This window comes from Ambystoma mexicanum, chromosome 4p (genome assembly GCF_040938575.1).
Source record: "Ambystoma mexicanum isolate Mex_15411 chromosome 4p, UKY_AmexF1_1, whole genome shotgun sequence".
Classification (NCBI taxonomy): domain Eukaryota; kingdom Metazoa; phylum Chordata; class Amphibia; order Caudata; family Ambystomatidae; genus Ambystoma; species Ambystoma mexicanum.
In genome coordinates, this window is record NC_090927.1 from 1,032,278,522 (window position 1) to 1,032,350,610 (window position 72,089).

Below are 72,089 nucleotides of genomic sequence, written 5' to 3' on the forward strand. Positions count from 1 at the left end.
ACAAATCAAATTTAGTGAAAGATTCACCAGTGTGGTGATAATATAAAGCCAAATGTTATGATACACCCAATATAACTTTCTGACATTTTACACATACGTTTAAATGGATGTGGAAGCAAAGTCACTTTTTGGACATACTTATAGATGGCACAACTGTTAGGCACACCCCCTGCAACAATACCCCAAACACCTGTTGGCTAAGTTTTAGGATAGGTGGAAAGGAGTGGCAAGGAGTCACAAATAAGAGGGAAGATTGGAAATTCGACCTACCACTGGGTAATTAGAGGTCAGTTTACATGTGCCGTAGATTGGCTAGGACAACAATTTGTGTGACTGTACTAAAAGACAAGAAGGTTTACAAGCTACAAGGCAGGGAACTACACCAACATGAATACAGGTAAGAAAATTGACTTTGGGAAGGAAAGCAATGCAGCAAAATCACACATGGCAGAATAGCAATGTCTTCTTTTTTAACTGATTTAAACAAGCAAACAGCTAAGGAAATGAGCTAAACAGTCAAATGTAAAATCGTTTTTTCTGATCGTGTACCAAAGCACATAACAGGTAAAATACTAAAGTGAAAGGATGACTTCTTATGGGTTGCAGTATGGGTTTCTTTATAGGAAACAAAAATCAGATTTCATAATGAAACCAATTTCACGAGCAACTCGGTTTAGTTAACAGAAATCCATTCTACTGAGGCTGTATTTTAGTGACTAGATCATTAAAGAAAGACACTGAACACAAGGAGGTTCATTTGCAATTTTAACCAATTCGCACTGTGTTCCTATTTATATGGGAATTCATTATTTTTTTTCAAGAATGATACTAAGGAATTACACAAATAGCTGAAATGATTTGAACATAATTAAACTAACACATGGAGGCTAACACATATTCTTCTAAGGACAGGATAAACAGTGGATGCTGACAATCTGGGAAATTACTAGGGTTGCTTATAGGATTTTTATAGGATTGGGACAGAATGCAGGTTAACAGAGCAGTATATGCAGTGTTTTGGCACTGGGGAGGGTGATACTTACAAAATTCACTGGAGTTGGGTTATTGGGACAGCTTACACGGGACTCTAGACAGCGAGGCCAGGGCCGGGTCACGGGCCAGTGGCTGGGCTCTCCTTTATAGGAACAGCTGGGCAAAAGGGGTCTGGTCTCTGGATTCTCCCAAAGGGGATCAGCAGACTCTCCTCTTTTCTTTATGGATTAGTGGTTCTGCCTGGACCTAGATGGGTGGTTCTGCCTGGATCTAGATCATGATAGGTGGTTCTGGATCAGTGGTCCTGCCTGGATCTAGATCAACTCCCGGAGGATCTGGTTCTTTAGACTTGGAGTCTTGCAGGATGAGTTTTGAATGTCTGCACTTTTGAATATCCAGATTCTTGAATGTCTGTCCTGAATCTCCCTATGCCTCCTTAATATATATATATATATATATATATATATATATATATATATATATATATATATATAAGCAGGATGACATCATAGGATTTTTACAATGTGGGCGCAAGTAATCTGAACATACCCCTTGGAGGGGATAGGTCGGGCTATGGGTGTCCCCTCCTCCCTGCGTGTGGATTGGTTCCAAGGAAGTGACATCAGTTTAAGTGTGGGTGTTTTATGACTGGCTTTGTTTCACCACAGTTACTTTAACAAAATAAGTTATGGAACAAAACCCCTATATTTACAAATGTCACCATTATAAAAATCAGATAGGCAAATCCCATATTTCACAAGGAATATGCTGGTTCAAACGCCCAGTCGGTGCAATGCTGCTTTGCCCTTTTGGCACTCTTTTGCAATTTCTCATGGAAAACATTTTAATATACATTTGAACCACCCCAGCACCGCACATATAATACTGTTTCTGTGCAAATTTTGGGATGAGTTCACAATTAGCTTTCAAAAGAGCAGTTTTCTTGCTTTTGCAAAAGCAGATTTCACACTTGTGTTTATTTCAGTTCATTTTGATGTTCCCAGTGTGTTTTCTGTAGCTCACATGTTCTTTGGCATTAACTTTCTGCAAACTTTTCATAGCTCTGATCAGTTTCTGTACACAGGGATATGCTTGGCAAATGGGTTCTTTGAAACTGACACATAGCAAGTGAGAGAGAGAGTTTCTTTTGAAGTACTTTGTGTGAGTTAATTTGTTTCCAAAAGTAAATTCAAGCCGTGTTTCAGTATAAATCCAAAATCTTGGACTTTCAAGTGGTTTCCCAGCACATGAGCTGCTCTGGGAATGCCTTTGCCTCACCTCTTGCTACTCAGAAGAAATGAAAAATGCCAGCAGTTTTTTCTTTGAAGGGCACAATCTTTGTGGAAAATGAATCAAGAGCAAATTTCAAAGCTGTCTTGGGCATCATGTGCACAGTTTTAATATTCAACATGACAGAACAGAAAAAGGTGATGCCGTTCTGAGCAGAGGTAATTTTCTGCTGGATTTAGATGAAAGAAGAAAATGCAGCAATTCTTTGTAGTGGCAGTGCTGAAAGCAAATGTACCCCACACGCAGAACTGGACCAAGGGGGCAGTTCATAGTCTATAGTACCTTTTTGCAGTTCTTGGCAGTTCAACAGTATTGAACTCGGCTTCAAGCAGTGGTGTGAGTGGATCGGGCTGCATTTGGGTATGTTGGATCATGTGAGCCCAACCAGCAAACAGACGTCGAGCAGGTTGAAATGCCGTAGTTTTGTGAGGTTCACACAGAGCATTTGTCGACATGTTGGGGTGCACACCACGATCTGTTTGAGTTTGAACTGGGTCGAGACATGTTGTACCCACTGGAATTAGTCAACGAGCGACACTCAAGCTGTTTGAGTTGTAAGTGACTTCAATCCAGCACTCCAACTAAGTCAATTCTTAGGATGGGATGCCCAATGGAAGCCCTTATTTATATATTTTTATGTCAAAGTTCTTTAAATCTGGATGATGTAGCGTTATAGAACGTCCCTCTCTTTGAATCCCCATGACCTCACTGAACCAAGAAGTAGGTTTGTTTTGCAAATTAAAAGGTTTATTTAAAGAATTAAACAATATATATATCACACTTTTATGAATAAAATAATATCGGTATAGCACACTTGAATATGAACGGTAATCAGCAATGGATAATATTACAGTCTCAACAATCTCTTTAATCAGTAAGGAGTAGGAATAGGAAGGATACTGTATCAGAGAATACTTTATATGGATTCAAGGAAATGCAATAAGGGGAAAAATGCAACACAGAAATAAACTTGATATGGTTTCAATCAAAAGACAAGATAATCACTTTTTCCCCTGTGACTACTCACTCCCCCCAGTATGCAATGTGAAGAGATGGAAATGAGGGCACACAGGTTTCAGAAATACAATCAATAATGCAGTTCAATCCCAGTTCCCCCAGCAAGCTTAGAGAGACACAGGAATGATTTTAAAACAGCAAAAATACTTTTGAATGTGATTGCAATGAAGGTGAAAAATATGCTAAAATGATTTTAATTCACTAAAGGAGATTCAGGATAAGTGATAGTTACCTTGGATTGGTTCAGGTCAACACTAGCAATGATTCATGAATGATTATCAGATTGGAAACGAGTTTCAGCAGTTGAAAACAAGAAACAGCTATTTTTACAAGTGTTGAAATGGAGTTAAATGTCAATTCGCGGCAATTTTTCCGCGTGCGTGAATCACGATTACGGAAAAACTATAAGGAACTGGAATGTCATTTTGAATTCATTGGAAAGCTTATGATCTTAGCTTTAAAATGACAGATCTGGTCAAGGGTTTGACTTCACTCGCCACCGGACATGTCTCAGTCACTGGGTTCTGCTCACAGCACGACCTCTGGTCTGCTCAGTCCCTCGGACTGGATCTGATGGGTTCCGTATACAGCTCTGCTTTCTGGGTATGGATTTGGGTTCTAGCAGAGGGTTCTTAGCGAGAAGTAAAACAGCTCAGCAGGGCTGTTGGATTTTGAGATGCCCCTGGGAAGTTTAGGGGTTAGAATCAGGTTGCAAAAGATTCTGAGGCTTGCTGAAAAGAGTTCAGCTTTTGGGATTGGGCCTTTGCTTCAGGGTTCTAGAGCTTGGTTCTAGAGTCTGGTCTCTGGATCTATCTGAATTCTGGAGTCTTCCGGCAGGGTGCCAAGAATAGTTGAGTAGTGGAAAAGAATGTCTTTCTCATCTGTCCTAACAGTCCTTATTTATGTGTTTCCAAAGTGGGTGGGTAGGCTGATTCTCTATGCCCAACCCTCTAAGGATTTGATAGGTTAGAGAATTCCCTTTTCCCCGACTGGAGAAAGGATCAGCATGTCAGAATGAGTCAGAGTGATGCTGTGTTTATGGCTTAACTGAAATCCCTCCCCTTTGCTTTTTCATAAAAACTCTATTTTTCCCAAAAAACATATTTCCCAGATACGCAAGTTATTCATAATACATATACACCTCACAGATGAATTAAGGCATGTCTCTATTCAAGTCCCATGTTCCTACGAGCTTGGGTTCAGAGATTACCACTTATTCGTGCTTTTGGTGGGTTTCCCAATATTGGTTCTGCACCAAATTTTACACAGGCATACACACCCTCTCTGAGCATATTACTGTAAGTTTTTATGTTTCAAGCATAAACACCATATCTACTATATGAATAAATTCCAGGGTTTAGTCTCAGAACATCACACAGGGTCCAGCTTAGTCTTAAATTGTGAGTGAATTTTTCATTTTAACCGTCTCAAAGTCTTACATTTTTGTCAGCTTCGTACACTTTGTTACAAGCAATTTTATTAAACATATATTTGCTCGGCTATCTGAATCCACAATGGTTTGTCTCCGCCTCCTGGATCTGGCTGCCTCAGAGGTCACATGTCCTGTCTCTCCCAGAGCAGTTGTGGACCAGTTATACCCAAATCAGCATATTCCTATTCATCCCAAAGCCCCCATTGTTCCTTCGTTCCTCACATATCTGACGTCTCTAAGAAGTCACACTACCATCTACACCTCCTCAGAGGTATCCTTCCTTTCCTCTCCTTCCCCCAGAAGCTCACTGTCTCCAGAGCCCTGGTTCTCTCGGAGCTGGACTACTGTAACAGCCTCTTTCTAAATCTTCCTGCCTCTACGCTCCGCCCTTTGCAACTCATCCAGGACAGGACTGCAAGACTTGTCCTTGGCCTCAAGCCCAGGGACCGTATCTCTCTAGGACTGAAATCGCTACACTGGCTCCCAGTGGCATTGAGTATTAAGTTCAAAACCCTCTGCATTGTCCCCAAGGCCTTCTGGGGCCTTGGGCCAAAATACCTTCAACTCTCTCTTCCTAAATATCTTCCTTCTCGAGCTCTTCGCTCATCCACCTCCAACTACCTCAGGGTGTGCCGCTTCTCCAAGCAACAAGCTGCGGGTAGATCTCTCTCCGCAGCAGGGGGCTCCCTCTGGAACAGCCTTCCTGCGTCCCTGAAACTTGAGGAGAACCATCTCTGGTTCCGGAAGCACCTCAAAACCTTCCTCTTTGACTCCGCTTTCTCACCCTCTCTCCCCTGCTAAAATCACTGAACCTGCACTGAATCTGCAACTGGCCACTCACCGATCTCGGTCCTTGGCCCAGCCACTCTTCCCTGCACTGCCTACCTGCACTACGGGACTGTCTCTGTATCCTACAGTCCCTTCTCCCGGCACTTACCTTGCACTTGCCACCAGCTGGCCCTATTATTTATCTTGTATTCTACTAACCATGTACTGCACTCTCCTTGCAATTGCCACCAGCTGGCCCTATTACTTATCTTGTATTCTACTAACCATGTACTGCACTTCCCCTCTCCCCTTCCCCTTGCACTTTTCCCAGTCCCCTTACCCTTGCACTTGCACAATCTGAATGACACCTGGCCTAGTAGGATCGTTGTCTGTTCTCCCTTGTTCCCCCCGCCCCCTGCCTCGTTGCGCATCGAAACACTTGTGTATAGGCGCGTTACAAATACCATATCACATCATATCTTCCTCCTGGCTGCAGAGAAAATCTCCTCCTCTCCTGATTTACATGTCAATGCGACATCCTCTCCTGTTGGTGGGAAGGCCCAAGGTGTGAAGGGTTCTCATGAAAAGAAGGCCTCTTGAAGTTTTAACTAAATCAGATTACCTTCTGGTCAATTGCAACATAGTTCCTTGTAAAAAAAAATACATTTATAAACTTACAATAAGCAACATAGCTTTAAATCAAGTCTTTTTCAACAATGAAATCACCGTGTGGCACTCTATATGGCATTTTGATTGAATTCTCTTCTTTAGCATAGTTTGGGGTTCCATGATGAACTTTACCCAAAATAGTTTTAAAACGCCGGCTTTCTGGTAGAGGTGAGCAACGGTACTACACCCATTTTTGACAGCTGTCTTTCTATCAATATCCTTAAAAAAGGATTTTGTTCTGAGAACATATGATTTTTTCTGACATTGTATTTGTGTGGATTCTTGCAGTAAAGTAATGTGGAACACCCAACAACGATTTGTGAGCCAGGATTTTAGCAATTTTTGACAATCAAGAAAAGGGATTTTTGAAACTAGCTCTGTTTCTTTTGCAATCAGCATTGCTATTTCCAAGTGATTCAGGCTACTTTGTGGGTAGCCCAATGGTGGTTTTCGGCAGTGGTCTCCTGTGCTCACTAAGATAGGCAAAAGTGGATGGTGGCCTGTTTTTCAGGTTTTCACTGCGCATTTTCTGATGATTTTGAGCGAGCAGCATGCTTTCCAGTGGCCATTCTGATGTTTCTGCTGCCAGCAATGCACAGTGATGTTGCAGGGCTTGGATGAGTGGGTTGATACAACCCACAGAGTCAGCAGGCAGCAATTGTTGAATCAGTAATCCCGTTGCTCCAATGTGCAATTCGGCATAGGGGTAGTTTGAGGGTTGAGTCTGGTCAAGTTATGGCATAATCCCTGGTTCAATTCAGCAAATCATTCTTCAGCACTTTTCATTGGGTCCCGGTGTCGAGCTGTTGATTTGAGCCTAGCATGTGTGGCCTCAGCGAGGGCACAATGTAGCGTTGAGTCGGCTTAAAATGCAGGTTGTGTAGTTCAAAGGTTCAGGGGAGTGCACTGGCAGGGTCCCTCAAAGTCAAATGTGGCTCAACATCAGTACGGGAGCCTTAGCTGAACTGGTCCTCCAGATGTGTTGAGACCCACTTCAAGTGCTTGAAGTCAGGATGAGTCCCTTCAGCGTCGTCTCTCGCAGTTTTAGGAGATTTAGGACATTTTGGTGCAGAGTGGCAGGTACTGGTCCACACCAAAAGTCACCCCCAATGTGCCTTGGGAGTGGTTAGGAGGCACTTCAGTGTTGAGGGATTTGGAATGTACAACTCTCTCAAAAGAGTTCAATGAATCTTTCTCAGGTGTTTCTTCCAGAGTGAATCAAAGAAGTGGTATGAGACCCCTTTTTATAAAGGTAAAGGTCCACCGGTGATTGGACTAAAATGACCCTGAGTTAGTGGTCCAATCCCTGTTCTTGACAGAAGTGGACTCTGCTCTTTTAACATGCACCCAAAGTGCTTTGTGCTAGAGAGGCATAGGGTATAGGAAGGAGAGGCACTTCCAAACCACCTTTATTTGCCTTGAAGAGGGGGCGCAGTACCGGGGACCGGTTGCTTGACTCTTGATTGACATAAGATCCAATGCAAACCAATACCCTGAATGATTCTTGCAATTTACCACGTCAACCGATCATGGGTCACTTTCCATGCGGGTCTTGTACCGCATGTTTGACGAGCCAAGTATTTTTCTTCAATCATGTGACTTGTACATTAAAATCACACACAAACTGTAATACCACCAATGTGATTTATATCATCAAATTTCCTGGCCCCAAAGTTTATGTAGATATGACAACCAGGCGAGTGTCTACAAAAGTACCTCAGCTGTCAAGAGGGTATCTGTGACCTGAACCTGCTCTTTGCCACTGTAGGGTAGGCACTGCGATCAGGCTACTGATGCAGCAGTGCACTGGTGTACACTAGGCTTTTGGCATAGCTCTTATGAAAGGGGAATATGATCAGCTGATTAACCTTTCAGAGATGTAATTACCTGCGTCATTTTATTAAATTAGGAATAATCAAAAAAGCCAAGGCTTCTACATCCTTGCCAAATGACAATACATCACAATTTCAAACAGAAGCCCCACCTACACCTCATATAGCACATCTGGAACCAGGACCAGCTGACTAATCACATTCACTTGCCATTGTCCACCGGAGCTGGCGATGTTGAAACAGTCCATCTCTAAATGTTTCAAAACAGCAAGGCTCCAGCCAACATCACACCCACAACCACCCACCTGTCAATCAAGATTCCATAAACCAATTGCCATCATGTTCACCAAAAAGTGAACACCTTGGTGTGTAAGCTCACCATGTACCAAGACGGCAAGACAAACAAATGCGCCGCATGGACCCTGACAGAGCAAAGCCACAGTGAATACATAACCACACACCACACTGCAGCACACCGGTCACCAGCTCCCAGGCAGATCCACACAAAACACCCTGCAGAATTACCAAAGACAGATATGGCAAAAGATCAGCATAGACAGAGGTTGTCTCCTAGTCCCATACAAATTAAAAGATGTGTTTATGAAGTTTGGCTAGATCAAGAAAGAACTCATTTCTATAAGTGTGCACTATATACAAATTGTAAATATACATTAGATTATAAAATAACATATGTGGGTAAATACACCAGCAGAAGAAATCTCAAGCAATTTATTACTCGCAAAAACACTTTTGCAATCTATGGTGAACTGATGTTGGCCCAAGACCTACCTTTCTGCTAGCTACAACGGTACCCAGGACCTCACTTTGTTAAAGGCCTCCTGCAGTTGTTTGCTAGACTCCCTGAATTTGGGAGCCTAACAACAAGGAGCAATCCTACCCTGAACCCCTGGATTGGGATTCACAGCATCCTGAGGGCCAAGACAGTCATGACTCCTGTAAACTGGTTACACTATTTTCAAACCGAGTTTGCCATATTTTGAACAACTGGACCCACCAGTACTGCTTTTAGCACTTGATCAAACTCTCTGAACCAGCATGCTTGCATCAGAAACCAGTTCAAGGCTACATTGTGCCTTGCACACCGGAGCATCAAGATCACTGCTTTGAACTGTCTCTGACTCTTGACTCAAACCACATCACTGCCCGATCCTATGCAGAGATTACAACCCAAAACCGACTTAACCTTGAAATTATCCTTTTGATCTGCATCCCTCAAATGCCACCTTTTAACCATTCTGAGCACTGTATTTGTCTAAGCGGTTTTCCAGCTCACCATTTGGATCGACACGACTCACTGCACCCGGACTTGACTCTAACAGCTTGCTCAATAGCTCGAAACATGGTTCGATGTTGTCGAACTGGCAAGAATTGCAAAAAGGTAATTACTGTCTGCCAACTGCCCCTTGGGTCCAAATTTGGGCCCTAGAGACTAGTTAGGTCACTTTTATCCATTTTGCACACATGAACCAGGTCCTAATAAATAAAGTGGGGGGACTCTTCAATAACCGTGATGGGATGTGACATCACCAGAAATTAGCATATCAAGTTGAAATATGCACATTAAATTAAATTGGCAGTGCATAACCACCCAAATTGCACAGGACGAATGGCATTTGCCTTTCATAAAATCAACACTCACACAAAACCAAGAGAGGATATTTTCTTCTAATAGTGTTTTTGAAAATGTTAAAAGGTGTGCATGTTTTAAACTCCAAGAACCAATACAAATGTTTTCCCTGGAACTTGCAATACCGAAATGGAACATTACACCTTTAGTTATTTTTCACCAAGTTATATATTGTAGTTGTGAAGTGTCCAGCCTGCAAGCCCGAGACTGCGGTTCAATCCTTGAAGTTGGCTTTAATTCAAAAATTCAAAGAGGACATTTAATGTTTCTTGTTTTAGCTCGGGGGACTGAGTCCACCCTCTTAAAATATTTTGTGGACTCCATCCACCTATGTGTACCCTCAACTTGAGCCCTGACAAGAACATATCCTTTTAAAGACCATTGTGATTTTTACACACCTTTCACCACTAACACATCACCTAGAGTGCTCCATCATTCTATCCTTGCTGATTCTGTGTCATTTCCTCTGAGCTGGGTTTTGTGTAGTGTTAGATTTTTAGTTATTATTGCAAATGTAGTTTTGTTAAAAGTTCATATTATTAAAAACCCTTGATTGGACATTCCATATTTTGGCTTGTGATACTTTGCTATTGGGCCACTACTGAATCACATTTACACCCCTCTTAAGACAATATAGCCTTCCCTCGACCCACATTATCACAAAAGGCCAAGCAGGTATATCTCATAACTTTGCCTGTTTTACCTTTATGATTGTGTTGGCTTTTGGTTTGTAGAAGTGTGTGGGCCTTGTAGGCACTTTAGCCTGTGCTCTTCCTTGTCCTCCTGCCGGGCAGAAGTCAATTCTTCACAAGGACATTGTGGGATGTATTGACCCACTCCGCTATATTATGTGGCATCACTCTGATAGTTATGGTGCAAGAAACAGCAACAATGGTGGCAACACTCTTGTGTGTGTCAAAAACCTCAAAACCACGTGTTAAACGCACAAAAAGATTGATGCACAACCTGCCACCCATGGTGGATGTGTGGTGGGATAGAGCACACACTGCAGAAAATGTGCCAGTGGGCTGCATGACCAGCAGAGTACAGAGAGAGAAGGATGGCTTTGCAAATGAAACTCCAAAATGTGCCTATAAATGAGGTTGCTTTGTTGCTAAAAACTCCAAAATGCCTATACACAACACTTTTCAACATTCAAAATCTAGCTTGGCGCTAACATTCATGTAATCTAATGAAGCATGGCAAATATACAAAGTCCTAAAGTGTTAAGAGCAAAACATTTCCTCAGACAAACTGGATTGTCTGTAAACTGACCGCTCCTGTCAAAATCGGTGTGCAGTACACTGGGCTTCCTGTGAATGACAGCTGTCAGATGAGCTCCTGATGAAACTTCAAAGTATCTAAACTAAAAGTCTGCCGGATTAGCAAAGATAAAAGGATTGTTGCTAAAAGGAATACATATCTCAGTTGTGTTTTTGATCCCACAGATTTAAAGCTAAGAAAAGCTAATGTATATATGTTTGATGGAACAAGTTTGGTTTCTGCTGGGTTTAAGAAATTAAGAATAGATTAGCCTGGCTGAGCTGCAAGAAGTGGAAAAACAGGTTTCTCCCAAGGGGAGGGAAATCCCCTCAGCAGAAACACACTGGTAGATAATTGTGTGTTAGGCCAGACGTTTGTCTACAAAAAGAGAATGAACAATGGTATATCCTCCAGCCAACGAAACGGATGTGTGAAAGGGTTGTAAACTGCTCCTGGAAGGAATTCCCCAAAGGAGGGGGCTACTCCTGTACTACAGGGAGAGACAAAGGGACAGACAATTTGCTGTTAAGAATGAGCAATTACATTTTTTTAGAGACACATAACTTGCGATTCAAAGTGGTGAAAAATATAAAAAGGACAGAGTTGTTAGTCTAATTTTTGGCTACAGATTTTAAAAGGCCTTAGAACTGTGTAACATATTCTGGACCGGAATGGAAATATATGTGGTTTTATGTAAACTGTATTAATACTACAATTGTGAAAATGTACACACACATCCCTATGTTAAACACACACAATTTTGAAAATGTGCAGAAAGTTTGAAAATTGTGTTCATGGCGGAAAGGACAACATTCTGTAGAAAGGTGAAACAAGATCTCACAGCTGTGGGATTTTGATGAACAGATGCTACATGAAATATGGAATCTTTGTGTGTGATTTGTGTAGAGTTGACCAATGTAGAAATATGTATTTAGGATAAATTCCTATTTTGACACTAGTGGCTGAGGGGAGGTTTCTAAGGACTGTATAGCTAAACCATGAATGTGGCATCATCCGTCCTTGATCCAATCACTCAGATGCAAGGCGGAGATGAGGTCCTGATCCAATCCCAGTTCACAGGGACAAGTTTAGCTAAGCCGGCCCATACACCCATTTTGTGATGTCATTTGAAAGGATAAATAGAGACAGCTGACAACACATAGGGACTCACTGATTCACTCACATTCCTGATTCCAGTGAAGCACTTTGTTTTAGCATTCTACATCCAGCTTTAACATCCTTCCAAGATCCAGATGCCAAGACTCTTGCCAAGCAGTAGAGAACTATAGATTTTCAGCAAGGCCTAATCCCCAACTTATTCTCACAACCCAGTGTAGCACTGTGGTGTGGGAAATCCTTCTCAACTAGTATCCTGAAACTATCTGACTTGCTACCACAAGACCTGCCTGAGGAGCTCGCCATCCAGCTGATTTGAAATACCCAGAAACAAGAAGGGCATATCCTGTGCAAATCTGATGACCGGCCTAGCTGATCCAGTCCCGCACCTGACATGCTGCCCTTCCTTGACATACCCAATCCATGACCAGAACTGGCAGTCCAATTTAATAACTTATCATGTAAGTTTTAATAGGAAGAACAGCGACCCATAATATATCTGCATTGTATGATCCCAATCTGAAACCCATCCCCTCTTTAATTCAGAACCAGAGTATTGCTAGAACTATCCTTGCGCTGACCTTTCTCTCATCTGTGTTACTAAACCCTAACTTCTTAATGATTTGATTAAGAAAAGTAATTCCCAAACCAAACGGAAACTAGAGTATCACACATGAATGGTTATGAGCGGCCGTGAATGAATAATTCCTGTGTGGCATTCTCCTTTTTGTAGTCCTTATCATAGTATAAGAAAACCTATCTGTCAGTTTTAAACCCAAATTTCTGTTTTCCATTCTCATGCCTATTTTGCAAAAAACAGATTTTACTAAAACCTCAATAACTCTCTCAGTTTTTATGATAGAAGTGAAATTTCAACTCCTACTCTTACCTAACACCCTTAGCTATCCATACAACCTTAAACTGATTGGCCCGTTATAGCGAAAATCGCACAAGGAAAGGTTTGCCGCAATTTGACAATCTGAAAAATTTTACACGTGTGAATTAGCTTTAAATTATTTCCTACTTTGACTTTGAGATTTCAAATGTTTTCTGTTGACTAAATCATTGCTTGTGATTGTTTGTATCTGTTCAAAGTGGCTCCCATAGGAATTTATAATAATTTAAGCCTTTTTTACCACATTTGGTGTTTTTGCTCAGCCAATTCCAAAGACAAATTCAAAGCCATACTGACAGTTGAAAAGTCAGCTCCGTTGTTCTCTTGTGTTTACTGGGGGAAGGTGGGAGTGATATTCTGTTTGATTTGTGTTATTCCTGAGTACCTGCTCTCTCCTCACATCTAGTTAATTGCCTATTGGTGGGTTGAGGGATGTTGCAGGGGGAACCTCTAACCATAGTGCTATATGTTCCGAACCAACCCAAAAGTATTCTTTTCTATGCTGCAGTTGCTGTTGTGCTCATTACTTGATTTCTAGTGTATTAAATATATTATTCAGTGTTCTATCACCCCATTGGTGATTGTTGTTACCTATTAAAATATATTGTCATTAAATTCTATGTACATAAATAAACATTTACCTTTGCAAACTAGCCTGATTCCTGGTTCAGTGTGACTGGGGCGGGGGGGGTCTCAGGAGAAGGGTGTGATATGAGTGGTATATCGTTCAGAATATTGAATTTCTAGATAAAAATAAATAAGGGTTCCATTTGCGCACTACATGCTGGGAGTGACTTGGGTGTGTGCCAGATTGAAATCACTTACAACATATGACATGAAAAACATTATTTCCTTTCACGTTTTATTCAGAGTTAAGTTGTTTTATAATAATGTATAATTAGTGAAATCTATTAATTTTTGATTTTTCCACAATATCAGGACCTGAAAAAGCATGTGAGGTGGTGAAAAAGAGTTCCACTTTATTGTGAAACTCATGCAGGTCAACTTTAAGTAATAATCATAATATCATATATGTGTTTGAAATTTGCATTGAAATATAAGTAGACATTTTGTCATTAAAGACATGTCTTGCTAGCAAGGTGATACAATTATTGTAACTAAAATATTAGCAAGTCCAAGGAACTTTAGCAGACTAGCAAGATATTGTTTGGAATAGGAATACAATTCTACTGATTTCTTTTGTAATAAATTGCAACAATATTTAATGTAATCCTATTGTGGTCCCCATGTTTCCTAAAGAAGTGTGTTGGGGTATGCTTCAGACAGGTACATGTTCTTTTGCACGGCTCAATCTTTTCAGGGTGCCTTGGCTTCTAACACTTTTTGGTCTGGTGCAAGGATGGAAGACATGCTTAGCTTGACTGATTGGTGTAATTAACATGTTTTTCATACAATCCTATTGTAAACCTGTGCTGCATGGATCAACAATGGTCCCAGACCAGCTTTGAATGTGCACTGAAACCTCTGAGCCGTGTCAAAGCATGTCAATTCCTCCAAGGTTGCAATGATGGAGAGTTGGGATTTTATGAATGTCATGAGGAGTTTGAGGTGTTATATCACCGAATATTTTCCCTCCCTTATCTGCTGTTTGTCTTCCAGATGTGGGGGCTTTGACAACAACCAGGTATTATTATTATTATTATTATTATTATTATTATTATTATTATTATTATTGCATTTATAATGGTATTTCCCATTTTCTTAGAGAAATCATTGAACAAACATCCTCAGAAGCATAGTGCTCAAACAAAACGGCCTTTAAAGCCTAGGCATTCTGTAAGCAATATGCATGATGTGAAGATCAAAATATCCTGAGTCTGTGCGCTTTGTGCCCCAGAGAGGGGACATGTGGAGGTCACCCCTATGATGGACTTGTTCCTAAATGCATTGGCAGGCTGGGCATCATGTGTATTGTTCTCTTCCATTTTGTACAATAACATTCTGTCCACTATAAAGTATGTATTGAGCCATATTTGACTATTTTGATCTTCACATCTATGAATGATGCCTACAGTATGCATAGGTGTTAAAAGCCATTTTGGGTGAGCACTAGGCTTCTGAGGATGTTTGTCCAAGGATTTCTCTATGTACTGACTGCTCTAGTGTGCAGTGTTTTCCTGCAGTGCTTCCCATAAAAGCATTCATAATTTTTTTTTAAATTCATCTTTGTTATGTTATGGGATTTTATAGAGCACACGGTCGCCCGAAGGCATGATGGCGCTAGAGAGGAGAGGAGGCCATAAAGCCAGACAAAGAGAAAGACTGCAACGAGAAAAAAACTGAATCAGAACAAGAAGGTCTTTAAGGCTTTCTGGAAGGTCAGATGATTAGATAGAAATCTCACCGATAGTGGTAGGTATTCCACAGCAATGCTGCGGCAATTGAGAATGCCCAGCCACCCACCCAGGAAAGCCAGAAGGAAGGTATACAGAGCAAACCAGAAGCAGCTTCCAATCTTAGTGCGCAGGTACTCAGCACCTTGGTCATGGAGAGCACGATGTACGGTGCACAACATTTTAAATTGAATGTGCTGAGCCACTGCAAGCCAATGTAGGGAGCGCAGTACAGGGCTCATATGGGCCCCATACGGGGACCCTCTTGCCTCCCGGGCACCATATTCTGAAGATGTTGCAAATGGCCTACCAGCCCCATAGGCTGGGCAAGGTAAAGGGAGTTGCAGTAGTCAATTTTACTTAGAATTATGGTGGCTATGACTGGGAGACAAAGGGTGACAGGGGTCATATGGAGTTCCTTTCTAAGGATTTAGTGCCTAGACTGGCAGCCGTCCATTACCTGGGTGGTCATGGAGAGATTGTCTGACAAAGTGACTCCAAGATTTTTTACTTTAGTGGGGAGCACCGGGAGTGGGCCCAGTGAGGGGGGCCAGAAGGGAGAGATCCAGAGTGAGGGGCCAGGAGGAGAGCCCACAACCAACACCTCAGATTTATCCCCATTCAGTTTCAACCAGTTATGGCCTAGCCACTCCCCCACGGCCGCCGTCACCACAGCCGGATCTAGGTCGAGACGGAGCAGAAGCTGTGTGACGTCCACATACGAATAGCACATGATGCCAAAGGAGCGGATGTTGAAAATAATGGGGGACAGAGCAGACCTTTGAGGAACCCCACAGCTAAGGTGACAGGATTTAGACGTGAACGCAGGACGAGAAAGAGTTTGAGACCTATCTGCCAAGAAGGAAACAAACCAAGCCAGTGCTAATCTAATTAGTTTGAATTAGTGGTGGTGCCCACTGATCGCCATTATTTTTTCTCATGTTCTTCCCTGCATCGCATTTTGATGTTTGGTCCTAGTGGCCCACTTTTGGAAAATAGCATTGGAATTTGGCTACAGATACTGATAAAGGACTGAATGGAGAATGATTGCACTAATCCCTGGATGTATTTATGGCAGCTGCACATTTTGTTGATTCCACTGTTTGTTTTTTTGACGTTGCTGTCAAAAATAGAGAGAAAGAGGAACACATAATACGTGCCTCTGTGTCATTAATATGATCCAAACTCTCTGTTGTAACATACTAGGAGTAAGTGACACTATTTTTAAATATAATTGTTGCTTGAAGTGTGAGACTTTCTATTGCATATTTGCAGGCTTTCACATTTTCTCAGACTAATGTGATTTATTAGCTCTTGTCTGTGTTGTAGACCAGCAATATGATTTAGAGGAGTTTAAATGTACCTTTTTATTTATTTTATTTATTTGGTTTTGTATAGCGCCAGGCGGCCCTGGGGCATTGTAGCGCTTGTTACAGAAGGCTTGTGCTTACTTTCTTCAGTTGCATACAGGTACATACATGCATGTAAGCTTACAGGTTCCTTACAATGTTACAGTGGAACAGTGGCTTGGTTTGGCAAGAGTTCAGGCAGTTGTGTAGAAAACTTAATTAAACAGTTTAGTTTTGAGCATTTTTCTGAATACAGTGTATGATGTTTCATTTCTCAGGGCTGTGGGGAGGGCGTTCTAATTTTTTGGTGCTAAGTGATGGAAACTGGTGCCACCCGCTTTGACTCTTTGCCAGATCAAACATAGTTTACCTATCTATATTACATGGCCTGCGGTAACGGCTGTGTAGTTATGGTTATGTGGCTCAACCCATAGGAAGACCACTTATTGGGAGGCTTATAACTTCTCTCCCCCTGGAAGAATTTGCATCAAACTTTGCAAAAAAAGTATATGGCCCGTTTGGTGAGTATTCGTCGAGGGAGGCCAAAGTTATAGCGGGGTCCCACATTTTCTTTTTCTTCCAAAGACTGAATGGACTGGAAGTTTGTGCATGCATACAGCCCAAACCGTTGGCCAGATTTTCATCAAATTTGCGGCATGAGCAGCGTCTTGGTCCTGAAAGCGTGCTTTTGTAAATTTGATGATAATCCATCCTGTCCTTTTTTTAAAAGCAGGTAAAATGTACATGTCAAAAAAAATACTGATATCTGGCTCTGCTCAGTGGCCCCATTTCCCTGTTAGTTCCGTGGTCAAAAGTCTGATTGGCCTGGAGTGTGGGGTGATGTTGGCAGAGATTGGACACGCCTGGTGGTTGGCTGGAGGGAAGCGTGATGTGCATCATAATTTTCGGTAACGCTGCCATGTTGTATCCGAGGATAGTGTGGCACCGAAAGGGCCTGGAAAACATGCTTTCCGGCATCTGGTGGTGGGAAGAGAGGATGGAAAGGGTGGGAGAGTGTATCCGTGCATACTGTGCCAATTCGAAGGTACCTCTTCGGGTGACTCACTTGTGTGGTGACTGCAGGCAGCCTTCTTTACAGCACGATGGGTCCTTAGGCGACCTCTTTCTGTGCTGAGTGCTGGCAGGATCAGTTAGAGATGGGGAGTGGATTGAACATGACATGAGCATTTTCACATAGGGTGTACTATGCTGTGTTGTGTGTGGTAAGCCCCTAGCACCTCAGATGCATGGGTGGAGGCCTTGCACCAAAAAGTATGCCCACTGGTTGCAAGTAGGTTTCACATTGTTGCCTTGTGTGTGTGGTGGGTATTGTACACATTGTTGGTTGCATTGGTGTGGTGATTCTTAGCACATCTTACAGTTTTGGGTGCATGGCTGGACATGATGGAGTCAACAGTCCTGCAGTGTGTCCACTGGGTGAAGTGTTGGAGTACTGTGAGTATAGAAGCGCATAGGGTTCCAGTGGATGTTTTATGTGGATGGGTTGTGGCCATTGCGCATATTACTGAGGACTGTACTGTACTATGATGTATTGGTTCTGTGTACTTAATAGACTGCTGGGAGCAGGGGCAATGTTCTGAAGATTTTGTGGTTTGGTTGGCAGTAGTAAAATATTATGTGAGTGAAAGTGGGTAGAGGTGCCAGCGGCTGTGTTATGTTTGTGGATTCTGCTAACTGCCTACATGTTTGCATGCATGGCTGTATTATGGAGTGGGGGTTGGGTAGGAGTGCCAGTAGCTGTATTACATTTGTAGGTTCTGGTACCTGGCCACATGTTCGCATGCATGGCTGCATACCGTTGCGGTGGCTTTGGTTTTGCTTTCCAATACTTGTAGTAAGTACATTACAACTTCATGTGCATCTCCTTGTCTGTTTAACGTGCATTAACCATACAAGGACAGTGGTCCAATTCAGCCTTATCCGTGAGCCACAGCAACTGTTTCCAGGATTGTGTGCAGCATTTCCGTGCAGGCCTATTATTTCTAAACACAACTGGTCTGAGGCTTTTCAATAAATGTTTTCAACAATTGCTGCCATTTGCACTACACCATTGCTTGCAACATTTGCACAGTTATTTACACCACTTGTCTTGGAAAATTTGAATGGACCAGGCAGTTTAGTGTCTGAATACTTTTTGCTTAATACACTTTGTAAACAAGATTTCTTACACTAATAAGGCTTGTTGCTAACATTTTGACATGGTGGAAGGTGCTTTTGCAAGCAGGTCCAGAAATGGAGGCTAACAAATGTCCTCGTACTCCTGTGCATTTGCGCACGGAACAGGAGTACATAGTTTGTGGTATTTTACTTTTTCCTTTGTCGTAGCCTTTCACATGGTGCTTGAGAAACTGCTGCAATGACTTGATAGAGTTTTGGCAACCATTACAAATTGATGTGCAAGGCCATTTGAGGATGCACTACAGTGGTTTGGAAACATGGACAGTGGCAACTAAGTTTGCTGAGAATATTTCTGAAAGCAGTGTTTCTTCTTCCATTATGCTTTTGTCTACCTTCTCATACCCTTGTACAGTGCTATGTATGGCAATTTGGTTTATTTGCTCTTGTTTGTATGATTTCTCATTGAAGTATGCCTCTGTGCTGATGGTGTGCCTCCACTCAGCTGCACTGATGTTGCCAAATGTATCTATGCTGATATTGCGTTTGTTTCTAAGTAGTAGTGGTAGTTTACAGATTAATTTTGGTAGTGTTTTAATTCTCATTAAATTTAATAGAAAGAATTTTCATTTGAAGAGCATTGCACTGTCTACAACAGCTTCCAGGATTACTTTTGTGCGGTTAGGTTTAAGGGTTGAGTGTGATTTCTCCCCTCTACTTATAGGGTTCCGAAGGACTCTGTGGTGGAACATTTATTGTAAAATTACTTTTTTTGGAATCCTTCCTTGTGGTGACATTAGCATTTGTACATACTTACCCGTAGTGGCAGTTGCACTCTTTTCAGTACCTTTCACTACCTTTGTTTTCATTTCTACATTTTGACAGAGGCATTATATTTTTCGTACTGGTAGGTGCTTTTGTTTTCCTCAGTGACTGTGTTAGCTGTTCTCTTTCAACTTTCTGTACAAATTCTGCTAGAGGTGGATGGCTTCTTTCTATGCTTTTAGGTAGAGCTGGTCTATTTCTGAGTTGTTTTCTATGGAGTTCCTTTTTGCTAGGCATTCTGTAGCAGCTGTTGGAGAAAAAAGGAAAGTCTAGGTCAGCCCATTTTTTGACGTATATGTGTTCATCTGTGCATGGATGGGTGAATATGAGGGTAGGAATACAGATAGAGGTGTGTGATTTTGTAATGGTGTGTTACTGTACAGTGGGAACGCTATATTGCTAGTTAATATAATGCCGGCAACATGATAACATAAAGTGCGCAACTGCTGAGTTGCAATGAGTAAGCATGAAGCAAATACCAGTGGGTTGATGCAATTGTGTACCTTAATATACAAGAAAACTGTACTGTCTTAGTAAGAGGCGCACCTCCATGATCACATTGCACTTACTTTGTTGGCTGTCGAGAATAGGCTTCCTCTGGGTCGCATTTTCAAGTTGACATGCCACTGGCTTTCAGGACAGAGTTCATTACTGCAACTGTCAAAGAAGACAGTAAGAAAATGTTTTTGTTAATGGCACACTGACTGCATTTGGAGAATACATTACATAAAAGGGTAGGGGAATGTGTTGGCAGGAAGACTTAATTTGTGTCTGTAATTGGATGGCTTTGTATATGAATGGGGATTTGGGAGCATCAGCATTGTTGGTAAGGGGGTACGTGATTTATTTGTAAGTGTGCCGTGTGACGTGCCATTTAGAAAGTGTGTGCATTGGTGTAGAAGTATTTACTTTGCAATTGGATTAGTCCTAGTTGTAAAAGGGTGAGAAAAGGGTTGGGAAAGGTGTACAGCTTGGAACGGAAAATGTGTTTGCGTGTGAAATTTCATAAACTTTTCAGCAAATATATGCTTTTTACATGAGTACAACAATCATTTCACTTGTTGGATTTATGTATCCACCTTTATGATTGGTACTGTTGTCAATGCGCACATACATTTTTTGCCTTTCTAAGTAATGTTACATTCTGTGAAGTGTTCAAGGTAAGTGGAAGGCATCCTGTTCTCATGCATGCAATGTATATACATGGGTTAGGTTTGTAGGATACATTCAGTGCTTCTTTTCTGCAATAATTTTACAAATTTTATAGGAGATGTGTTAGTGTGGAAAAAAAACATACAATTGACGGAAGGAAAGAAGAGAGTAACTGTTTGGATAGTACAATGGCTGATATGGGTAAATAAAAACTTTCAAAGAACATACCATTGAAGTGGCATTTGATGGTAGGTGATGCGAGAAATGACAGTATGCTTTTTAAGTATGTTATGGAGGTTCAGTGGCAGATACCCTGCTCAGTGTGACTTACAACAGAGTTGTATACATACTGTGTAAAAAATATTCATACCTGTACTTTGTGGTGATGGGTGCCGATGTGGATGCATCTGGATGCAGAAATCTTGGCTAGTTTCACAGAACTTTCTACTGGAGGTGCTTTCGAATCACACAAGACTTGCACTCTGAATGATTAACGGTACATATGGAGTGTTGTACAGAGATGATAGTGTTGGGTGCAGAGGTCTTGGATGTGATTGATGGATGCATGTGTGACTATTTAACAGTGCCCAATGAGGGAGTGCTGGAAAACAAGTAGTGGAAAGGGGAGACGGAATGTCCCTGCTTTACTGGGGTACGGCCATGGAGGTATTTGAGGAAGTGCACGTGCCACATCCTGCCCTTCTCAGCATGCTGGGCATGGAAATGGAACTGTGGGGATTATCCAATCAGGTGCTGAAGGGGTGCTTCACAGAAAGATGCAGTAATACTTTTTTTCATTACTCTGTGTAGTGAGGCTGGCAGAGATGGAGAGACACACAGTGTTGATTTTGGGTGATGCCTTTGTGCAAGATCTGCACAGGTATGCCCAGAAAAGAGAATTTGATGGCAATTTCAAATTGGAAGGAGTGGAGGCTTTGTGCTGCAGTGTCAATGTGTGCAGTTTTGGTGTTGTGCTTGCACTTTGCAGAGATGTGGCCACTGTCACTACTGTTTTCGTGGTGCATTGTCGTGGTGCATTGTGGAGCCCTGCATTGGGGTTACATGGCTTGTGCACATTTGTTCCATCAACTAATAAAGTTGATGAAAGCAGTGAAGCACATTTTTCCCATTGACAAGGTGGTTTTCTCAACCATACCACCAAGAAAAATATGGGACTATACCAAAGTACTTTGTCCCCAGCCAGAGGTCGGAAGGTGTATTATAAACAGAAGCATGTGGGATTTTTTGTGTGCTGCTGGGATGTTCTCCTGTGACAATGACATCTTTAATTCTAGAAATGTGTAATTTTTACATGCACATGGCATTTCTTTGTTTTCCAATCTACGGGATGTGTTGAAGAGGATACTGTAAGAATGTAAGGAGGAGAAGAAAACAAAAACTCCTATAAATACTGGAAAAAAGGTGTTGTTTACAAGCACCTACAAAAAAAAAGAAAAAGGCTCTTTTCAGAGCCACCACTAAAGACAAACTCTGCTACCCCGTTTGAAATGTATCCCCCCACTCCAGCACACAGCACAAGAAGTCCACTGACATTGCACTACCTCCAAGATTATACATGCCACATCCGGGGCTTTTGAGGATGGCAGGCATGGAAATGGGATGGTGGAGGCTAAGGGATTGCTCAATAAGGTTTCTGGGTGTGGTGTATATGCAGAGACTGTGGCAGAAGGTGTATTTGTAGAGAGGAATGCAGAAGCTATGGTTATGGCTGTGTGTTTCAAGAGGCATAGTGTATGGATTTTGGGGGACTCCTAGGTACATAGGTTGAATGTGAATGCAAAACACTGTGGCGTGGCTGCACATTTTGGATTCTATCAAGTGGATGTGCACTGGGATGGAGTATGTGCAATGAATTGGCTGATTCTGGTTCCTCTTTGTTCTACTTTGGTGACGCTCAATCATCCAGACATTATTATTCTTCACTGTGGAGTGAACAGTTTAGGACATGTTACCGGAATTTGTCTGCAGTTTGCGATGAAGGAGGCACTTGGCCAGGTCATGCGTATGTTTCCGAACTCCTGCATAGTTTTTTGTTGTATTGCGTAGACACAGATGTGGCTGCGTTCTTCATTTGGTCTGCAAATGGAGAAAGCGAGGCACAATGTCAAGAAGGCTGTTTGTGCCTTTTTCTGAGATGTGGCCATGTCTTACTTCCACAATGGAAATATTAAGTTTAGTAGCACAAAGATTTTCCTTCCAAATGGCATTCATCTTACTGATCCTGGCAATCAGCTCTTTCAGCGAAGTATCCAAAATGCATTGCTGCCCTTTCCGCAAGTAAAGGAAGCCTTTTTCTAATAGGGGTTGTGCAATTCAACCCTTCGAAAGACAAACAAACACCACAAAAAGCCTCTTTTAACAGCCAGCCCTTTCTACCAGAAAGGACTGCAATGTTTTTGACGGAGGAACACCTCCCATTATTTATTACGCAATCTGCGGAGCTTATAGGCTGCGTGGCGGCCGGCATCCTTTGATTGGCAATTCCATTTTTGACCTCTGAAAGGTGACTCTGAAAGGAGCCTTTTTTAACTTTTTTACTTTTTACATTATTTTGTATCTTTCTTGGTCTTGTAACACACGACACAGATGGAAAGGAAGTGAAGGGAGGCTATGGAAGGGGCACCAACCACAGGGATAAGATAGGGCAAGCTAAGAGAGAGGAAGATGTTGGGTGGCCCTCACTTAGGTAGGGGACAGTCATTTTCATGCTGCCGGACCTAACCCTCGAAAGCACTTTGAAGTTGCTCCCCCCTACAGAGTACTGCGTTGCAGTACATGTAAAATACAATGACCTTTGACAGGTAAGGTCTGCTGTGGTGCATATGGCCTGCAACAATGCTTTAGGGATCTGCTGCCCCACAGGAGTGTCCCTGGTGTAGTCAGGAGCAGATGCAGAGAATGCTGTAGAGGAAAGTAACCTACTGCCTTGTTCGAAGGGCTCTACCCTCCAAACTGCTACCTTGTGTTTTCATTTGAGGTTTCGTCGCACGGAGGTGGTGCCGTAGCTGTACAAGCCAGGTTTTATGCACCTGAGTAAGTGCATCTCACTTGGTTAGCATGACATTTTGGCACATCTCCTACGCTGGTAAACAGTTTCCACACCCAGCAGTCTCGCTGGCTGCGGACATTGGGGATTTGCTCTACTTCATCCTCGTTCTCCTCTTGATCCCTATCTACATCATCATGCCTGTTCCCTTGTCCAGGCCGCTCAAAGGAATGTGGTGGTGGTGAGGGTGTGGGTGTTGCAGGCTTAGAGGCAGCAGCCATGGTTGCCATTAGTTGCAAAGGTAATATAGCACAGCATAATCGATCAGAAAGCAATTCCAGCACAAACCAATGCGGCCCGCTACTCTTCTCTGCAAAGCCAAAAACAGAATGCGGAGCAGCTAAGTGTGTGGCCTTTTGTAGGGCTGCTGTGGAGCCCTTAGAACTGTAAAGCGGGTCTAAATCATTCAAACAAATAGTTACATGTACAATGGCACAGTGGGGGATGTGTTAAGCGTGTACTTTCACAATAACACTCCTTACATTGCTGAACACAGTACTTTTCCGATGTCTGAGGGCCCGGATCGTGTCTGGCAAATGGTCACATAGTGATGTTGCGAATGTTCTCAAATGGGTCGGCTGTCTGCAGGATGCGTATTGGGTGGAATACTTTGTGCCCATGTGCATAGGTGTCCTACGAACAGGGTTGACCTCCCTGGACTCATTAAAAGTGTTACACATGTCTGGCGACCATTTTCACACAAGCTGGGTGTTTGTAGGCTACAGCAATTGCAATGCTCGTGTGCACAGCTCTCTGTAGGACGTGGGTGGAGGCCTCAAACAACTGAAAGTATGTTACAACATTTTCCTACCATGCTGGAAAGGGGCGGTGTTACCAAGACACAGAGGATGGCATATGAATGCGCATAGCTGTGGACCAGACAGATGTGCACTCCCAAAACTAATTAAAGGTGCATTAGAAGATGCGGAAATCCAGCCAGTACTGGCGTCCTATGGATACCTGCACTGTGATTACGCATACGCCGGGCAGGTTCAGTGCCCCTAGGAAACCTCAATTTTGCTTAACTGCAGCCATCCTGGACAGTACTGTGCACCACAGACTCATAATGCAATTTTAAAATAAAAGGAAAAGCCACTCATACAGTGAGCAACACTTTACATCTACAACTTTAATATCTAAGCTACATAAACACTATTAGGAAAGTGAAGGGGTAGCAGAAATGGATACATACACAGGGAAAATGGGGATTTGTACAAGTTTGAGATGAGGGGAGCCAAGGATTGAGGTCTCATTGTAACGTCTCTGCTCACAGGGATTTTGTTGGGGATGGTGGGCTGGGAAATGGGGAAGGGGTACATGTGAAGGTGGGGCAGTGGTATTTCATTTTTCCCATAATATCTCCTTGTGCAACATCTTTTAAGGCGGCTAAATTGTTTAGCAATTGTTCCATTTTGGCGTCCAGGCTGTCCAGGTTGGTTTTTACAAAGTTTCCTTCATTTCCTGTGGCCATATGCTGTTGTGGAAGAGGTGCATTCCTTTCATTTCCTGTATGTCCTGTTAAAGATAGAAATATCTGTTAGGTGTATATTAAGAGATCGAAAAACCTCTTAAATTCACCAGTTATGATAGGCTAAGCAACCACAACTCGTGACACCACCGTGCACTGCTAGGACTAACACCCGGGACATCAAAGATGACATCACAAATGTCATTGAGGATTCGTCCAAGGGGAGCAAAGTTATAAGCCACCCAAAAAGTGCTCTTCCTATGGGTTTATATATATTACACGGCCCGCGGTGGAGGGCGCGTAGTTATGGTTAAAATGCTTATCTCATAGGAAGACCATTTTTTGTCCAGTTTATAACTTCGCTCCCACTGCTCGAATTCACATCAAACTGGCCTCTGTGAATTTTTTGGGCAAGTTGGGTGAGGTTTCGTGGAGGGTGTCCCGAAAGAATGTGTTTTCCCATAGTCTGAATGTAGAAAAACATTGTGCAGGCCTACAGGGCAAAGGGCTAACTGATTTTCATGAAAATTTGCGGCAGGAGCGGCGGTTTGGTCCCGAAAGTGTGCTTTTGTAAATTTGGTGAAAACCACCCAGTACTTTCTTTAACAACAGCTAAAATGTACACCTCTAAAAAAGAGTGATATATGGCTCTGTTCCTCGGTCCCATTTGCCTGTTCGCTCTGCAGTCAAAAGTCTGATTGGCTTGGAGTATGCCGTGATGTCGGCGAACATTGGAGGTGCTCGCTGGTTGGCTGGAGGGAAGTGTGCTGTGCATCACAATTTTGGGTTAAGCTGCCATGTTCTATCCGTGGACAGTGCAGTGCCGAAAGTTCCTGGCAAACATACTTTACGCCATGTGGTGGAGGGAAGAAGGAATGGAAAGGGTGGGGGAGTGAGAAGTGGTTCATCTGATATATTGAATTAGGTGGAAGATGATGGTGGTGTGCCTGCAGTATCCGTGCGTAGTGCGCCAATTCACGGGTACCGCCACAGGTGAGTACCTTGTGCCGAGAATGCAGGCAGCTTTCGTTACGGCACGATAGCTCATGTGGCAACCTCTTTCTGTGGTGACTGGTGGCAGGTCAATTGCAGAAGGAGAGTGAATTGCACATGACATTAATATTTTAACATAGCGTGTACTGTGGTGTGCTGTGTGTGGTAAGTCTGTTGCCCCTTACATGCATGGCTGGAGCCCTTGCACTGACAATTTTGTGCCCTGGTTGCAAGTACGTTTGACATTGTTGTCTTGTGTGTGTCGTTTGTCAACATTGCATACATTGTTGATTCCATGGGTGTGCTGATTGTTAGCACATCCTACAGTGTTTACTCCATGAGTGGAACTCATAGAGTGAACACTCCTGCAGTGTCTCAACTGGGTGCAATGTTCAAATGCTATGTGCATAGAATTGGATAGGATTCAACTGCATATTTCTGTACTGCGCTATGAAGTATTGGTTTTGTGCAGTTAATAGAGTGCTGGGAGAAGGGCCACTGTTGTGAAGATGTTGTGGTTCGTTTGGCAGTAACACCATAGTATCGGAATGAAAGTGAGTAGGGGTGCCCGAGGCTGTGTTATCTGTGTAGATTCTGCTAACTGTTGCATGTTTCCATGCATAGCTGTATTATGGTGCAGAGGTGCAGAGGTTGGATAAGAGAGCCAGTGTCTGTGGTACGTGTGTGGATTGTGGTACTTGGGCACACGTTCACATGCATGGCTGCATTACGTTGCGGTGGGTGTGGCCAAGGCATATAATCTTGGGTGCATGGCCAAAGGCCGTAGGCCATAGGCCATGCACCCAAGAGCCTGGGCCTGGACCACACCCATCCAAGCGTTGCAGTTTTCACTCTGCATCTCTTAGAGGGTGGTGACCTTTAAATAATGGTTGTGTAGCACTTTTTAGACTTGGTAGTGCACCAAAAGTGAGCTGACATGCGTACATTGTTGGTTCCATGGGTGAGGTGATTGTTAGAACATCTTACAGTTTTCGGTGTATGGCTGGAGAAGCTGCAGTGACAAGACCTGCAGTGTGCCCACTGGGTGCAGTGTTGGAATACTGTTAATATAGAAGAGGGTAGAGTTGAACTGGATCTTGTATGTGCTTGAGTACTCTCCCTTGTGCAGACTGCTTGGAGAAAACCCAATGTTGTGAAGATTTTGTGGTTTGGTTGGCAGTGACGCAATACTTTGTGAATGGAAGTGGGTAGGGGTGCCAGAGGCTGTGGTATGTTTGTGGCTTCTGCTAACTGTTACATGTTTCCATACATTGCTGTGTTATGGTGCGGGGCTTGGGTGGAAGTGCTGCTGGCTATGTTACATTTGTGGATTGTGGTACCTGGCCATATGTTCACATGCATGGCTCCATTATGTTGTGCTGGGTGTGGGCATGGCCTAGACTCTTGGGCGCACGGCCAAAGTCGTGAAGGGTGCCGCGCTGGATGATTTTGGATGCTGAAATCGTGGATTCCTTTGCAGAACTTTCTACATGAGGTGCTTTGGAAGCACACAAGACTTGTACTCGGAGTGTTTAATGGTACATACAGAGTGCTGTACAGAAATGATAGTGTTAGATGCAGACGTCTTGGATGTGATTGGTGCAGCGTGTGTGAATATTTCACAGTACACAATGAGGGAGTGCTGCAAAAAGAACAGTGGACAGGGAAGAAGGACTGTCCCTGCTTTACTGGGGCTCAGCATTCGCTGTAGCTGGGAAAGCGCACTTGCCACATCCTGCCCTTCTGACAATGGTGGACATGGAAATGGAACTGTGGGGATTATCCAATCAGGTGTTCAGGGTGTGGTTCACAGGAAGGGGTAGGTACTTTTTTTCCCATCTACTCTGTGTAGTAAGGTTGGCAGAGATGGAGAGATACACAGTGCTGATCGTCGGTGATATCTTTGTGCAAGATCTGCACAGGTATGCTGTGCAAAGAGGCATTGCTGCTAATTTTGGGTTGGAAGGAGTGGACGTTTTGTGGGGCAGTCTCTATGAGTGCAGTTTTGGCAGTATGGTTTACCTTTGTGGATATCTGGCCTCTGTTGCTACTGTTGATGTTGTCGTGGTGAATTACGGAGTTCTACATTTGGGTTACATGTCATGTGGATGTTTACTCCGTCAACTGAAGAAGTTGATTAATACAGTGATGCAGATTTTTCCCACTGCAAAGGTGATTTTCTCATGCATACCACCATGAGGAGCATGGGATCATGCTGGTATCATTTGTCCCCATCCAGAGCTCTGAAGGTGTCTTATAAACAGAAGCATGTGTGAATTTATGTGCACTGATGGGTTGTTCTCGACCCACTATGAGATCCTGAATTCAGAAAATATGCACTGTTTCCATGCAAATGGCATTTATTTGACCACCATTGGAAATGCTATTTTCTTTTACACTGTACAAGAAGCATTGACCATAATTCAGCAAAAATTTAAGGCGGAGAAGAAAACAGCAACTTATATAAAGAGAAAAAACAAAAAAGGTTCTTTGCAAGCACGTAAAAATAATAATAACTCTTTTCAGAGCCACCACTAAAGACCAAATCCCCTACCCTTTTCCAACTTTCTTCCCCCCTCCTGTTCCTAGCACGATAACTCTGCAGACTCCTCGTTGGTTTCAGTATTACACATGTCATATCCGTGCCTTCTCAGGATGGCAGCCATGGCAATGGGACTGCGGAGGCTAAGACATTGCTCAATAAGGTTTGTATGCAAAAACTGTGGCAGAAGGTCTATTTGTACAGAGAAATGCAGAAGCCTACGGTTGAAGTGTGCAAGGTAAGGGGCAGGCATCCTGTTTGTATGCATGCACTGTGTATAGTTGTTTCACAATGCTAAGATATATTCAGTGCTGCTTTTGTGCCATATTTTTACACATTTTGTAGGAAATGGGTTAGTGCTGAAACATATTCTGTGAAATGTGCACAGTAAGTGGCAGGCATCCTGTTTTTATGCTTGCAATGTGTGTACTTTGTTTAGGTTCCTAAGATACATTCAGTGCTGCTTTTTAGCAATATTTTACGATTTATGTAGGAAATGGGTTAGTGCAGAAAAACATTTGTAGCATTGTCGGAAGGAAAGAAGAGAGTTCCTGTTTGCATACTAGAATGGCTGATATGGGTAAATGAAAATGTTGAAAGCATATACCATTGAAGTGGCACTTGATGGTAGGTGATGGGAAAAATACAGCATGGGCCTTATTACGACTTTGGAGGTAGCCATGGCGCTATTGGCGCAATGGCTGCCTCCAAAATCGGGTCCGGGTTCCCTGAATGGGGAATTACCAGGCCATTCTGAGTTTAGAGGGCCCGGTAATTCCTCCTACAGGGAACCCGGGTCCAGACCTTTCCCATTACCATTTGAGCCCCCATGGGGCTCAAATGGGAATGGGTGCGGGAGCTAACAATGGGCCGATTTCGACTGGCCCGTTGTTAGCTTCCTGGTACCCTCGCGGGACCCGCTATGGGCATCTGGGTAAAGCAGACGTCCAGATCAGGTCCCGCGAGGGGGACTAGTAATATTGCAGAATGGGTTTAACGGCTACGCCGCCATTAGCGGCGCCCGTTAACCCATTCTGCAATAGTTATAATGAGGCCCCATGTGTTTAAGTACGTTATGGACATTCAGAGGCACTTATAACAGAGTTGTAAACATACTTTACAAAATGTATTCATACCTCTACTTTGCGGTGATGGATGCCATTGTGGATGAATGTGGATGCAGAAATCTTGGATAGTTTTACTGAACTTTCTACTGCAGGTGCTTTCGATTCACATGACACTTGCAGTCTGAATGTGTAACGGTACATATGAAGTGTTGTACAGAAGTAACAGTGTTAGATGCTGACGTCTTGGCTGTGATTGGTAGATGCACGTGTGACTATTTAACAGTACCCAATGAGGTAGTGCTGGACAAAACATAGTGGAAAGAGAAGAAGGACGGCTCCTGCTTTACTGGGGCACGTCCCTCATGGTACTTGGGGAAGCGCACGTGCCACATAATACTGTTTTCAGCATGCTGCCCATGGGAATGGGACAGTGGGGATTATCAGTACTGAGCGTGTGGTTCACAGGAAGGTGCTTTAATACTTTTCTCTATTACTGTGCATAGTGAGCCGGTCAGACATGGTTGCCATTACTTGCTAAGGTAATGTATCATAGCAGAATTGTTCTGAAATCAATTACAGGTCAAAGCTTTGTGGCCCGCTACTGTGTTCTTAAAAGCTACAAACAGAATGCAGCACAGATCTGGGGTGTGGCCTTTTGTAGGGCTGCTGTGGAGACCTTGCAACTGGAAAAGAGGCCTACATCGTTCAACCAAATCGATACATGTGCAATTGCACATTGTTGGGTGTTTGTAAGTGTGTATTTTCCCATTAACACTCCGTAGATTGCAGAACATTGCACCTTCCCGCTGTCCGAGGGTTTGGACCGTGTCTGCAAAATAAGGGCCCACGTGCAGCATAGGTGTGGTCGAATGGTGACATTGGGAATGTTCTCAATTGGGACGGCAGTCCGCAGGATGCATTTTGGGCAAAATACTTTGTGTCATGTGCATACGGGTCCTATGCACACCGTTGGGATCTCTGGACTGCTTAATAGTGAGACACACATGTGCCATACATATTGGGACAAGCTGGGTGTTTGTAGGGTATAGCAGGTGGGATGTTTATGTGTACAGCTACCTGTAGGATGTGGGTGGGTGACTCAAACTTCTTATGGTTTGTCACAAGGCTTCTTTGCATATGCTGGATAGGGGCCGTGTTACCAGGAGAAAGAGGAAGAGATACGCATGCGCGTACTTGTGCAACAGACAAACGTGCGCTCCCACAACTAATCTTAGGTGGTTCACAAGATGCGGACATATGGTTCGTACTGGCGTTGTAGGGATGCCTCCATTGTGATTGCAGATAGGCCGGGCAGGTGCGGTGTCCGTAGGACACCTCTGTTTTGCTTAATTGCGGTCATTCCCACCAGTACTTTGGACTGCTGAGTTATAACAGTATTTTGAAAGCAAAGGAAAAGCCACATATACAGTCAGCAACAATTTACATCTCAACCTTTATTTCCACACATTCATAGATACTATTAGGAAAGGGAAGGGGTAGCAGAAGTGGATAAGTAGTGTGGGGAATTGGTGATTTGTACAAGTTGGTCGTGAGGGCAGGAAGGGATCGAAGTATCATTGTAACATATCTGATCACACAGATTTTGAGGGGATGGCTGGCTGTGAAATGGGGAAGGGGTACATATGCAGGTCGGGCACTGGTATTTTATTTTGTCCAAATGTTCTTGTGAGTAATCTTTTAAAGAGGCAAAATTGTTCACCAATTGCTCCATTTTGGCTTCCAGGCTGTCCACTTTTCAATTTACAGAGTTTCTTTCCTTTCCTGTGCCCGTATGCTGTTGTGGAAGGGGTGCCACTTGTGCTGCATTGCTTTCATTTCCAATATGTTCTCTTAAAAATCTGTTAGGGGTACATGAAGCAATAGATATTAAATATTTTACGTTTCAGACACCGTGGTGCATACCGTTGGGGTTACTATCGGAAGTAATTTCATCATGAGGGAAATTCTCTTCCAGGCAGTCTAAGGTGCTTGCCATTGCTGCGTAAAAAATGAAACGTTATGGTTATCTACCATTGTACACTGCACCACCTGTCCAATTATCAGACAAACTTTAGTGTGCTTACTACGTTGTGGTGACGTTCTGGTGTTAGTACTTTCCAGTCCTTACTCTAGCCGTTCATTCTTTGTTCCTATGTAAAGCAGCAGTGCGGTAAGATTGTTGAAGGCAGACTGCGCTTCTCTTGTTGGTGCATTCCTTTATGGTGTACTCCCTATGCCTTTGTTCTCTTTCTTTCCTAAGTACACCGTTTTTAAACCTACTCTATTTTCCCTTGCTATTCACATACATGGTGCTGTGTGTATATGTTCCTTGTGTTTGCTGAATGGTACTACTATGTAAGAGAATATCTGCCTTTCTGAGCAGGTTGGATGCCACCTGATGTCCGCGACCAGACGCATACTCCGTGACTGCTGTGTGCATTAACATGGTGCCAGTGGGTTCAGTATGTTGTATGGGACACCTTTACAAACTAAGGGTTTCCTGGTAAAAACCTATGAAATTCTGTGAAAAAAACTTTGTTAAAGGGATGTTATGGTTAAGTTGCACTAGTAAAAACCTATGAGATTCAATGGAAGCACATTGTTACAGGGGCGTTATGGTTACAGGTAAAACCGAAAAACCCCAGAAATTCGCCAGTTATGGTAAGCTAAGCAACCATAACTTGTGCCCCCACCATGCACTGCTACGACTAATACCCAGGACATCAAAGATGACATCACAAATGTCATTGATTTCAGCAAATGTGCAAATTTGGATGTGGGTATATGGCTTTGCGTGTGTTCCCCATACAATTCCACACCATTTCACCAATCTACACCATATTTTGCACAGACACCTGTTAGGACCCTCTGGACATTGCTGGCTCCATGACATCTGGACACCTCATCCCTGTCCCCAGATTTCAGAAAAAGTGAAAATGTGGGTAAGTTTTGTGGGTTTGTGGCTTCACATATGTTCCCTATAAAATTCCACACTGTTTCATCAATCTGCACCAAGGTTTTCACAGTCACCTGTTAGGACCCTCCAGACATTACTAGCTTCATATCATTTGGGCACCCCACCCCTTTCCCCGGATTTCAGCAAAAGTGCAAGTTTGGGTGTGAGTTTGTGGCTTTGTGGCTTTGCTCATGTCCCCTATACAACTCCACACTGTTACACCAATCTACACCAAATATTGTAGAGTCACCTGTAAGGACCCTCTGACATTACTGGCTACATGACATTTGGACACCCCACCCCTTTCCCTAGATTTCAGCAAATGTCACTGGGTTTGTGAGTTTGTGGCTCTGCGTATGTTCCCAATACAATTCCACACCATTTCACCAATCTGCATCAGATTTTGCAAAGTCACCTGTTAGGACCCTCCAGCCTTTATTGGTGACAAGACACTTGGACACCGCACATCTTACACCAATTTTTGGCAAAAGTGAATATTTGGGTATGGGTTTGTGGTTTCTCTTATATTCCCTATACAATTCCACACCGTTTCACCAATCTGCACCACATTTTGCACAGTCACATTTTAGGATCCTCTGGACCTTACTGGCTACATGACATTTGGACACCCCACTAGTTTCCCCAGATTTCACCAAAAGTCACTGGGTTTTTAGGTTTGTTGCTTTGCGTATGTTCCCACTACAATTCTCTGGATTTCAGCAAACGTGAACATGTGTTGGTGGGTTTGTGGGTTAGTGAAGCGTTGTTCCGTATACAATTCTGCACTGTTTCACCAATCTGCGCCATATTTTCAACAGTTACCTGTACATATGAGGGAATGAAATACCGGGAAACGCTGGCTATATCAGCTAGAAATGAATAAATACTAAAAAGGTACAGTGTTAAAAGTCGAAATATATGTACATACATATTTCATTTTCAACTTTGCATACCATATAACCAATGGTGGCATGACTGAACACTTATCAGTGTTTTCAGGATTGGCACTATAAAAGTCCTCATATACCTTCTTAATCACACTAAAGTGCACTTTCCATTAATTTATAACAATTCATAAAATTGAGCAATGTAGCAGAGATCAGACCCACTATTTGAAATTGCCCAAAGCTATTCTAGCACAATTAACAAGGCAGTGAAACACACCCATAACCCTTGTATACCACTCCAGAACTCACCAATCTCCAGTTAGGGGACTGTGCAGTTTTATTTTTAAACATTATCTACACAACAATGCATGTGGGAAACATATGTGTGAGACCCACATACAATTAGTGAAGAAATATAAATAATGGACATTATTAACATGGTTGTCCGAATGAGTCTCGAGTCCACAGAGTTTCAGTTAAAACCGGACATTTCTGGCACATTGCTAGAAGGTACAGCAGTGTTCCTTGCGCAGACCGCCTTGTGTGAAGTGTGGATGCAGAGTTCAGTTGTCGGAACGAATCTTGTGTCTATGGAGTTTCAGTTGGGACCGTAATTGCTGGCACACTTCTAGAAGTCAAAGCAGTGTTCCGGGTATGGAGCAGCATATGCAGAGTGCACTTGTAGCAGTTGCAGCAGGAGCAGTGGCTTGTCTTTGGGGCCTTTTTGCTATTGACCTATTGTTACAAGATCAAGAAGAGTCCTCTGCGCCTACTTTGAAAGCTGATATAGTTTGGAAAGCAGTGAGGCAGGAAGTGTATGACTGCATATCTAAGCAACATTCTATTGGCGGGTTATTTTTTTAATGTAATTGCATTATGTATCACCTGCGTAGCAAATCAGTTGAGGGTGGGGTGGCAGGATCCCCCATATTGCCTTGTATCTCTGCTTCTACTGCAGATCATATGACCGAACAGTGCTCTCCGGAAGTCCGCCCTGCCCCTTGTTTGAGTCATGATCTAGCAGCTCATTTAAATAGGCCTTGGTCTGAGCACCAGATTGCTCCGTTGCACTGACAATTGTTTTAAATGCTCCAATGGACATTCAATCAGACAATCAGGCCAGCACTCTAAGAAAATGTGGTTACACAGTGCCGAAAAACTGTTACGCATTATTTTCTTAATGCTAAGTGGCAAACTAAACCCCTCCTCAAGGGAACACCAACCCAGAACTCCCATGCCAGCAGTCAACAGTGTGATATGTACCAAGAAGGAAGAGGGGTTCACATGTATGCAACCGGAGAGCAAATCGCCGGGATAAACTGCAATAAGCACAGGAATCAAGTCGGGGGATAGATCAGGTCAAGGAAAGTAAAATTTCATCAATCTTTAATGGACACATATTCAATTATATCGTACATAGTGCTGAAATGACAATAAAAGCAGCATAAAAACATACCATCAATACTCCACATTTCCTATTAAAGTGCATATAAGCTTGATAGTGTCCCTGATGGACGTGCTGGAGACAGCACTCAGACACGCATTGAAGCGGCTAATGAGAAGCAGCTACAGAACTGAAAACCGAATTGCAGCACGGAAGCGACAGTGCCTTATTCTTTACAATATGCATTTAACCTGATTCTGTTGTTTACTTTGAAAAAAGAAAAAGACACCAAGTTAACTAAGACATTTGATGAAGGGACCACTAACAGTTTTGAGTATCACTAAGATGGAGAAGTATCTCATCGTTGTGAATCACGGAAGATCTACATGAAGATAAATGTCTGCATGGAAGAATTTCAAAATTATTTCCATATTGCCTGTAACCAAGTGCTTTGTGCCTTGAGATATGTGAAGAAATGAAATGTTCAAATTGTATTACTAAATTATCTAATCTGTCCTGTCCTGAGGAAGACGACTGTCAGGCCTTCTCTCTCCTGCTAGGGCAGGAGATAGACTGCCTAGACTGTGCTAATTAGTCGTCGAAACCACCCGTGTATGATACCAGTACAGCCCATGAAATGGTCGGTCGCTGTACGAGGTACTGGTTGTTGACTATCATGGTCAGATTGGAGACAAGTAATTGCTTCTGTTCTATTAAGCTACGACGCGACTACACTTGTCTGTTTCCCATAACAATTTATTGGATTGAATAGGGGACAACTTGTTCACCTCGCAGGAGATACTGAATGTTCAGTCTTGCCTGGATGAGTGCCCTTGTTTTTCTGTTTTTTCTGTTTTTTCTTTTTCTTTTTGGTTTTTTCTTTTTGAATATATAATTTTTCCTTTTTGTTTTCTCTAGTTAATTCAAACTACCATTATAATTTTCCCAGTGTATTTATTCCAATATGTTAGGAATACTATCAAGCTTATATGCACTTTAATAGGAAATGTGGAGTATTGATGGTATGTTTTTATGCTGCTTTTATTGTCATTTCAGCACTATGTACGATATAATTGAATATGTGTCCATTAAAGATTGATGAAATTTTACTTTCCTTGACCTGATCTATCCCCCGACTTGATTCCTGTGCTTATTGCAGTTTATCCCGGCGATTTGCTCTCCGGTTGCATACATGTGAACCCCTCTTCCTTCTTGGTACATATTATTTTGGTTCTCCCCTGGGTTCATGTGGTCGGGGACGCCTATTCTTTGTTTTAATAGCAGTCAACAGTGTGAGCATTTGTGATATGGATCTGTTAGAAGGAGAAGAGGATGTTATGTTGGAGAGGGGACACCCTGAGGCAAGGCTAATGTCACCCAGAACGACTCGCCCCACTCTGTTTCCCTCTCTGTGTGTATGTTTGCTGATAGTTCCTCAGTTTTCCTCTTGGATTTGTCATATATGTCTCTCTTATCGGTGGCCAGAACTTCTACAAGTGACACGAGAGCCCCCGTGTGAGACAACATTAGTTTGGGCCCAGCATCAATATCAGCATTGAACATGGTTCTCACTTCTAAGATGAATATGTATGACAAAATAAGAGATGAAGTTATGCATCGCATGTTCATTTTGAATACAATTGCTAAGCGCATGGATGGAAGGAACAGTATCGGTACCACCCGTAACTCCTTGCATCTAGCAGAGGTGATACCATCTACTATAAATACCCAGATTCCCGTGATTCAGGGATCACTTTCTCTGCTGATTGATGACATCACTCTGGTTTGACATCTAAGCCCAAAGTATGTCATCAATAATCCACATCATGTGAAGGACATTGCTAATCCATCTTCCTATCTGGAAAAACATACACTGAAAAAAATAGCAAAAGAATAGAAAAAGACACGTATAAATAGAAGATTGTCCAGAACATTTCTGAGATCTCTGCACTTGCCTGACCCCACTTAGGAGGCAGCAGGAGATAAAAATATGAAACAAATGAAAATAACTGATTGAACTGTTTTGATTTTCACCAAGAAAGGTCAATAATCAACAGCATCCATGCAAGTTGGTCATGAGGGGTATTGCCTTATCATACCCATGTAAGTATGTTGGTTGATACATTTATGATTTGCTCTGCAAAAGATGCAAATACTCAGATGGACTGTCCCAGGGAAAGCAGTGTTGAAGTCAACTCAAATTAATCAGTTTCCGATGAACACTGATAGAGGAATTCAGAGTGACCTTGACAAATGTCATTGAGGGGCCATGGAAAGAAATCTGATGATGTCAGTATTAATCACAATAGAAGTAGTGTCACTCCTCAAGTTTCATCTAAAATGGTTGTTGAGTTTCTATAATGAGAGACCTGTGTTAAATAGGTTCAATACCTTGGCCTTGATTCACAATATCCATAAGCTTGGTTTGATATCTTCATGTGACATAGATCAGGTTGATTTTAATTGATGACCACAGCATGGACTTAGTCATCCTAGCCATCCCATCTCATGTTATTCAGGAATTAGTTTTGTCAGAAACTGAGCATTTTAGAATGATGTGTTATGACATAACGCTGGAGTCAGAGTGGGAACGCTATTCACCTAATAGGACGTTATTTTGGTCGGATAAAATCAATAAAGAGTATCCTCCCTAAAACTTGAAGATAACTTGCAATGTTACTAATGGTGATTCACAATTGCGTAGCATGGTAAGTTGAGACACACAGGACAAGGTTGGGGAGCCAGACTCGTCCTGGGTTGCTACACTGAATACAACTTGTGCCACCTACTGGGTACATCTAGGGACCTTTAATAAAGGTCCCCTTCTGGGTACCATTACATGGAACATACGTGTTCATTTGGATGGTTGCCATATAAGCCAGCTAATGTGACCCAATGGCAACTAGGATGCCCTTTAGGGGCCCTTTTGACCGTTGTTCAAAACTTGCTGGTTTGGTCCCTAAAATATATTGGGGGTCATTCCGACCGTGGCGGTAGGGGGTTAACGGCGTCGGTAGAGCTGCTGGCGCCATTACCCTCCGAGCGCCTCATTACGAGGTCCGCTTGCGGACCGGCTAAGGACGCCTGGTAAAACCAGGCATCCTTAGCGGGTCCCACGAGTGGTCCAGCATGCTAACAACGGGCCTGTTTTGTTAGCATGCTCCCCATTCCCATTGAGCCCTATGTGGGCTCGAACGGGAATGGGGATGCACAGGGTCTGGGTTCCCTAAATGGGGAAATACCGGCCCTCCAAGGTCGGAATGGCCCGCTATTTCCCCATTCAAGGAACCCAGACCTGGTAGCCGGTATGTGGGTAGCCATGCTGCTAAATGACCTCCATTGACTCCAGCATGTATGGTGTCCTTGCCAAGTGGTTTGAGATTGATGTTGGGCCATCTGCAATTAATCTTTTTTGTGTGAATATTTATTGGAAGTCGACCAGAGATTCCTTGTGCAATTTCTCAAAAAAGTGTTTTATTTTGGGATGATTGGTATTCTGCTGGTCAGGAAGGTTTTGTTCTCTTATCAGGTTATTTCAACTCAACATTAATATGTTTAAGAGAAATGGACAAGAAAAAGGAGGAAGGAGGAAATTACAGAGTGCAGGAATACAAATTACAGCAATCTTATGACTGCAATTTTTACATAAATATACAATATACATAAGCTAGGATAAACAGCACTTATGCATGAGATCATACATTTCCAAAAACATAGCAGATATGCCAGTAATTACAAGGTTCCAGGCCAGAGGCAGAGTGAGCTAGGGTTCCTGCGAAAAAAGCCAGGTTTTGGCGTTTCTTCTAAATGGGTGGAAGGCTGGCTCGTATCTTAGTGAGAGGGGAAATGAGTTCCATAACTTGGCTGCATGTACTGGGAAACTGTTCCCTCCTGCCTTTTGCAGTTTGAAACCTGGGACTTTGAGGCAGTGTGCCTGGGCCAATCTCATAGGGCGGTCAGAAGTATTGCGTACAATGTTCTTAATCAGGCATGTGGGAGCTAGGTTGGCAAGACATTTGTGGGTCAGAGAGAGGGTTTTGTGGGCAATCCTTTGCTTGATCGAAAGCCAGTTCAGGTTGAGTCTAGCCTCCAATATTTGATGGGATCTGGCAATATTTAAAGCTGCCCTGATGGTGTTATTTTGTAGAACTTGCATTTTTTTCAAGTTCTGTTGACTAGTTCCAAGATAGAGTGTGTTACAGTAATCTAGCTTAGAGAGTACTAACGCTCTAGCTATGGTAACGCAATTAGTTGTAGAAAGGGTCTGCAAGCGGTAATTAGCTTGCAGGTGTAGGCTCTAGATGAAGCTGATGCATTGACCTGTCTTGATAGGTTTAATGAGGAGTCGATGTATATGCCAAGAGTTTTCACCTCTTTGGAGACCTTGATGGAATTGCCATCAATGTTGAAAATGTCAAACTGCTTACTAAGTTTGTTTAGTTTGAGTTTTGATCCTAGAAGGGGGAGCTCTGTCTTCTTGTCATTGTGACAGAGTCCATGATTTGCCATCCAGGTGTGGATGATACTGTAGATCTCATTAAGTAATTTAGTGTTGGTGTCATAGTCACCAGTGACAGGTATGAGTATCTGGGTGTCATCTGCATAGTTAGTGTAGGTGACACTGAGATGGTCAAGGTCGTTGAACAAAGGCTTAGTGAATACATTATAGAGGGTGGGAGACACACAGGAGCTTTGTGGGACACCACAGATGACTGGCGTGGGGTTAGCTGATGCTGTTTGAGAGAAAACTCTCATCGTTCTATTGTCTAAGAAGGATTGGATCCATGTTGTGGCTTTGTGAGAGAAGTGTGCTGATGTTCTAAGATGCAATCAGAGGACTTTATGAACTACTAATTCGAACACTGCCAACGGATCTAAGAGTAGGAGGGGGGCTAGTTTACCTTTGTCTTTGAGCTCCTCTGTTTGCGTCTTTATGTCAATAAGGGCTGTTTCAGTGCCGTGCCTTGGTCTGAAACCAGATTGCCTGAGGCCAAGAAGGTTGCTCCTGAATTTGCAGATAAGCTGCTCTGTCAATGATTTTTTAGAAGAAAAGGGACCGCCGTAGTGATTGGTGTATAGTTTGTGGGAATGGCAGGGTCTAGGGCAGGCTTTTTAAGAAGCGGGAGGACCCAGGTGTCTTTGAGGTTATTGGGCACTATGCCTGATTCGAAGGACGTATTAATGAGGGACATGATGAATGGCGTAAGATCTTTGGCAGCCTCCTTGATGATGGGTGCCGGGCAAATGTCACCCTGGCATCTTGAAGGATTTAGTTTGGCTAGGGAGAAGTTGAAAGGTTTGCAATGTTGTTTGGCCAACAACGAGGTTGTATGTTTGGAGGCGCTGTCTAGGATAAGAAGTTGTTTAGTTTCAATTTTATTTTGCAGCAGGGTTATTTTATTTGGTAGGGCTGCCTGTATGTTAGAGCACCATGAGGCATCCTTGATGCATGTGACTGGTGGAGGTGCTGGTGATTCCAGCTCTCTAAGTACATAGAAGTGCTCCTTTGTGCTTTATTTAGCTTGCACGATGCAGGTGTTATAAGTTTCTTGTTTGCATTGTAAGATTGCTTCTTTGTAGGTTAAGGAGGCTGATAAAACATTCTCTTTATTAGTAGTAGTTGAGTGACTCTTCAGCATGCTTCTGCATTTCTTTTAGCTTTCCACATTGATCTGAGGTGTGGGGTGAACCAAAAGTTTAAGTGAGCGAGTGGTTCCGTTTTGCGTAGTTTGAGTGGGGCAATTGTGTTTAGGGCGTTGAGTAGAGTTTGGTTTTATAAGTCTACTAAGTCCGTAGGGTCTGAGTGTTTAGCGTTAGTGGCATTTAATATCGGCTGAAGTAGTGGCAGCAATTTATCCACTGTTTCATTGAGGAGTTCCAGGTTTGAATAGGAGGGGTGAGGTTAGGAGTATTGTTCTGGATACTATAGTCCTTTATATTGAAAGAGATCAGGTAGTGGTCTGTCCAGCCACAAGGTGTATTGGAGAAGATATCTATGTTACAATTAAGGTCCATGAGCCAATCTAGAGTCCCACTTTTAATTTGGGTGGGTTCTCAAATTCGGTGTGTGAAATCTAGTTCAGAGATGGAACTAGCAAGAGTAAAGGCTTTAGGGTCTACAGCATCTTGGTATCCCAAGTTGAGGTCACCAAGTAAAATAATTTGGGATCCTGGATTGGTGTTGTTGGTTAGGAGAAGAGTGATATCTTCTTAAAATGTGGATACCGGCCCCGGCGGTCTGTAAACAAGGTGAATGGTGATGGGGCGAGAGGCCGAAGTGGGTAATTTGACAGATAGAAGTTTGGCTGAGAGGAGAGTTTGGTTGGAGATCGGTTAAGACCTAATGCAGTTTTAGAGATAAAGGCGACACCTCTACCTTTGGTTCGGTTAGAGTCTCTATTGAGCCGGGTAATGAAGTATTTGTCTGGAATGGCGAGTGAAAGCGCAGGCTCAGCAGCAGCATGAAGCCACGTTTCGGTAACTGCTAAGAAATCAAGGTCTAGAGACGTTATGGTGTCGGAGATATCGAAGGCGTGGGCTGGCAAGGATCTGGCATTGATCAATGCACCCTTTGGTTGGAGGAGTGTTGGTGGCGCTAGTAGCTATGGAGGTACAGTGAGGTCCGGACGGTGCAATACTGTTTTTAGGTAAAGGCAGAGATGGCGAACATCTTGAGCCTAATCTTTTATTTCTTGATTTCAGTGGGCAGAGCTTGTTGGGTGTAGGTTTTTTGGCTAAATGTTGAATCAAGAAGTCTGGTGCATTAAGGTAAGAATTATTAGGGCACTCTGGTGTGATTGAGGGGGACTTCTAGGCTTTTAGTAGGCATTGTGGTAAGAATGGGGTGGGTGGTATGCCTGCTTGAGGTTGTGATCCATTCTCTGTAGCTAACAGCCTGCTAGTCGTCCTGGGCATGAATCTCTTGTTGATGGACTGCAGCAAGTTTAGACACCTGGATTTACTCTGGGTTGTGGATGGGTGGACTAATATAGGTGGCGAGTGGCGGGCGGGTGGTGAGCTAAGAGCATTGAAGAGGTAGGTGGTAGTAATCAAGAGTATGGTCATGGTTTAAAGTTGGATGGTATGGCTATTGCTCTGGATGAGCGTGGCAATCCTCAATGGTGCAATAGTCCCTTTGATGCAAAATTGGCAGGATGGATGTAGACAGAGATGCTGTAGGCACGTAGCACCGTTGGGCAAAGGCAATCAATAATAGTGCTAAGAGCACACCATTTAGGCAAAGGCAACCAATAATGGTGCAATAAGCACATGGTTTAGGCTAAGGCAATCAATAGTGGTGCTATAGGCACACAGTTGGGCAGGGCAGTCAGTAAGTGCTATGGACACCCAGTTAGACACACAGTTAGGCAGAGGCAGTCAATAATAGTGCTATAGGCGCACACTTTAGAATAAGGCAATCAATACTAGTGCAACGGACACACAATTTAGGCATGGATAAAGTACAGATTAAGTCAGTAGGAGTACATAGAGTTAGGGCTAGTCATGTACACATTGGCTAACTACGGCAATATGAGCGCATAGCAGTAAGGGTACATTAGTTTCTGGCTAATTAGGTGCACATTGGCTGAACAGGTAGTATGGGCGCACATCAATAGGAATACATAGAAATTGGGCTGGTCATGTACACATTGGCTGAGTGAGGCTATAATGGGCAAAAGTCGGGAGGAGAACATTAAGATCAGGCTCATTAAGTATACCTAGCTTTGCAAAGGCATGCAAGCGCACAACAACAGGGTTGCCGATCAGGCTGGGCTGTGGTGGCTCAGAGTAGCATGCAGGCGGAGCTGCAGTCGCAGTATAGGCACAAAATATAGTTAATGTTGGGTTTAATCGGTGTGTTGGCATATAGTCTAGTCACAGTAGAAGAGTCTCACCTCGTTGAAGGTAGAGCTGAGGAGGCAAGGCAGCAGGCATGTTGATCTTTGCACCGCGACCTGGGCCATCAGATGGAGGCAGGTCTCAGGAGGAGTGCCAAGAATAGCATCGGCTTGGTGAGCATGTGCAGCTTGGATATTGTGTGGCGGTATCCGGCTGGGACAAGCCCAGGGGGATTCAGGATAGAGAGGGTGGTGGGAGAGGGATGCCGGAGGAGAGGGGCTCTTACGGCTCTGTCAGGCACAGTCAGGAAAGAGTCTTGTTAGTGTGCCTTGACTGTGGGCCAGCATTCGCTGGCCAATCAGGTGCAACGGGCATCAACACAGCCCTGGAGGTGCTATTTTCTGGTGGCAGCCATCTTTGCGGGTGCAACCCTTGTGGTTTCTTTTAGTAAGCGAAGATACACATTCAGGGTACAGCTGCAGATATGCTCATCGTGTAGGCAAATTCAGTGTGGGTATTAATCAGCTGGGATGAAAGGCGAGGACCGAAGCGTGGCAGAAAGCGGGACATGCTTATAAGCACAGGGCTTACCTTGTGGTGGCTGAGGTCAGCTGATGAGGGTGTGCTGCTCCAGCAGCACACAAAGAATAAGGAGCTCCTGCTCCTGGAGATTTGCAATACTAAATACAGCTTGCTTCTAGAATTGATTATGTTATGGTTAATAAGGATCTATTCCTTCACTGTGATACATTTTGAATTATTGATACAGGTTTGAGTGACCATAGAATGTTGACTGCATATTTTTCAAACAGTGAGATTTTGATGGTCCTATTTTGGGTACAATTTATTTGGCTGGAAATGTAATCAAATGGACTCATAGTAATACCTCGAAATGTAATAATGTCATTTTGAATGACCTTAAGGCTATACCATATTATGCAAGAGATCTCCTTCTTTGCCCTCGTTCTACAGTATGTTTTTTAAAGATACAATGTGTAAAAACTTTAGTTGCAGGTACTATAAGGTGAGAACTTAACACAACAAAACCCCTGATTCTGCTAAAGACACCTTAACTTGGTTCCTCCTTTTGTGCAGCCTATGACCACAATGATGAAACCACAGAACACATCACTGATGACATCACTAATTACATTACAACAGTAACTGGCATTAAGCATGAGCTTCAGCCATGGTCAGTGTGCATGGGCAAATATATTTTGACACATGAATGGGTACTAGTCATGGCCTTCAGTTATGGACAGTGGCCACAACCTTCACCTATGTGCACCTAATATTTCAAAACACTAACAGGCTACAAACCATTGATTTTGGCCTTTACCAGTTTATACAGCGTTCAACCGTGTCCACTGTATATTATATACACTGATCAGGCACTAGTCATGGACTTTAGCACAATACTGGCCAGTGGTCGCAATCTTTAGCTCTGCCCAATATATATTCTAATATATAAATGGGCCTTACTAGCCATGGCCTTTGACCATGAGCAGTTTGTAGATCTTTTGGCCATATCCACTGTATATTTTAAAATGCTAACATGCTATAAGCGATGGACTTCGGACATGCCCACTGTGTATTATAAAACACTAATCAGCCCCTATCTGCGGCCTTCGACCGTGTCCACTGTATATTACTTACGCTAACCAGCCATCAGCCATGGTCTTCAACACAATACGAGGCAGTGGCTACTTACCACCAGGGGATGCAGAAGCAGAAGCTCGGCTGCCTGACCCGGTGTCTCCACACCTCAGGCTTTTTTCAAAACTTAAAAAAGCAGTTTTTACAGCAATTCTACTCACCCCACTTGACGTTCCTGTTTCTTTATCTCTGTGGAACCACCGGACCAAGCTCTTCCTGGAATATGACCTTCTCTCCAGCTCTGCAATGCTGTCCGTCTTCTCAGCGTTGAGGCCTCTTCCCACCTTCATCCCGTGTGGACCTGCAGACCTCTGCCTGCTTCACAGGAGAGTCTTCACCGAGCATTGCACCTCTTCTCCATCTGTGGACCCCAGTCACTCCAGCGGTGGCCAGGCCGCTTCCCGCACCCATACACGGATGCACAGAGCCTCTGACTGCAGCTCCAGACCTAACTCGGAACAATCGCGCATGCGGGGCCTCTGCCTGTTCCTCCGGACCTGTCCCGCTCTTGCCTATCAGTAGGATGCTGCAGCCTTCCTGCTACAACTCTGTCACACATACCTTATGCGCAGAGCCTGTGCCTGCAGCTCCTGTCCTTGCTCGGACCAACCCACACCAATTCCGGGTGGCCAGGCCCCTTCCCGCTTCCATCATTCGCAGATCCGCAGGGTCTCCGCCTGCTGCTCCGGATACGCTCTCTTTCTGCAAGCAGGACACTGCCGCTATCCTGCTTCAAACATGCCATGCACACCTGTGGAGCTTGGCTGCTGTGTTTGTTGCCCCATCCTTTGTGGGACTTAGACTCAATTGTGTCCTCCTCTGCCGACGCTGAACACTCCTCCTCTCGTCTTTCATTTGTAGTGAACGTTTTACCTCTGCCAGCAGCCTTTGTCTCCTCTCCGTCCCCTTCTGATGTCTGCGGGCAGCCGCCTTAACCTTTTCCTTCCATTCAGCACCGGCCCTCTGTGTGTGTATGGCTTCTCGGACGGGCTGTGAGAGCTACTCTACATCTGTGAGTCGCTTCTACCATGCTCTTCCTGCTCCTTCTACACCCTCCGCACAGACACCGGCTATTGTGCCTCATTGGAAGGACTTCTCCTCAGCCTGCTTCACATCTTCTAACAAACCGACCCAGGACATCTCCACTCCACAGGACTGGCCTCTCTCCTCCAGCTCCTCAACCCTTGCTCATTACTGCATTACTATGAGTTGCCGTGTGTGTATGGCTTCTCGGACGGACTGAGAGAGCTACTCTATATCTGTGGGTCACCTCTACCATGCTCTTCCTGCTCCTGCTACACCCTCCGCACACACACTGGCTACTGTGTCTCATTGGAAGGACTGCTCCTCTGCCTGCTTCACATCTTCTAACGTCTTGACCCAGGACAGCTTCACTCCACTGGACTGGCCTCTCTCCACCAGATCCTCATCTCCTGCTCATTACCTCGTTACCAAGAGTTGCCATGTCTGCTGCCCTTTCATTGTAACTGGCCTCCCTCCTCCACTGATTCCTCCCCTGCCAGAACCTGTCTCCCAGTCACCAGCCTCACAGAGACACTATCACTGACTCCTCTCATCACCTTCCCGGGTGAGTGGCAGTTAGCTGCAACCACCTGTGGGCCCCCACCTCCTTGGTTCTTCATACATCACGGACTGCCTGCTACCATCTGTCCTTCTGATCAGTGGACCACCTGCTACCATCTTAGCTCATTCTATTTCTAAGGCCTGACTGTCACCACCTGCCCTCCCCATCTGCTGGTCTTCCTTCCACCTACTGGATTCCTCATCTCCCATGGACTGCCTGCTACCACCTGGGACTTCTAACTGTGGTCCTCCTGCTACTGCCTAACTCCCATCTTATTTCTGTGGCTCGCCAGTCACCACCTGGCCCCCCCTAACTGCAGACTTCCTAGCCTCCTCCAGGATTCTTCATCCCCCATTGGCCATCTGCTAACTTCGGCCCTTTCTGAACAGCAATCAGCTTGCTTCTTCCTGGGCCCTCCTGACTCCTCACCTACCACCTCTAGTTCACTTATTTACCCACGACCCCCTCCCACCTTGGCTTCTGATCTGAGGTTGCTTACCCTGGCCCTACTTGATTTCTCCACATTGGCACCATCCACTCTCTTTCACTCTCTTTCTTCTTATACACCTCCCCCTTCTTCCCCTTTTACTCCCTCTCCGTCACAGCACTCTCTCCTCCCCTCCATTATGTGTATTGCCAGACTCATCTCTCCCAGTCCCCATTACTCTTCCCTCTCCTGCCACCCCCTCTCTCTTGCCCCCTCTCTCTACTACTCTGCATCCCCCTTTTCCTCATGTCCATTCCCTTCCTCAACCCCCTCCCCTACTCTTCCCACCCCATGCCAACCCTCCCTCTCCATCCTAATCTCATCTACCCCCCTATTGTCCAACCCTTTAGCCTCATCAACATTTTCTCTGGAATGCCAGATCCCTCTGCAATAAGACCGCAGCTGTCTTGGACATCTTCTTTCGTCTCTTAACCTTCATTTATTATGTCTCACCGAAACCTGGATCCGCCTTCACAACACTACTGTTCCTGCTTCCCTCACTACCTCCTCTTCTTCCTTCTCTCATATCTCTCGCTCTTCTAGTCGTGGCGGTGGCATTGGCCTCCTCATCCACCCTAAATACCTTTCTTCTATCTCCTCACTCCCTCTTCCTACTTTCTCTTCCATCAAATACCTATACAAATCCTTTACTTACCCTCACCCTATCTCCTTTCTAATCATCTACCAGCCTCTTGGCCCCCTTTCCTCCTTCTATGAAGACCTCAACCTCCTTCTATGAAGGCCTTTCTCCCTCCCCCTCTCCTCTCACTGTACTTGGCGACTTCAATCTTCACCGTCCTACTCCCCCTCAATCTTCTCCTCTTCTCTCAATCCTTGACTCCTACCTCCTTTCTCCTCTCCCTTCTTCTCCTACCCACTCTTCTGGTTCCACTCTTGATCTTATCTTTAACTCAACCTACCCCTCCCCTACCGTCTCTACACTACCCAACTATCTCTCTGACCATGCTTTACTCTCCTTCTCCCTTACTCCCCTTCTCCCTTCTTCTGCTCCTGTACCCTCCCCTAATTATTTCTCTCGACATGACCTTCGCAACTTTAATCCTTCTCTCTTTTATTCAACACTTGCTCTTTATCACTTCCCCCCTCCCTGATTTCTCCTCTCTTTCGGCCAATGATGATCTAGCCACTCTTTCCTCCTCTATCTCCTCCACTCTTGACCCACTTTACCCCCTCTCTTCCTTCCGTCCTACTCGCAAACTTTCTCAACCATGGCTTTCCCCCCAACTTCACTCTATGTGACGTCTCCTCCGTCGAAGAGCGAATCTGGCTCAAATTTCCATCACTATCCAACCAAACCTCCTACTTCTCCTATCACTCGCTTTATGACTCCTGCCTCGGCTCTGCTAAATGTTCCTACTTTTCTAACCTTCTCCACTTTCAAGCCTCTCACCCTCGCTGTATCTTTCAAACCCTCTCTCGCCTTCTCTCCCTGCCCACCCCTGATCGTTAAGCCTCATCCACCCTCTCTCCTTCCGACTTTGCAGACTTTTTCTCCTCCAAGATTCTTTCTCTTCCTCAAAACATGAACTGCTCTCCTGCCGAGTTCCCCGTTCCCCTGCCCACCACACGCCTTCTGCTTGCATGTCTGATTTCTCGCCTGTCTTCCCTTCTGATGTTTCTCTCCTCCTGTCCAAAGCCCACCCTACGTCGGCCCCTACCGACCCTCTTCCCACCCTCCTTATCCAGAAGATCTACCCTCTTCTCATTCCGTACTTAACCTCCTTCTTCAACATCTGTCTCTCCTCATCTACTTTCCCCTCCGCATTCAAGCACGCCACTATTATACCTATTCTGAAGAAACCTTCTGTTGACCCCCTCATCACCTCAAACTTCCATCCAATCTCTCTACTCCCATTCCTCTCTAATCTACTTGAACGCCTAACCTACTCCCAGCTCTCAGACTTTGTCACTAACCTTTCTCTCCTTCCCCCCTGTCAATCTCACTCCCCTGAAACTGCTCTCCCTTATGTTCTCAACTCCCTCCTCTCCACTCGATACTCTACACAATCCTCTCTCCTCATCCTCCTTGACCATTCTGCTGCCTTTAACACCGTTGATCACCCTTTACTTCTCAATACTGTTTCTTCCTTTGGTTTCAAAGGCTCTGCTCTCAAATGGCTCTCCTCTTACCTCTCCTCCCGCTCGTTTGCTGTCTCCTAGGGCGGTCTTACCTTATCCATCCTCCCCTTGGATTATGGTGTACCCTAAGGTTCAGTTCTCTCCTTGCCCCCATCATCTCTTCCTTCGGTATTTCTCACCATTTGTATGCTGATGACACCCAACTCTTCCTTTCCTTCTCTTCCTTCTCTCCTGACCTCCACCTTAAACTCTCTTCCTGTTTTACCACCATTAAAAATTGGATGTCATCCCGCTTTCTTTCCCTCAACACTGATAAGACTGAAATCTTATTCTTCCCCTCCAACACTATTCCCCCTCCCTCTCCTCCACCTTTTATTCACTCCCCCCTAATCTCCCCATCTCCGACCACACTCGCAATCTATGCATTCACTTTGACTCCTCCCTTTCCCACCATATTTCTCTTAACTCTCGCGCCTGTCACTACCACCTTTTCAACATTCGCAAAGTCTGCTCCTCTCTCACCTTCCATGACACTAAACTTCTAATCATCTTCCTCGTCTTCTCTTGCCTCTTCTATTGCTCCTCTATACTCTTTGGACTCCCTGCATCTCATCTTGCCCCCCTTCAAATCTCTCTACCACTCAGCCGTTCGCAGCCTATGTCTCCTTGCTCCTTATAACTCCATTTCCTCTTCACTTTCTTACCTTGGTTGGCTTCCCTTTCACTCCCAACTTAAATTTAATTTCCTTTGTCTCGTCTTTAAATCCCTCCATGATCTTTTTCCCCCTTATCTCTCCTCTATCCTCTCTTTCTACACCCCCTACCGCTCCCTTAGTTCTGCTGATCTTTTTCTTCTCACCGTCCCACCTTCCCCATGTGCCTACTCCTGTTTTTGCTCCTTTCAGCTCCTAGCCCCCCTGCACTGGAACTCCCTACCTCTCTCTATCCGCTCCATTCGACCCTTTTCCTCCGTCTGTGCTTCCTTGAAATCTCTCCCCCTCCATTCCCCACCCTGATCCCCTCTACCTCCCTCTCATTCCTCTCCCCCTTCCCTCACATCTTCCCTTACTCTCCTCTCCTTACTCCCTCCTTTCCCCCTTACCCTTACCTCTCCCTCCTTACATCTTCACCTAATGCCCTTTCTTTTCCCCTCCTCCTTTCCCTTCCTCACCCCCTCCTCCCTCACTTAACCTCACAGGTTCATTGCTCTACTTACTATTTTGTTGGTTTAATTCATGTTTTATAAATTACTTCTACTGTTATAAATTTCTATGTATGTTGTTGTTGTAATGTCAAGCGCTTTGAATTAAAGCGCTATATAAACACAATAAATACAAATAAGTCCATGGGCTAAATTGTTATTAAGAAAATCAAAGTTTTCATGAGCTAACCTATAAATGATGTTATGTCTAATTCCATTATTGATGTAATCAGTTATATACAATGTAATAAGTGTTGTCACCAGTGATGGCATCAGTGATGTGATTTGTATTGCCATCAGTGTTACCACAAAACATGCAATTAGTGATGCCATCAGTGATGTGATCTGTGATGTCATCATTGTGGTCATAGGCTGTTTAACAGAAGGCACAAAGTTGAGGTGGCCTTAGCTGAATTTCAGCGCTGTTGTTGCGTTAAGTTATCACCTTATAGTCCCTGCAACTAAAGTTTTTTCCCTGCATTTCAAAGATTTTGTTAAAATATATTGCTCACCTTAGCGTCCCTGCAACTAAAGTTTTTTCCTTGCATATGTATATGTGAAATGCACATATGTACACAAACAGAATTGTATAATGTTTATATTATTGTTTGTAGCCTCAGCTCCAGCTTCAGCCAAATAATTGCAAGATTGTGCATGCACGGCTAAGACGAGCAACGACTGGAGGGCTTTTATTTGTGGCTAATCTACTGCCCCTGTTAACAGTGTAACCGTGGCTACAAACAAACAATCATGAGATTTTGATTACTGAAACTGCACAAAATATATTACAATAAATATTGTAATATATTTTTGCAGTCTGTGTTCAACTTTATCTGTTTTTGTAACTTAAAAGGTCTGTTTCAGGGGACGGAAAGGGGGGGTGGAATAGTAGAGGAAAATACATACGGATGAAACATATAACAAAGGGTGTTAAAATAAAAAGCAACATATATTTTATTTTTATTTTTTTAGAAAAAGAGGGGGGAAAATGTGCTACTAAAAAAAATGAATAAGAATGACAGGTAATCTGGTATTCAGCGATTAACTTCTACCATTTCTCAAATGTGGCATCTCCCTTGACTACCTATTCGAGACATCATCCTCACATGACTTGCTTCATGGAAAGATCGGGAGTCGGTAAAACAGGAGTCTTTGCAGTTGACACCAATGCTGAAGTTGAGGCTTCATTTGCAGTTTGTAATGTTGCACTGGAGGATGGAAGTGCTGCAGGTGGTGCTGATGTCTGTCTATGCAAAGAACAGGATCCATGCATTTTTCTTTTATTATGTTTGTGTGCTTTCCAATAGTCATTATCGACGTTACCCTAGTGGACTCACACTAGATGATTAATCATAATAGATCTTCCCAGGCTTTGAGATGGAACATTGGAAGGCCCACAGTGAAGATTTTGTTTGCAGAATGTGCAAAGTACCTCCTCTGCCTCTTTTCTAGAACAGCGTTCTTTAACTTTAAAGAAGCGCCAACTGTCAGCAGTGGTTTTAATCCCAGTTGCCTTCTTCATTGGTGGCGATGGATTCGGAACCCAAATGATAACGTCATCACTGATACTCTCGTCGTCGGACATGTTGGAATGTCCAACCAGGAAAGAATATGTAAAACAATAAAAATGACAACACGAAAAAGACAATACCACAAAAAATGAAAAAGTTAATTACAAAAAGTTAAACAAAAAATAGACAAACTGAACAAATCACAAGACAAAGGAAAATGGGATTAGGTAAAGTACCAAAAGTGCTTGCAGTTACTGAAAAACCCTTTCACTAGCAAGTACACAAAGAAATTATAAATGTAAATGTCTTTTTTTGTTAGTGTGGTGATTATTTGCGGCTACAAACTTCTGCACCTGCTGATTGGACAGTGTATTACACATGGATGTCGTGATATTTCATGATACGTTGTAGGTATAGTCGCATCAATACATCCGAACGTGCGATTGCACTGTCCGTAGACATGGCTAGCAATGAAGCATAGGCGCAAAGCCAGAGCATGTAAAATAATTGGCTGGAGGGTGATGCACAGCTGTGTCAATGTAATTCGAAGTGCTATCCGGATGTCATGGAACGCTGTGGGTGTAGTCGCGTAAATGCATCTTGGTGTGAAATTGGCTCCTTTGTTGATGCAGCAAGGGAAGAAAGGAGCACACAATGCAATTGGCCATCCACATCATCCCAGGGAACTCACACCATATGATTTATCATAACTGATGTTCTCAAGTTTTCTGACCTCCAAACTTTTTGCTTGTATTTTATAATCTGACCTGTACTTTTCACAGTGCAGTGAAGCCTTAAGCTTCACTGCACTGGCTTTTGCTCACATGTCACTAGAAAACGTACATGTTCTTCAGGATGTCAGTACTGGTAAACCTTGATTCTCTTACTCATGTTACTATGTCACTACTTTTGGTTACTTTTGTATCACTTTGGTAACTGTTTATCATTGTACAAAACAGCTTACACTGTAGTACAATGGGTGCATTTTTGTTTTGCCCTAGACTAACACTCAGAGGATTGTTGGTTACTCTAGGTGTGCTAAAAAGATAAGCTGGTGGCAGCAGTGACTTTTTCCCACTTTTTGGGAATGTTCATTGTAGCCTTAGCATGTTTACCGCATTTGGCTACTAACTGTGGATACTGGTCATACATGACCGTGCCAAGAGATGTTTTGCTTGTCCTTTTACCATCTTGTTCTTTGGCCTTCTTCCTGGCCTGAGAGGCCAGAAAAATCCTTATAAGGACTTACAGTGCCCTGCAAAGCTGAAGCTGTTGGCAGGCTACTGGAGGGTGTTTGTGTTTGCTGGCAGGACGTTGGCTGGGACCGTTGCTTCCAATCCACAAACTGGTTTTGGTGTGTCTGAGTGGTATGCATGATTGTTCCCGCCAGTGGTCCTGTTAGGACCACTGCTGGGGTGTGTGTGTCGACTAGTTCTGCTATGGCTAGTGAGGGCAGCAGCTCCTACCTGGCTTTTAGGATAATAAGAGGTCCCCTGCACCCATTCTTCAGAGATCCTGGAGAAACCTGAAGGAACCAAGCATCCTGTCCATATGTGAGACCCGTGAAGAAACCTGAGACCTGACTGACGGAGGCCTGACAACCAACATCTGCTGCTTTCCTGGAGGAGCCCTTTCTTGCTTGTGATCTTTAGCAGTCCTGCAAAGGAGCTGCAACCCTTGGAGTGGAGGCACCATCCATTCCTGATGTCTGCTCGGTGCCCTGCCAAAGGAAGCCTTTGGAAGTGCCCTGGAACTGTCCTGTAGATGACCAGCTTCGATTTTGGGCAACCGTGCTGACCGCGTCACCATTCTGAGTTTCGGCCTGGAACTTAGGAGATCCAAAGCTGGCACTTCAAGGCCAGCCTCTGCGAAATTTCGGTGTCCTAGCATCGAGGGGACCTGAGATAGGAGGGGAAGTCCGACCACAACTGCTGAGTCCTTTTGCGTTGCCATGCTCTCATGACCACAATCCGAAATCACTTACCTGACCTGAGTACAGTCCTGAGAGGGGTACTGCATTGTGTTTTGCTGCATTCTTCAATAGAGAGTCCTTGCTACAGTGAAAGACATCAACCGGAGAACAGCTCAAACCAGCAATATCTGGGAATCAAGGACTGTGACTTTCAGTGGGAAAAGCAACCTCATACCATCTTCCTTTGTACTGACAAGTCTGGGGAAGAATTAAAGTATGGCGGGTAAGTTGCAGAGCTTTTTACCGACCACTATACTCCCATTATCTGTCAATGGGCTTATAATAAACCTTAATTCTAAGAATATTGGCTTTGCCAGTGCTTGCTTATTTGTGAAAGACTTCTGACTATTGGGCTACTTTTGGGCATTTGTCTAACTTGAACCCTAACCATAAGAACACATCTCTGGACCCCAGCGACCCTACCTGCATTTTTTCCTGCTTTATAAGTTCTGTGGAACTTTTAAATGAACTATTGGGCAAACTGCCCCAGACAATTTAGGGCTGCACACTTTTAGTTAGGGATCATCTCTATGGACCTTGAGTGCATAATGCTATTCTAACCTTTCCTTTGCAGAAGTTTGTGATATGTATTATGCTCTATATCAAAGTACATGTATATATGTATTTAGTTCAATACTGTTGTTTGATAACTCTATAACTCTACTAGCTATTAGTCATTTTTCATAGTGTGTTTTGGCCATAAATAAATAACTGAATTTTTATACATCCTGTCTAAGTGAAATTTGTGATGCTCATTGTGTGACCTCATTGTGGACCCTTTAGAAGCTCACCACCTTTGAAGATTTTAGCCAAGACCGCCTGTCACTACTACTAAAACTGGTTTGGCTACAGCCTCCCAGAGTTGTCCCTGTCACAATATGGGTTGGCCTTCGAGACATCTGTCCACCAGGCCAGAGTATAGAAAATCAGTCCTAACACCATGCAGTTTTAATGCTCTGTCTTTTGCATTCTCGACAACAAAGGGACCGTCAAATCGTAGTTTGTACCACGGCCTCACAAAGTTTCAGCGCAAGATGGTATCCTCTGGGTACAACAATGGTTGTTTTAATCATCCTTCAGTTTTGTCGGTGCTGTTGTCATCTTCACTGCTCTTCAACCTCTCCCGCTGCACCTGCAATTGACGAGAAATAAAAAACACACTAGCCATCAAAGAAGCCATTCATAGCTTTCATCTCCCAAACAATTCGATGTTGCATTTGCGTCTGTCAATGCCCTAGTGGGAGGAGCATGCGCCTTCCTTTTTCCACCTAATTGGTCATTAGATTGTGGTCAGATCCGGGCTGATTGTGCATTGCGAACAGTGCTAAAAGTAAACAATGAAGCCATCCTTTTTCAAAGTTACCTTCATCTTGGGAATTTTCTCTTTGAGCAGGCCATGTAGGTGCTCATACATCCCGTTCGCTTGCTGGTGATAGACACAGGAGAATGTGTGCTGTATCCCCAGTAGGGTTGTGATATGCTCAACTGTCTCATTCATGAAATGAGGTCCATTGTCAGACCGCAGAACCTCAAACACCCCCCATCGTGGTAACACCTCTCTAGCAAGGAATTTTGCAGCCCTGAGGAAGTCGGGGTTTGAACAGGGACCAACTTCGATCCATCGGGAAAACAGGCACCCAACCACTATCATGTAGCGTTAGCCCTGGCACACTTGTATCATATCAACATAGTCTATATTGAGATGTTGGAAGGGACCAGTCGGGCATGGTATGGCTCCTCTCACTACCCATAAGGAATGTCCTGCAGCACATTTTTTACATGTTAGACCGTTTTCTATAAATGTAGCTATATGCTCCACCAGATTAGGACAGAACCATTCTTCCCCCATGTGTGGAGCAAGTACCCCTTTACCCATGTGAGTAGGGTAATGCAATTGTTTGAGTGCAAGCTGTAATAATGCTGTTGGGAATACTAGTTTGCCTGTGCTTTCCTGTCACCACAAGTGGGAGATATTGAACATCCCCTTCATATCCACAATTGATTCTCCTCTGCCGAAGCTCTCCCCTGAAATTCCATTATTTGCATGGCTGGTAATGTATTGTAGCCTTCCTTTAAAATCACGCTGTGCACACAAATATGTGGGTTCGCTGGGTTGTCAAAGTCTGTTATTCCTAGAAAATATGCTGCATGCTTTGCTTCCATGTCTGCTACTTCATTGCCCCGGCGGAAAGTGTCTTCGCCCCTTGTGGGGGCCTGGCTTTTTATGAATGCTATGGCTGCTGGGAGTTGAAGTATCTCTATGAGTCTACCCAATAGAGGCGCATGCTCCAGTGGTGTATCGTCAGCACATCAGAAGCCCCTCCTCAGCGATCTTGACAGTCCAGAATGTAATGTAGACGTTACGTATGCCGAATCGGAATACACTGTAATCTCCTGGTCCTTGTGTGCTTCTAATGCTATTATAAGAGCTACTAATTCTACTGTCTGCGCTGAAAAATGTGAAGGAAATCTCACGCTTACTGTCGTTTCTGCTGTACATTCTGCCTTTAGTGTCACCACTATCATCCCTGTATGTCTCTCCCCTGTTGTCTTGTCTATTGTCGATAACCTGTCAATGAAAAGCACTTCTCCCCCCTCAATAGGTTTCTCCCCCACCTTGGGAATGTCGTCATACTGTGCCATGTATGTAGTACAGTCGTATACATAGTGCCTTCCTCCACTGGTTCTGCAACAAATGTCGCTGGGTTTACAGTCCTTCATCTTACTATTTTGATGGCTTGATTTGAGATAATCACCTCATGTCCGGAAACTCTATGTGTTGTCAACTTACTCTTGGGTCTTTCAAGGATTGCAAAAAGGGCATGTTCCATGTAAAGTGTGGTACTACACCCCATAGTAATTCTCGCTGACCTTTCTACTGTGAATGCGGCAGCAGCCAGAGCTTGCTCACAAGGATGATATCCACTCATCACTGGCTCTAAAGGTCTACTATAATAAACAACATGCTTGTGTCCTAGGGTAGTCTTCTGTGTGAGTACTACAGTCATCACTACTCCATTGGAGGGTGAGAACAGGGAAGATTTGTCACGTTAGTCTGGAATCCCTAACACTGGAGCTGTGCATATTACTTTCTCTAGCTCTTCAAATACATCAGTCATTTTGTGTGTCCATAACAACTTGCCATTCCCTTTCTGTGCTTCCTTGAGTCCTCTTAACAAAGGTCTCATGTATGTGCAATAAATAAACACCCACACTCTGCAATAATTACAGAGGCCTGGAAACTGCTGCATCTCCCTCACTGTCTTTGGCATCAGAGTTCTGCAAATCAACTACAACCTTTCTGGCATCACCCTTCGCCCTTCCTGGGATATGAATTGTCCTATGAATAGCACCTCCTTTTGGCAATATTGTAATTTTGCCTTGTCCACCTTGTTGCCCTTTTCTGCTAATACTGTCAGTAAATACCCTGAATAATTTCGACACTGGTCTTCTGTCTTGCTGCCAATGAAAATGTCATCTACATATTGTATGACGATGCTCTATATCTGTACGTTGCCTAGATCCATTTGAAGGAACCTACTGAAAATAGACTATAACTCGCAATACCCTCGTGAAAATCTTGTATATTTCCATTTCTGGTGTCTATATAGGAACAATGTCAGGTCTTGTGATTCTTCATAAAGTGGTATAGAAAAGAAGGGATTCTTCAAATCTATCACTGTGATGTGCTTAGTTTCCATTGGGATACTGCTCAGAATTGTTGCTAGATTTGGAAATTATAGAAATTCTGCCTCTGCAATATGGTTCATACGGCGCAAGTGCTGGATAAAATGCCAAGACCTCCCCACCCGTCGCCTTCTTCACAGGTGTACACAGCAGTGTTACATTGCTATTCTGAATGTATCATTATTCCCTGAAAATAGTTAATTGTCTACTGGCATCCCCTCGGTACCGTCTGGCCACAATGAGCTTGTATCCGTTCCTTAAGGTTCATATAATGAATTCCTCATTCCACAAAATATCCCCTTGTCAGTGAACAAAATGGTCATGTTCAGTCTGCTCATCGTGTACCTACCCATTATGTTTACTGGTGTCTGTCAAGAATACAACAGTGGCATGGTAATGCCCTTCTCTTCCACAGAAATCAATAATTTGTCAGTAAAATGAACCAAATCTGATACCACAGAAAATGCATGTGTATTCATGGCAATGCCTGACATTTGATATCTCCCCTCCCTAATACAAGACCTAGTTGACCCTGTATTCACAAGAAAAGAACAAGTCTTGTCACCTATGGTCACCTCTATCAGTGGTTCTTCAGCCGGATTAGGTGTAAGAGATAGGATCGAACACATCATGTCTGTCTGTGGGCTGTCCTATTGTAGATATAGTGACATCCCCGTCCCCGTAAATGGATTATCACATATGACAGTCACCCCTGCCAGTTTCTGCATGGGAGTCTGCATCTGCTTCGTGGAGTCTGCATGTGCCAATGCTATGGTATTTTGGTGTTTGTTGCACTGGTTGTGATTGCTACATGTGCCCTGTGTCTGAAATATATGCATCATGGGCTGATATTGCTGTGTCTGCATTCCTTGGGTGTGCATCTGTTGTGGCGCATATGTCTGCGCTTGCATATGATCTTGAGTGTATTGTCCATTCTGCTCAGTCTGATACATGGTTTATTGCTGCATTACCCCCATTTTGATATAGCAGTCCTCTATCCCTGCACACTTGAGCTATGTGTCCTTGTCATCCGCAAAACCAACATACTGTGGGACCTCCCATTGTCCTTTGTTGTCCCCCTTGGAATCCTACCGAGTTTGGCTACATTGGGTGTCCAACCCCACTTCCCCGAGACATCCCTCCTCATTCTCTTGAGCACTCGTTCATATCCCCTTGTCCTGTAAACCCTCACCCTGCCATCTGTGGTTTGTTCTGCATGTACTGAGAAACCACTCCTTCTCTGCCCCTTCCATAGTATGTTTGGATAATTATTTCTGCACTAATTGTGCTTCCTCCTGTTTCCTCTCCTCCTGCTTCTTTCTCATATTCTTTTGCATTAATCTGCAATAGTGCACTATAGTTAGCTGGATCTCTGACCACGGTTTAGCCTCCATCCCCACTAGCTTCTTAAGCTGCTTTTGCACTTGGTTTGGTAGTTCTGACATAATATATGATAAAATAACCCCACTGTTTTGTCCCACGGTTCTCTCATCTCGAGGCGCCATCTCTCTTAAATGTGTTGAATGTACTGAAGTGAGTCTTCATCCTAACGCATTCTATGTGCCTTAAATGCGCTTATGTCCAAAGTGTCTGGGTATTGCATCCTTAGAGTTTGACATACGGCAGCTCAGCAGTTACTGAACTTTGCACCATCGTGTGCCGTGTTTTGTGCTGTCACTTCAGGGTATCCTGCTCTTTTCCATACATCGTCAGCTACCTCCCAAAGAATGGCTGAGAGTAGACTGTCTCCTAATGCTAATGGCATCCCTGCTGTCACTCTTTCTATCTCACATGTCCACTTGCCATCCCCAGCCATCGACAAAGGTAGTTTGCATATTAAATTGTCTTTGTCCATTTGTTGCCATGGAATATACAGAGGTTGCCCACCTCCCTTATCTAATGATGTGGACGTTGTTAGTCTCACTCCTGTGTCTTTTCCCCCTATGTTTTTAGTGGCTGTGAATACCTTGCCATCTCTGTGCTATTCCGTCCTGGCCGGGCCCTAAGCCTCTGTGCATAGAGAATGATATTAATAATAATAAAATAATTAGGCTTTTATATAGCGCTACAAACCCTCAGGTATCTGAGCGCTGCTTATTATTACCCACGGTGTGTGGTGCTCATTTATCGACCTCGGAAGGATGAAAGGCTGAGTTTGGCCCCGCCGGGATTCGAACCTGCGTTAACAGGCTCTGCACGGGTGTCAAAGCGGGCGCTCTACTCGCTGTGCCACTTGACCGGCTATATTGTCAGTGTCTCACACCCCCCCAAACGTGAGACACATTAGTCACCCTTCAATGTCTCCCTCTTCTCTGCCTATGCCTTCCTCATCTCCCCATACTGTGTCTCATTGTAGGCTTACTTCCCAGGGGCTGCAAAAGTGTTTTCCCTCCTCATCATCCTCACTCTCCTGTGTGTCTTTGTCTGAATCCATGGTTCCAATGCTACTGTCACTGTCCCCCTGTCTGTCATCAATGAAACTATGTCCCCTCAGAATGATGTTGTCCTGCTGCTTTCCCTTCATTCGATCTATAACTTTGCGTTCCACGCTCACCGAGGGTTCAGCACTCCTGTGCTGTTTATCCTGCTCCTGTCCTATTGAGTTCCCCTATTCTCCTCCGTATACCTTCCCCATCCTCGTCATTCAAACGTGCCAAATCCATCTTAATCCCTACTACTTTTGTAGAGTGCCTCTTTCTGCTCTTATCTCTCTCTTTTTCATTTTTGTGCTGTTCCTCTTACTTGCATCAGCGTTCTTTAATAATACGCTTGACTTCTAACCTCCTTTTTTCCTTCTTTACCTGCACTTGTTTCTCCTGCTCTTCTTCTGTCCTTCTCTTTGCTATGTTTTCTAACTCTCTCTGTTTTCTTCCATCGTTCTGTTCTCTTTCTCACATTTCTGTTTGTTCTCTTTCCCTTTGTAATCTCTCATTTTCTTCCCTTTCTCTTCTATGCACTTCCTCCATTATCTCCGCCCATTCTTTAGATTCATTTTCCTTGTCTTTACTGTGCCCTGCTTCGTTCTTCATGTCCCCTGTTCCACTTGCTGTTTTTCCATCCAATTTGAGCAATATTTGTCCACCTATCCATTCATTTGATGCTACTACCTCTTGGCCTGTAGGAAGTTGTGCCTTCCCTGTGTCATTTTCCTGTAACTGTGCTTGCATCTTGTTGTGCTCCTTACATTCGCTGTTATTGTCCCTTGTCGCTTTATTTGCTTGCTTTGCGCTATCGAGTGGCTGGTGACGCAAAAGTTGGATTTGTGTATCTTGCTGTTGCTTTTAATTCTCTCATGGAGTGAAATCCGTTGCTCTCTGTTGCTGTGTCTGCATCAACTGTTTGAGGAGGAAGAGGGGTAGCCGAGCGAAGCTCCCTCTCTTCATCCGGTTGGCTCAGCATTCAATGTCGGTGAGTCAAATCCCCTTCCTCGTCCTGAAACATTTTCCCTGACTTTAGTATGGCCAATCAGTTGCTTAATTTACTCCCCTTATATGCTGCCTGTAGATAAGTGACCATTTGTTGCAGCACACATTTGGAAAAACCTGTGTCGCAAAGCCATTCTGCGCTATACTTCCGTATTTTGTCTTGATATGACGGAAGGGACTTGCATAAGTGTTGGAGAGGCTTATCCCCCATTGCAATACTTTAAAAAATACTTTGTCAACTACTTACTTGACCTCAAATAGAGGTTTTTTGACACATCCAATTTTAATCAGTACAATATAACATGTCTTTTCTCAGCCTGTCCAGCTCAATACCATAAACACAGCCATGCTCCGCCCACCGTTCCTTTTCGACTCTCTGCCCTGAAGGCTTAATCCACAATACCACTTGTATGTTCGTCATTCTCAACTACAATCAGTAAATCGCCAACCTAACTTCTCCACGTTCTGTACACTTAAAGTCCTATTGAGCAACCTCATCAGTGATGTCACCACTACCAGAGAGGAAGAGTTTTCACAACACAACAAGACACAACATAACACATACACAGCCGCCTTTCTGCTCATCTAACAGGGTAAACCAACCCATCTTGTGGTCCCTCTTCTGTAGCATCCCCTTACATGATTACATCTCAGAGAGAAACTTAGGAAACCACCCTCTGTAATATAAGGTAGCCTTTTCTGCTAACCAATATACCCAGGTAAACAACCATATACAATTATTTTCAAAGTTTTCTTCTTCCGCAAGCTAAAATGACTGTCTAAGCATACCACCCAAACTGACTGCCCAACAAACAGGTATCCTTACACTACCTCAGACAAAAAGGCTCCTGTCAACCGCTTGTGCATTCACGCATGACTATGGGTATCGATTTCCGTGGGTCACCACACAGACCATCAGGCATGCGGCAGGATGAGGTGGTTTCTTGCCAAAAGAATCTAGCAAACATCCTCTGCTAACACTTTGTCCCTTTGAAACTCCCAGCCATAAGAATGGAAGACTCAGCCATTGGGCACTTTTGTTTATTAGCAAATAAACATAACAGGGATCACACCAGAAAAACAAAGTTCATATAGACCTCTCAGCTTCTAAGCAAGTGTCACCTGGTTTTATTCTGGTTCGACGTCACAAATCCATGTTCCCTCTCAGAAACCTAACAGACATCTGCATTGGTCAGTTTGGGCAACTTATATATAATGTATATAATGTATAGGTCAGTTTCATAATTGGTTAGCCAAATTTAATGGCTCCTCCTAGGACCACCTATCACCTGTCTACAATGTTGCAGGGCCGCCGAAAGACCATTGGCCCTTGAAACAAATGATATCCCCACATAGGCAGTTCCCACACTGACTGTACCTCTTTAAGGTAACGAGAAAGAACATGAAGGTGCAAAGCATTGCCTAATGTTGCTATTCTCTGATCACCCAAGCCTGTGAGAGTGCAGTCAGTTAACAAATTGTGGGCAACACTTGTATCTTCTTCTCTCTGGTTCTATGGGAACAGTTGTCTCCATCTGGGTAAGGTGTGTCAAGACCACGAAATGAAGCCTGTAATTATAAGGATGTTAGCCTTAATTTCTGCAGTTTGCCCACTAACTCTGTAGCTGGAATTTTCCTGCTTCCACTTTGTGCTTGGATGGGTGTCCTGTTACTGCTCGCCCCAAGCTGCAGTGATCATGTCAGCTTGTCTGTGCACTCAGAATCTGTCTCTCCTTTCTTGTTTGTGTCAGAGGCCTATAACTTCTATAGTATTCCTTATGGCTTCTCCATGTTAGTAGCAGTTAAGCATGTGCAAGCTAAATATATGAATTTACGTGCATCTTGCGGTTTCAGCTTTGGCAAAATATATGAATTTAGAGAAATGTGTGTGTGTTAGTCCTCTGCCTAAGAGGGTCATTATCATGTGCTTTGTGACTATATGCAATAAACTAGTGCAGGTCCGTGTAGCTTCATGAATGGATGAATATGCGCGGGCACATCATGGTGTCAGTGATGACGTCAGTGTTTCCTGATTTCCCAGTCACTCGACCTGATCGATTGATGTCAGTTCCATGTCATCCAAATCATCAATTTGGTATGGTCTGAATGGCTGTCTAAGAGAATATCGCTATTCACACCTGCGGTAAATCGACTATTGTAGTGATGGGCCTAAGAGCGAGGCAAATCTATCATTTCGCTGTCTATGTGTCGAGAGGCGTGCAGGGCATGAGGGTCACATTTGGCCCCTCCTCTCCAGGGCTATATTCATTAATAATTTAGGAGTGAGTGGGACACAGAATACAAAAATGGAAAACTTAAGTAAAACTTAAGGAGAGCTAGGGAAGAGGAGAAACTCAGAGTAAAGTGATTATATAAGGCAAAGAGGACAATAAATAAATTCCTTAGACCTGAGAAGTTGTCAGACTAAGGAAAATTAACAGAGATGCATCATATCACCTACTAATGCAGTAGCATAACAAATCGAAACTTGATGACATGAGAGGTGATGAAATGGCAATGATGTCAATGATGTCAGTGTAATTGGTTGGCATATCAAAGACGTTATTTGAAAGATTAACATTTCTAATGATTATATTTGCAGAAAAAAAAGCCTTAATTGGCACAGCAAACAAGTATTACCAGAGTCCAAATAGGTTGTAAAAGGGGGTTAGGGACCTTGGTTACTTTTCTAGTTGCTTTCACTTGGAGGGGGACAATTACATGACCATTATCATGGCAGAGGAACTCTGTCAAAGACCCCAAGTCCTTAGATACTGTGGATGAATTAAGGGGTATGGATTAACTTTGTATTTGGAACAATGACAATCCTATACATTATTACACTACTTCTTATTGGACGGTTTAGGATAATTCTTTCAAAATAATGTAACACTTTAAAAGACAAGGGCTAGCATGTGATCCAAAAATTGACATAAAAAATGGAACTTCTGTTGATCACTTAATAAGAAGGTTCCCCGGTAAAATATATGAAAGGCCAACACACCACAAGGATAGGATAAAGCCCATGTTATCCCACAATTTCCACCAAAAATCATAAGCAAATCTACAGTCACAAATATGTGGTCTGAGATACCTTTGGATCAGTTACAAGGTAATCTTTAAGGAATAACCTTTAGTTTCCATCCAGGCGTTTTAATTATGGTAACTAATGCTCCCTGCAGAATGTAAAAAGAGTGATTGCCTTATGCTGGATGGGTACATGCTTTATGTAACTTTAACATATGTTCTCCCATATACCAACAATCGACCTTGTACTTACCTTCCAAGACATGTGCAGCCTCATACCCCATACTCTACATAAGCTGCTTATACAATAGAAAAGCCCTGAATTGATTTTGCAGCAGGCACGATCATCAAATAATGCTGACTTTTCAATACATAGGCTATGTTACCCAGGCTCAGGGTATGTCACTTCAACAGCTGAATGTAATTAGCTTCACGATCTCCCAGACCAAATTTGTTGTGAGCCTCAGCAAACTTCGGAACACATTTACCCTTGCATAATTGCTGTGGCCATTGGAATGCTCTTGGGTGGCACTCCTTCCAGAAAGAAGAGCACAAACCAATATTATTTGTATAGTTTTATGAAGAGATAAGGGCTATTTGAGAGCTTGATAATGAATCGTAACATAACTTTTAATATGATATTAATTTTCAATAACTGGTTGGGCTCTATACTCAAGGCAAAGAGAGGATACTTGATATTTCAGGGAAGGGGTAATAAGGAACTTTTTAATATCATACCACCGGGGGCTGCAAACGAACCATGAAAAGTGTTGCAATACTGCAGCTGATACAGAACCAGATCCTCAATAAAGGTTCTAAATTCAGGAAATCCAAGAACCCCATATTTTGGGAATTGTTTTCAACTTTTTCAGTGGCAGTCTTACTTTATCGACTCTCTATATTACTTTTTTCAGCAAAGGAGCAATCTTCGAGTCAACGTTCACATATGTCAAAATATTTATTTCTTAAAAAACTTAAACGGAGTACATTTTAGATTCTGCTAAATAACATGTTATTGGTTAGAAATGGGCTGATTAACACAACTATTTTCTTTGAATCATGTAACACATAACAAAAAGGCTGATATATATTGATAATATGGAGAATTACACATTTTCTAAAAATATATTTATATTCTTTTCATTAGATAGTTTATGACAAATCAGGATATATACACCATAATTATCAGACACCTACAGCATCAAAGTTTTTAATATTTCTCTAAGTAAAGGGGCCATTAAAATGTAACCAATTATGTATTTCTTTATTTGTTTGCAAGATGTTATTTTAAATGTTCATTTTGACGTTTAATGTCACTTTTGAAACTGTGTCAAGTTTTTATCAAGCTAAAGTGAAATTCACTGGTTTCAAACTTGAAGTAATATAGCAAACATTTCCCTCTAACATGTAAAGAAAAACTATATTTGGTGTTTCTATGAATTTCCAATAAGCAATTTAAACATCTTGTACCTGATTACATTGGCATTTCACAATACACATGTATAATGCTTTATGGCTTAATGTATGTGTTCCAAACTGTTTTTCCCTTGGGACTGCACTGGGACTCAAACTGACACTGTTCTTAACAAGTGTGTTTCAAATATAGAATGCCAAAATATGTCAAATATTGTATTTAATAAAACACCAACAACACAATCTTTGTTGATGAATATTGCCAAGACATATGGGCTCATTACAAGTTTGGTGGTATCTCAATGGTAAATCTGCCGAGATACCACCAAACGGAATTACTGTTACCACAACTTGGTCCAGCTGAATTACCTCTGGATTACAAGTGGTGGTAGGTTGTGTTAGTCCCCATTAATTTGAGTCCATAGGACTGCATGGGGATTTTGGCAGAATTAGCTGGATGTGGAGCCACCTCCTCTCAGGCAAACTCTTGGTTGGGTGGAGCGGTAATGCAGCAGTAAACAAATTACTGCTGCATTTATATCACACCGCCCAACTTGTAATGAGGCTGATAGAGTACACATTGTATATATCCCAAACTATGGATGGGGTACAATCTACTAGTTCATTACTATTAAAAGGCTATGAACAGCCTCCTTATATTTAGTATGGCAGGCAAGATCAGATGGAGGTACACATTATCTGAACACTAGCTTTGCTGCTGGTTTAATATCCAATATTAGTAATGATTTTGGAATTATATCACCATATCTGAAAAGTGGACAGATTTAGCGAATGGTCTAAGACTGTCCGTAGAAATGGCACCCCGACCCTGATACCTTGTGAAATGGCTCAGTGGATACCGACCAGTGATCAACCTAGAGTGGATCTCACTGTGCAGTATGGAGTAGAAAGTACATTGTTTATCAAATAACGTTATCCATTTGTAATGTCTACCAACTCATTAGGAAATCCACCAGAAATAAAAAGGATCTTGACTAGCCAAATATTGTTTTACAGCCTCTCACTTAAAAGCTGAACTTTTTACAATAATAGCATTTAATCCGAACTTTTTGACACTTTAGTTGTGTTGCACTAGCACATATAAATTGAACCAGAAAAATCCTTTCACCCTCTATCCGAACTGAAACTGTCAAATACAGTCCGTCTATTTCTGCAACAACCTCAGCCAAGTATCCTCAGAGATGCACTCCAGAATTAAAAAAATATATCCCTGGTAAGGGGACAGTGATATTTGAATATATGTATTACATGGCCACAGTAGTGGCCATGTAGTTATGGTTAAGTTGCTGTTTCCATAGGAAGAGCACTTTTTGCGCGGCTTATAACTTCACTCTCTCTGGACGGATCCTCACCAAACTTAGCAAAAGAAGTATTTGGGTCACTCTGAATTTTTCTGCAAAGTTTGGTGAGGATTCGTCCAGGGGGGGCAAAGTTATAGGGGGGGTCCCTAAACTTTTTTTTTCCCATAGACTGAATGGGAAAAAATGTTTGCTCGCGTCTACAGCCCAAACCGCTGGACGGATTTTCACCAAATTTGGACCAGGAGCAGCGGCTTGGTCCTAAAAGCGCGCTTTTGCGAATTTGGTGAAAATCCGTCCAGTAGTTTTTTAAAAAATGACCAAAAAGTAGGTCAAAACAAATTAGTGATATCTGTGTTCGGTCCGCGGACGGACTTCCCTGTTCGCTCCGCGGACAGTGTCCTGATTGGCCAATCGGCTTGCGTGATGTTTGCGGACATGCAATGTGTTCGCTGATTGGACGGCGTGGAGCGTGAAGCGCGTCAGATTTTCGGTAGCGCCCGCCATCTTGGATTCACGGTCGTCCGCGGACAGCGCGGTGAAACTTTGTTAAAAATTTGTATTTAGTAGAGTGTGTTGGTGTGTAGGAGTGTTTGGGGAGGGTGGGAGTGTATGAGATAGAATGAAAGTTGTGTTTTTTATGTGTTAGACATTCTTTTTGTGTTCGATTTGTCTTCGGACATCACGGGTGTTCTGAAATGTTCTAAATAAACTGAATGGGGGGTGTTCTGAGGACTCAATATGTGTCCGTTTTGTTCGCAAGCAAACTGAAACTGTTCTAAGAACACTTGCAGTGTCCTGAAATGTTCGCAAATAAACAAAATGGGGGTGTCCTGAGGACGCTGTCCGTATTGTTCGTTATCAAGTTGAATATGTTCTAAGAACACTTGCGGTGTCCTGAATTGTTCGCAAATACACAAAATGGGGGTGTTCTGAAGACATTGTCGAACACTCGCTGTGTCCTGAAATGTTCGCAAATATGAATGGGGTTGTGGCTGACAAGTTGAATGTGTTCTAAGAACACTCGCAGTGTCCTGAAATGTTTGCAAATAAACAAAATGGGGGTGTCCTGAGGACGCTGTCCGTATTGTTCTCTGTCAAGTTGAATGTGTTCTAAGAACACTCGCAGTGTCCTGAAATGTTTGCAAATAAACAAAATGGGGGTGTCCTGAGGACGCTGTCCGTATTGTTCGTTATAAAGTTGAATATGTTCTAAGAACACTCGCAGTGTCCTGAATTGTTCGCAAATACAGAAAATGGGGGTGTTCTGAAGACGTTGTCGAACACTCGCTGTGTCCTGAAATGTTCGCAAATATGAATGGGGTTGTGGCTGACAAGTTGAATGTGTTCTAAGAACACTCGCAGTGTCCTGAAATGTTTGCAAATAAACAAAATGGGGGTGTCCTGAGGACGCTGTCCGTATTGTTCTCTGTCAAGTTGAATGTTTTTTATAAGAACACTCGCAGTGTCCTGAAATATTCGCAAATAAACAAAATGGGGGTGTTCTGAAGACGTTTCTAAGAACACTCCCGGTGTCCTGGAATGTTCGTAGGGGGTGTCCAGAAGGCATAGTCCGTATTGTTCGCTGGCAAGTTGAATGTGTTCTAAGAACACTCGCAGTGTCCTAAAATGTTCGCAAATAAACAAAATGGGGGTGTCCTGAGGACGCTGTCCGTATTGTTCTCTGTCAAGTTGAATGTATTCTTAGAACACTCATGGTGTCTTGAAATGTTCATAAATAAACAAAAGGGGGGTGTTCTGAGAACACTGTCCGTATTGTTCGTTGTCAAGTTGAATGTGTTCTAAGAACACTCGCGGTGTCCTGAAATGTTCGCAAATAAACAAAATGGGGGTGTCCTGAGGACACTGTCCGTATTGTTCGTTGTCAAGTTGAAAGTGTTCTAAGAACTATCGCGTTGTTCTGAAATGTTCGTAGGGGGTATCCTGAAAACACTGTCCGTATTGTTCGCTGGCAAGTTGAAAGTGTCCTAAGAACACTCATAATGTCCGCGGACATTAAAAGTTTCCATAGACCATAGTTGAAATGTTTGACTCTATGGATGTGATATGCTGCGGTGGTTGTTGCCAGGGAATACGGTCTTGGGTGTATGGCCATTTGGCCATGCACCCAAGACTCTATGCCCTGGCAACAACCACCGCAGCATATCACATTCATATTTGCTTATAACTTTGGGTGAAAAACAAATGTATAAGGAACAAAGGTATTAGATACTATGGATGTGATATGCTGCTATGGTTCTCCTTATTATTGTATACTTACTGTTTGGTCTAGTAACGGGAGTCCATGTTTTTCTTGTTAAGTTCTGTGATAAAAGAAAATAGCATGTTAGTATTAGTATTTTGTAATGACTTATTACATTGTATAATCAATATACTTTTTTTTTGGACCCTCATATTTAGTAGATTACAAATCAGAGTACTGTGCAATTTGCTCAGTTTCTGTATTTGTTGCTAAAATCATTGGGTCTGTGGGAGAAAAAAAATCCATGTTGGATTAAAAAAAACCTTTTTCTGTTATGCTACAGTTTATTTGTTTGTTTGTTTTCAGTGTTCACTTGTTGTTTCTGGCTAATGCTTTATACTTTGGCTTGTTTTATTTTTTTGGAGCAGTAACATATTATTTATTTGTTTTGATATTATAAAATTTTGGAGCAGTTAGATACCAATTGGCGAATTCTAACTGTCTATTTTTTTTATATATTTTAGTGGTATTGATTTATCTATTTGGATATTGTTAAATTTTGGGACAGTTAGATACCAATTTGTCTAATTTAGTGGTATTTATTTATCTGATTAGTTGTTGTAGAATCTTTGAGCAGTTAGATAGCTTTTGGAGTATTCTAACAGTTTATATTTTTTAACACAAGTTTACTTAGGGTTTAAATACAGTTTAGTTATAACATTTTGGTTTTAAGAACATCAAATAAGCGTTTGTAAGATTTCCTGGTAATCTCTGCTTTAGAGTAATGGTACTATCATTACATTCAAACCATCCACATTTCTTTTTTATATATGCAGTGTAGTGCCCTGAATTGGTTGTGGCTCCTGCGTGGTAGATTATACCTATTGTTGTGAAGGTTTTCTTACCAAGTGATATTTGACCATGTGTGAATCCAGTCAGCTTGCAGTTGTTTTTGGTACCATCTGCATTGTAACGTAGAAGCATTAGTATTATGTATTTACTATGTGTTTGTATTACTAACGTGGAGCGATTATCTGAATTGCAGGTAGAGCATAATCTACCATGGTTTGCATTTTGTACAAGTCGCTGAAATGGAATGGATTCACAATTTGGTATTGATATATATATGAAGCGTACATTGGGGATTTCTTCTTGTGTCACATTGTTGCAGAGAGTGCATGTATGTTTCCACATGTATGAAATCTAAAAGATTTCATTTATAGGGTTGTTTTTGTTTTCCAGTACTTGTAGTAAGTACATTAGAAATTCTTGTGGATCTTCCTGTGAATTTATAGTGAATTTCACCATTCCAGCACAGTAGTCCAATTGTTGTCTTATTCCAAACACTCTATACGTGTTGTCAGGATTGTTTGCTGCACTTCTGTGAAGTACTAACATTTGCAAACACAATGGGTCTGTACTGTGTAAGTAAATGTTGTCAACAATTGGTGGTAATTGAAATAGAATATTCATTGCTACATTTGCGTAGCAACTTACACCAACTATATTTGAGAATTTAAATGGTCCAGGTAGTTCTGTATCTAACTACTTTTTTTGGAGTTTGTCTTCCTTCTTTAAAGAAGTACTTGGTTTACTTTCCCTAATTGATTCTTTTTTGCTTGTGGTACTTGATGAAGTATTAGTTTCTTTTACTCTCTTTGGAGGATTTGCAGTGACATCCTGTTGCATTTCTGTTTGATTCATTTTGCTTTTATAACGTTTTACTTTTTGTGGAACAGAATATGTGTTTAGGTGGGGGGTGTATAGTGAGCAAAGTCTATTGTATTCTAAAATGCAAGGAATATCAGCATTTATTTTACTTGCATCAAAGTTGATTAGAAACAGACCGTCAAGTGTACGTAAGCGTGATAGTGCTACATAGCTCATGCCTTCTTTAAAGACTGTGTTACCAATATCTATCATTGCTTTGTCTAGCTAGGGTAAGACCTTGTGATTTATGAATCGTGACTGCGTATGCAAGAGTTAGAGAAAATTGTTCTCTGCATATATACATATCTTTGAAGAGAAGGAATCTAGCTTTTAGAGCATCCTATTCTTTTACTTCTGAAAGTTTGTCAAAGAGTATATTGACAAACTGAATTTTGTTGTCGCGTGGGTATGTTTGAAAGCCAACAACTGTACCCAGTGCTCCATTAACTAGTCCTTGGTCCACGTCAAGGTTACGTTTAAGCATTACTCTGCAATTTAAGGATAATTTTAATATATTTTCTAAGCCTGCTGTGTTTGAGATTGATTTTTCTAAACTATTTAGTCTTGTTGTGGCTTGGTCACACATGGGTAATGGCATACCATGTACATCTAGTTTGTCTGTGGCGCTAATTTCCATGATTGATTGCATTTCTTTACTTAGCATGATTTCATTGAATTTGAAACAGCTTGCAAGAGTTGGCATTAAGGCCATACAATTGACATTTTTGTGGGCTAATTGTTCCATAACATCTGTAGCACATGCATTATCGCCATAAAGTGCATTAATGTTCCAGGTTTTCAATATTCCTTCTGCTTCTTTAGAAAGTATACCAACTCTGATACTTTTTAAAATGTTGGCATAAGTGAGATCTGCAGATTGCTGCATGTTTTCTGTTAATTCTCTGTATTGGAAATGTTGCCAAAGGTTGACATTTCCAATGCTGCCAACAGTTTTACGGCAGAGTTTGTGTCCTAATGTTTTAAAAATAGGCTCACCTTTTTCTGGTGTTAATTGAAGCAGATCTCCAAAAACAATAATGTGTTTTCCTGCAAAGAGCTCTTCATAGTCTGTTTTGAGTACTTCTTGTAATCTGAGGTGGATCAAAGCTAATATCAGGTTGGAGACCATGCTCACTTCATCTATTAGTAGCATTTTCATTTGTTTCAATACTCTGCATAATTCCATTGCAGCTTCTGCAGAAAGTTTGTAATAGTCTAATTTGTTCTGGTGTTCTACTGGTAATAGGAGTAATCGGTGTAATGTAACACCACCTATGTTGTACGAAGCTAAACCTGTGGGAGCAGTGACAACAGCTGACAGTTTGTTGTTTGTCAATTGTTGAAGGAACTTACTAATGATTCTGATTAGGAATGTTTTGCCAGAACCAGCTTCACCACTGACGTACAGTAGTATAGGTTTATAATTATGGCAGGAACATTCTTTATTTTCATGTTTTACACCATGTGCAATTTGTTTTGTTACTTCTTGAAAAATGCTACTTTGCTCATTGTTTAGTTTTGATTGTAGTATAGTTAAGTCTTCCTTATCTTCATACTGACAAATGTTGTTTTCTACTTCTATCATAGCTAATTCTGCCTCATTTATTATTAGTGGTTCTCCAAGTGGTTCTTGGCTTCCTGTTACAGAAGGTTGACTACTGTCAAGAGTGTCCTTATCTAGTTGGGTTTGGAGTTCTTCTTCGTGTTGCTGTTCATTGTGCAACATTGTTTTGTACTGTGTAAAGTTTACATCAGTTATAGTGCTTTCATTTGCTTTGAAAGCATCCTCATCTGAGCCATAGTTATCTAGTAATTGTTCTTCTTTTGTCCATGGTTTGAAGAGTTGTAGCA